General features: G+C 48.4%; 3 protein-coding genes across 3 annotated transcripts; 1 reads left to right on the plus strand and 2 right to left on the minus strand.

Moving 5' to 3' along the window:
* Window positions 1–24305: 24305 nt before the first annotated feature.
* Window positions 24306–41793, minus strand: LOC133883224 (uncharacterized). The gene is made up of 4 exons (XM_062322474.1): window positions 41692–41793; window positions 40886–41176; window positions 40446–40726; window positions 24306–24477 (listed from the first exon to the last, which is right to left on the minus strand). Exons 1-4 carry the CDS (start codon window positions 41791–41793, stop codon window positions 24306–24308), a joined length of 846 nt encoding a protein of 281 aa, XP_062178458.1.
* A 5294-nt stretch (window positions 41794–47087) lies between these two features.
* Window positions 47088–48909, plus strand: LOC133888185 (cyanohydrin beta-glucosyltransferase-like). Its single transcript, XM_062328338.1, has 2 exons — window positions 47088–47670; window positions 47748–48909. Exons 1-2 carry the CDS (start codon window positions 47163–47165, stop codon window positions 48692–48694), a joined length of 1455 nt encoding a protein of 484 aa, XP_062184322.1. The 5' UTR covers window positions 47088–47162; the 3' UTR covers window positions 48695–48909.
* A 9570-nt stretch (window positions 48910–58479) lies between these two features.
* LOC133883233 (cyanohydrin beta-glucosyltransferase-like) lies at window positions 58480–59169 on the minus strand. Its single transcript, XM_062322486.1, has one exon. It carries the CDS (start codon window positions 59167–59169, stop codon window positions 58480–58482), a length of 690 nt encoding a protein of 229 aa, XP_062178470.1.
* Window positions 59170–71888: the final 12719 nt, after the last annotated feature.

Below are 71888 nucleotides of genomic sequence, written 5' to 3' on the forward strand. Positions count from 1 at the left end.
CCGAGCTCACTTTAGGCTCCCCTCGGGTGCATGCATATTCTGAGGGTGAGCAGGAGCAGCAAAGGCGTGATGACGTTGACTACCTGGAAGAGCGCCGGAGGCGTGCTGCCGTTCGGGCGGCTCGGTACCAGCAGAGTCTGCGGCGATACCATCTGCGCCATGTCCGGGCCCGGTCTCTCGAGGTGGGGGACCTAGTTCTCCGACGCGTCCAGTCGCGCGAAGGAAAGAATAAGCTGTCCCCCATGTGGGAAGGTCCCTTCACCGTGATCGGGGTCCCGCGAGAAGGTTCTTTCAGGTTGGCGGCAGAGGATGGGCAGCCGCTCCCGAACCCGTGGAACATCGAGCACCTGCGCAGGTTCTACCAGTAAACGACCGTGGTCGCGCCGCAGGTCATCCAGGCCGGGGGCTTCCCCCCGCCCAAGTTGACCGGGGGCTACCACCCATTGGGTAAGTCACCCAAACTTGTAAAATTTGTAAATTCAATATCTCAATATTCAGTCGTATCTCGATTTCTTTTTTCTGGATTCTGTATATTTAATCTGTCTGGTGAGATGCTCGATTGTGCGAGAAAAAAGTTCGCTCTCTTATTTTCCCCGCTGATAAAAGATTCCCAATCGGTATGCACGCGGGCAGTTGCCGCTGACTTACGTCCGACATGGTAGGCTGTGGTGTTCGGTGTCGTGGCAGACTCCCGGGCACTACCGAGTTCCGGGGTGCTCTGGGTAATCCTATCGCTCGAGCTGCTCGAGTAGTCCGGAGCCCAGGCCCCCGGGACGGGCTGTCGGTGCTCGATCTGGTCTGTCATACCCGGGCGCCACCGAACCATAGGACCTCTGGGTTATGCCTCTATCTGCTCTCGTCTGCTGGTTTGGGCATTCAAGAGGTCTCGGGTCGGAAACGAGAGCAGTCTATAACAAGTACCGCACTGACAAAGCGCACTAGGCAAAGAAATTCCCTATTCTCTCTTAAGTCACACACCGACAATCAAGAGCAGCTCGACCACGAGGGCCTCGATGCCCAGGTCGCTGATCGGCCCCAAGGGTCCTCGGGTGGTCCTACCGCTTAGGCATAAGTGGTCAAGATCACCCGACCCTGGGATCCTCATGTGCCCCTTGACGCTCGGGCACTCCGGCTGAAGGAACCAAGTCCCTGGGCACCCCGAGCTCGGAAGCACACGCTCCTCCTGGATCGGTTGGCTGGAAGGCCGACAGCTGTCCGGTGAGTGGTTAAATTCAAACAAATTTGCGTTCAATAATATTATGTTCTCGAGTCATCCTCGGGGGCCCTCGCATTTTAATCTGCTCGGCGAGATGATCTCCTCGCGCACAAAACCCTACCGTGCGTATACTTTTTCCTGGAACGACAGAGTGGTTCGTAGAAAGGTGTACCGCGCGTACGGTAATGTCCGTCCGAAGCCCTGCATGGTGGTCGTGGTGTTCGGCCCGCTTTTAAGGACCCCGAGCACTACCGAGTCCCTCGGTGCCCTGGGTAATCCTATCACTCGAGCTGCTCGAGTAGTCCGGAGCCTAGGCCTCAGGGGCGAGCTGTCAGTGCTCGGTTCGGTCCTTCTTAAGCCCAGGCACCACCGAACCACGGGGACTCTTGGTCACATTTCCACCCGCGCGCGTCTCCGGTCTACTGACTGAGTGGTCGCGAGGTGAAAAAGTATTCACCGGTCATGGCGTGTTCCGTGCTGGATCGATCCATCTCCCGAGCAAGGAAGTTCGTGTCTTTGTCTTTTGACTTAGACGATGCGGACTCGTGAGGGCTCGGGGGCTGAATGCGCCAAGAACGACGATCGAGACGACTTCGTTCTCGGGGATGGAAAGGTCGGGAACTGTCCGACTAAGTACTCCCCGGGGCTTCAAGGCAAAACATTGGAAGGAACACTAAGTACTCAAGAACACTGGAGTTGTGAGACCAAAGAAAAGCTGCCATTATATTCACAAGGAAAATACAAGCATTTCTGAGGGATCACTCCCAAATTTACATCCATCCAAGACAACAACAAAAGAAAAAGAAACTACTACAAAAAGCCTAGTCGGCGGTAGAGGCGGTGTCCGAGTCGTCTGGGTCATCCCTAGGGGCTGGCTGTGGCGGCACTTCCCGCCTAAAGCCGGCCGCCACTTCGGCAGCGGTACTCCGAACCGCTCCCTGGGCGGCCTCTCCCTCGGCTTCAACCACTCCTTCCCGCGCCGGCTCCAGCGGGAAGTTCAGGTCTCTGCTTCGGTAGCAGGCCAGGACGTGCTCGGCCACCGCGTGGGCCAAGCCGCGTCCTTCCCGGGCGGCGAGTTCCTGGACGGCCCAAGGCAGCGCCTCGAGGTGCTCGCAGACCTGCTGAAGCCCTAGGACTTGTCGTGCAGGGCTATCACTCTTCTTGTCCTCGACGAGTCACCCGAGACCGGCCTTCTCCACAGCCTGCCGCATCCGCCGAAGTATGTCCTCCAACATTTGCTGTAGGTTGACCCGCGAGACGAAGCCAGCCTCGAGCTTCTCCTTTGCAGCCCGCAGCTGCGCCTCGAGTCCCTGGCCCCCGGCCTGGTCAGAAGAACCGCCGTCTATTGCTTTGTCTGCGCCACCAGTTCGGACAAGGCGCGCTCACGGGCGGTTAGCTCCGCCTCATGTTTTGCGTTCTCCTCCTCCCTGACGGGGACGGCCGCTACCGCCGCGGTAGCCTCCCCCTCTCGGTGGGCTAGCTCCCCCTCCCGACGGGCCAGCACGTCCTCTTGGTGGGCCAGCGAGTCCTCTCGGGCACCCAGATCCGCCGCCGTGATCTCATTATCCACCTCCTGGAGGGAGATGTCCTCCTCCCACCGGCGGGTATCTTCTCTGATCTTCCGAAGGTTGTCTTCCCAACGCTGGAGGTCGGTGCGTGTCTGTTCGGCCTCGCCCTCCCGGCGTGTCAGCTCGGCCCGGAGCTCCTCCACCGCCTTCTCGCGGACTGCGACCGCTGCCTCCCTCTCCTGCGCCTGCCCCGCCCTGGCAAAGGCCTCGGCAGCCTGCTGCCGTGACTCCTCAACCAGGCGGGCGGCGTCTTCTCGCTCCCGCGCGGCTTTGGCGTGGGCGACCTTCAAAATCTCCCGTTCCCACGCGACCTCCACGCGGATATCTTCCAGGAGTTTCTGCTCCCGCGCGGCCACCGCGCGGGCCTCTTCCTGGGCACTTGCAAGCTGCGCCCTCTCCAGACCACGCGGGCCTCTTCCTGGGCACTCGTAAGCTGCGCTCTCTCCAAGATTAGCCGGGCGCGCTCTGCTTCGAGCTGCCCCTCCTTCACGTCCACCGCCGCGCCCAGCCGCACGACCGCCACCTGGACGCCCTCGATCGCGGCCAGGAGGGGGTCGGCAGGCCGGTCGGGCGCCGGTGGAGCGCCGGCCTCCCCGCGATTCGCCTTCGGGGGGTCCGAGGTCCCCATGGGATGCCACACAACCATCCGCCCTGGGCTCTGCCTGCCCGGGGTAGGTTCCACCGGTGCCGAAGACTTGGGCGGCGGCCGCATTCCCGCCTCGGCCGCCGCATCTGCCGGCCCCGGCAAGGCCGCTTTCTCCGCCACCATCCGCCCCGGGCTCTGCATGCCCGGGGTAGATTCCACCGGCGCCGAGGGCTCGGGCGACTGCTCCGTCCTCCCCTTGGCCGTCGCGTCCGCTGCGCCCTCGCCGTCGATGCGTCCGCCTGCCTCGGTGCGGCCGGCGGGCTTGGCTCTGGCCCCGGCACCCGCGCTCCTTCAGTCGCGGTGGCTCTTGCGGGCGGCCTGCGGGAGATAGGCGAAGATTAGAATCAAAGCTCAATTCGGGCAAAGAGCGCCCAAGAAAGAGTGAAGAATGAAACTTACCCGGTCGTCGTCCCCCGGTACTGCCATTTGGCCGCCGGGAGCCTGAAGTCCAGATCCGGCGGCGCCGGCCCGGAATCCTCCCGTCTCCTCTTCCGCTGGGGGCTCGGCGGGGCCACCGTGCGGCTCTCAGGCACCGGGCCAGGCTCCATCCTCACAAGTCGCGGCTCCAGGACCGGGAACGCCGCCGCTGCCGACGGCGACGGCGAGGAATCCGGCACTGGGATGTATACTCGGGGGCGCTTCCCCCGATCCCCCGACGCCGCCACCTCTACAGTGTCGACGGTGCCCTCTTCTCTGGTGCGGCGGCTGCTGCCCGCAGCGGCCCCGCCACCAGCCCGCGCCAGGCTGTTCGTGGCCTCCTCGCTGATCAGCTCGTCCAACCCAGGGAGCTCGGAGGCCTCGGGGCTCCGGCTCCTCGGCCGGTCCACGAGCCCCTGGACATCGAACTCCGGCAACTGCGTCATGATCGCCACATGATCGGGATTGGCGCAGAGCGCCATCTCCGGCCAAGGGAGCTCCGCCCAGCTCATGTCTTCCACTCCGGTTATCACTCGGGTCATGCCTCTCAGCTCCGCTGGGCCCAGGTTCCAGCTTGCGCCGATTTGGGTCCGAGTGATGTCCTCAGGCCCGGTGTAGAACCAGCACGGCCGGGCCCGCTCCCGCAGGGGCGCCAGGCGACGGCGCAAGAAGCCCGCCACCACCATGACCGAGGTCAGCCCGGAGTCGCGCAGGAGTCTGATGCGCTCGAACACCGGTCCAACCTCGCGTCCTCCGGCGGCGGCACCTCCCACGTCGACCTCCGAGGTTCCGCTGCCACTTCCGGTAGCGCGAGACGATCGTGGGGGTCAACGTCGACGAAGAACCAGTCCCGTCGCCATTCCTCCCACTTGCTGCGCAGTACCTGGGGAATGTCATGCTCCCCCAAGCCGTCTCGTAGCCGAAGGTTGCAGCACCCCGTGACATCCGCCGTGGAGTACCCTCTCTTCTTCCCAGCCGGCCGCAAGATGAAGAAATGTCGGAGAAGCGTCGCTGAAGGCACCACCCCCACGAACATCTCGCAGAGGTGTGCGAAGACCGCCATCACCACGACGGAGTTGGGGCTCAAATGCACCAGCTGGATGCCGTAGGTCTCAAGAACTTGGAGGAAGATGGTAGAGAATGGCGGCACCAACCCCGCTGCCATGAAAGAAGTGAATAGAACAATCCGCCCGGGAACGGTTGTCGCTGGCGGAAAGTTCGCCGGCATCACCACCACGGCTCCCTCCTGCTCCTCGGGCACCAGCAGCTTCCTAATTTTGGCTGCCGCTTCTTCTTTCCTCAGACAAGACTCCGGCAGAATGCCATCCGGAGTCTTGTCGCGATGTCCTCCTCCGACTCTCGGCATCTCGGCAGGAGCGGAGGTGTTCTGGAGGTGGAGAGAAAGGAGGAGAAGCGCTCCGGTCGCCTGAAAGGTTTCTAAGGGCTTCAGAGCACGGAAGAGGCAAGAGCAAGATTGCAGGAAGGCGTAAAGAGAGGGACGGATCGATCCCCTCCCCCTTTTATATCTCAAAGTTCAAACGTTGCCGGCCAACGGTTCGCTCGGCGAGACGGCCCCCTTGATCGGCGCAACTGCCAGGCGAATCTCCCGCTGATCGTGCAGCGTCAGCGGCTGCCAGGTGTATTTTCCTCGATCTGCGCAGCGGCCGCGCGTGCCGCCCGTACGGTTGTCATGCCCTTCGGGAGTTGTATGGACATGCGTCTACTCGTCTCCCCGCTGGGCCGTACCCAAGGCTCGGACCCAAAAAGGCCACCTCTCGAAAGCCTGCCATGTGGGGTCCGCGCCAGCCTCGGCCTCGTCCGCGACGAAGGGCCCATCCGTAGTCTCTGTGCCGTCACCTACCAATAGGCCTGGGGGCTACTGTAAGTGTATCAAGAACCGGGGGTCCCTGAGTCCCGAGACCAGGCCAGCCGTCCACCACGTGTCACCATCCCGCGAGGTCCCTCTTGCAGGATGAGGAAAATCTAAGTTCCGGGAGAAGGTGCTCGGGGCCACAGCCTCTGGTCCCCGAGCACCCCAGTTCCACGATGACCCGCAGAGTCCAAGTACCGGGAAGAAAGTGCTCGGGGAGGTGCCTGCTCGCCCCCGAGTACCCTAGTCCCCCGATGGGCAGAAGAGCTAAGTGCTTGGGAGAGAGTGCTCGGGGCTGCACGTGGCAGCCCCCGAGCACTCGGTTCCCCGAAGGTGCGTGCAAAGGCGCTCGGGAGAGAGTGCTCGGGGCTGCACGTGGTAGCCCCCGAGCACTCAGTTCCCCGAAGGTGCGTGCAAAGGCGCTCGGGAGAGGGTACTCGGGGTTGCACGTGGCAGCCCCCGAGCACTCGGTTCCCCAAAGGTTCGCGCGAGGGTACCCGAAGCCCCGACGACCCAGAGGGGCCCACCGACGAGGCGTCAACCAGTCAGAGGTCCAAGGTCGCATTTAATGGGCATGCGCGGCCTGACATCCTGACATCCTGACATACCCAACTGCCCCCGCCGCAGTGTCAATCCCTGCCATGCTTTGACAGGGGGGTGTGGATCCATTAATTGCACGGGTCCCGTCCCGTATCATCCGGGGTATCTCGGGATAACGTTGCCAAGATCAAAGCGTTCCGCCTGCCACCCTGCCCTGGCAAAGGAACAAGACAGGGTGGGCGCGCCGGGTGCCTCTGTGGCTGCCCGGTGGGCCCTCTCAATGGAGCCAGGGCGTCCACAGTAATATGAACAAGGGTTCCCGATCTTCCGAAAGGTTCTGGTAACTCTCGATTTGGTGGAAACGAGACACAAGTCGATCCGGCTTCCGAACAACACGATCCGAAACCCCGCAATCGCAGCACCACGTCTTCTCTGGTTATCAACCGGCGTTGCACGGTTGACCTCGCCAAGAAGGCTAAAATCCTTGCCTGCGAATCGAAGAACACAAGCAAGAACAAGGAAGAATGCAACCAAATTGCAGATGAATGATTAATCTCACGAGTTGGGGTCTCACAAACCGACGAAACGGTGAAACTGTTCTTGACAGAATAATCTAAGTAAAACCCAACCCTAATTAGGGCGGCGGCTACTGTATATAAAGGATTAGGGTCGGCCAAGGACCCCTAGACGCGTCCCTAATGGACTCCAACACGATACATGGCCCAACGGACCAAAAACGGTGACGCAGCACCGGGACAGATTCTGGACGCTGACTTGTTTCGACGTTTCCCGTTGACTCAGAAGGAATTTGGACCTCAAACCAACGCCATTGGTTTCCTTATGAAATTATCTTTCCAACCATATGTGAATCGTCGAAAACGGAGTCCGGATGCGTCCTGGGCGTCCGTTTTATTGCTCGCTGGTCCTGGAGGCCGAGGCTGATTCGGACTCGAGTTGGACTGGACCTCCTGCTGTTGTTGGACGTCCTAGCTGCTCCTCCACGCCTCCAAGCCTTCCTCTATGTGTTTCCTTGTCCTCTCCATGATTCCTAAACAACACATAATCATTAGGTAGTAATCTATTCTCAAAATTATATAAAGAGTTGCTTAGGAACGAGCTCACCTCTAAATTTAATTGTCGTGCGCGAGCTCTTGTGATTGGACCTTGAAAGTTCAATGGAGGATCATTGTATGTATCCGAGGAAGTGATGTCCTCATCATCCTCCCCCTCTTGAATTGGAGTCGTCCTCGACTCAAGCTCATCATCGGCTCCCAAGTAAGGTTTCAAATCTGCAATGTTAAAAGAAGGACTAACCCCGAACTCGGGTGGCAACTCAAGTTTATATGCATTATCATTTATTTTCTCAATTATCTTATAAGGACCAGCAGCTCTTGGCATTAATTTAGACTTACGCAGCTCTGGAAACCTATCTTTTCTTAAATGTAACCACACTAAATCACCCGGTTCAAGTTTGACTTCTTTCCTACCTTCACTACCAGCAATTCTATACTTTTCATTCATCTTTTCGATATTTATTTTAGTTGTTTCATGCAACTTACGAATAAAATCAGCACGTGCACTAGCATCACTATGTGTTCTTTCAGTGGTAGGTAAAGGCAAAAGATCAATAGGAGCGCGAGGGGTAAAACCATACACTACCTGAAAAGGACTTACCTTGGTGGTAGAATGTGTTGCCCGATTATAAGCAAACTCCACGTGGGGCAAACATTCTTCCCACATCTTCAAATTTTTCTTCAAAATAGCTCTCAACATGGTACCCAAAGTGCGGTTCACTACCTCCGTTTGGCCATCAGTTTGTGGGTGGCAAGTAGTAGAAAACAATAGTTTTGTACCCAACTTATTCCATAGAGTGCGCCAAAAGTGACTCAAAAATTTAGCGTCGCGATCTGAAACAATAGTAGAAGGCATACCATGCAAGCGAACAATCTCTTTGAAAAAGAGGTCAGCAATATAAACGGCATCATCACTTTTATGACAAGGTATAAAATGTGCCATCTTAGAAAAACGATCCACAACAACAAAAATGCTATCCCTCCCCCTCTTAGTCCTAGGCAATCCCAAAACAAAGTCCATCGAAATATCTGCCCAAGGAATAGAAGGAACAGGAAGAGGCATATACAAACCATGTGGATTCAAGCGAGACTTAGCCTTTTGACATGTGGTACAGCGTGCCACGAACCGCTCAACATCTCTCCTCATCTTTGGCCAAAAGAAATGTGTGGCCAACATATCCTCTGTCTTCTTAGCACCAAAATGTCCCATCAATCCTCCTCCATGTGCTTCCTGCAACAACAAAAGACGAACGGAACCAACTGGAATGCATAGACGGTTAGCTCTAAACACAAATCCATCATTGATCACAAACTTGTTCCATGTACGTCCCTCTTTACAGTTCAGCAATACATCTTTAAAATCAGGATCAAGCACATATTGTTCTTTTATTGAGTCAAGTCCAAAAATTCTATAATCAAGTTGGGACAACAAAGCATATCGTCTAGACAAAGCATCAGCAATTATATTATCCTTCCCTTTCTTGTGTTTGATAACATAAGGAAAAGATTCAATAAATTCAACCCACTTAGCATGTCTACGATTCAGATTATTTTGAGAACGAAGATACTTAAGCGATTCATGATCTGAATGTATAACAAATTCTTTAGGCCACAAATAATGACGCCACGTCTCTAAAGAACGTACAAGTGCATACAATTCCTTATCATACGTAGAGTAATTAAGAACAGGGCCATGCAATTTTTCGCTAAAGTATGCAACGGGCTTACCTTCTTGCATCAAAACACCTCCAATGCCAACCCCACTAGCATCACATTCTAGCTCAAAGGTCTTACCAAAATTTGGAAGTTGCAGCAATGGCGCGTGCGTAAGCTTGTCCTTCAAAGTGTCAAAGGACTCCTCTTGTGCCTTACCCCAATGGAACACCACACCTTTCTTTGTCAACTCGTGTAAGGGGGCAGCAATGGCGCTGAAATCCTTCACGAAACGACGATAAAAACCTGCAAGTCCAAGAAAACTTCTCACCTGTTTGATGTTTTGGGGCACCGGCCAACTCTTTATGGCTTCAATTTTCATCTCATCCACCTCAATTCCCTGTGGAGTAATAACATAGCCAAGAAAAGAGACTCGATCCGTGCAAAAGATGCACTTCTCAAGGTTACCAAATAAACGTGCATCACGTAAAGCATTAAAAACAGCACGTAAGTGATCCATATGTTCATCCAAAGACTTGCTATAAATCAATATATCATCAAAGTAAACCACCACAAATCGTCCAATAAAAGCTCTTAAAACCTCATTCATCAAACGCATGAAAGTGCTAGGTGCATTAGTTAAACCAAAAGGCATTACTAACCACTCATATAATCCGAATTTAGTTTTGAAAGCTGTTTTCCATTCATCTCCAAGTTTCATTCTAATTTGGTGGTAACCACTACGCAAGTCGATCTTTGTAAAAATTACAGAGCCACACAACTCATCAAGCATATCATCAAGTCTAGGAATAGGATGGCGATATCGAATAGTAATGTTATTGATGGCTCTACAATCAACACACATACGCCAAGTACCATCTTTCTTAGGAACCAAAATCACAGGAACAGCACAAGGACTAAGGCTCTCACGTACATACCCGCGGTCCAAAAGCTCTTGGACTTGCTGCTGAATTTCCTTAGTCTCCTCGGGATTGGTTCGATACGCAGCACGATTTGGCAATGTTGCTCCCGGGATCAAATCGATTTGATGCTCTATCCCTCTCATAGGTGGCAGTCCCGGGGGTATCTCAGCTGGGAAAACATCATCATACTCCTGCAAAAGGTTAGTGGCAGCAGGAGGTATCGAACTAATAACATCATCAAGCGAATACAAAACTCGTTTGCAAACCAAGGTGTAGCAAATATCATTATTAGAAATTTCAGCAAGGTCACTTTTTAGTGCAAGCATAACACCACCCTTCAATTTTATGCCCTCTACCTTAGAACTAGGTGTAGACTTATCCTTTTTAGGTGGGTAAAGAGAATTAACAACTTGCTGATTTTCAGATTTAGTATCACGCAAATTAGCAGCTCGTTCTTTATCAGCTTGTACAATTTCAGCAGGGGTCATAGGAACCAAAGTAATTTTCTTTCCTTTATGCATAAAAGTATATGTATTACTTCTACCATGGTGTATAGCATCATTATCAAATTCCCAAGGTCGACCCAATAAAAGTGAGCAAGCTTCCATAGGTACCACATCACAGTCAACATAATCAGCATAGGAACCAATGGAAAAAGAAACTCTGCAAGTTTGTGTTACCTTAGCTTTTCCAGCATCATTAAACCACTGAAGATTATATGGATGGGGGTGTTGGCGTGTGGTCAAGCCAAGCTTCTTGACCAAATCTGAACTCACCAAATTATTACAACTACCTCCATCGATGATGACACGTGCTCGCCGATTTTGGATGATGAAGAAAATCTGGAACAAGTTATGGCGTTGCAGCTTCTCTGGTTGTTGTACCTTTGTGCTGAGCGCCCGTTGCACAATGATGCTCCTATAGGTCGCTGTGTCATCACTGCCCAAGATTTCGTTGCTCTCCTCAACAACTGGTTCTTCTTCTTCTTCAATGTCAGAGGCGCTGATGTACCCATCTTCAGTTGCAATGTATGCCCGCTGACTTGGGCAATCCTTCTGCACATGACCGAATCCATGGCAGCGACGGCATTGAATGCCAGAGGTGCGTCCCGTTGATGCAACAGAGGAAGCACTCTTGGAAGGTCCCTGCAAAACAGAATTTTTACCTGAGCTTGAAGGTCGTGTAGTGACCGGATTTGGTGCCGTAACTGCTTGTTGCTTGCTCGCTGGTGAGGGAGCCCTGTAAGTGGATGGTTTGGACAGCCCAAAGGATGGTCCTGTGCGCGGCGTGTATGTGGTGCTGGCCTTGTACTTGCCCTGCTGCTCACGCCCCTGCAACTCCTTCTCTGCAAGCATAGCAAACTGAAACAACTGGTTGACATTGTTAAATTCTTTATAATCAATAATATCCTGGATTTCACGTCTCAAACCCGAATAAAATCGACAAATAGAATCTTCGTTTCCCTCTACTATGCCACAGCGCATCAAGCCCTTTTGAAGCTCACCATAATAATCCTGCACAGATTTATCTCCCTGTTCTAAGCGCATCAATTTCTTACGCAAGTCTCTATGATAAGATGGGGGAACAAATCTATCACGCATAGCAACCTTAAGCTCTTCCCATGTACGAGGTGTGGCACCATCTGCAGCTAAACCAGTCCACCAAATAATAGCAAAATCTTTAAACTCACTAGTGGCTTGTCTAACTCTATGTTGTTCAGGTACTTGATGGGCACTAAATTTTTGCTCTACTGTCATCTCCCAATCAAGATATCCCTCAGCATCATAATGTCCCGAAAAAGAAGGTATAGTAAATTTAATCTTAGCATAAGGATCTTCAGGAGCTCGATTATACATACCTCGATGGTGGTGGTGATGTGGAACGCCACCCATACCTGTGGTGTTAGTGCGAAGACGACGCCGTAATCTGTTTTGCAATGTCGCCGCTGGATCAACATTAACATCATCATCATACAACTCATCACCGGTGTTGCTTCCATTCACATCTTCGTTGTGCACAGGACGGTTTTCCAAAGCATTTACCCTGTCGGTGAGCTCGGATAACCGTTTGTCCACCCGCTCAACCGCGTTTGCGAGTTTCATCTCAATTATCGCTTCAGTGACAGCCTTGATGACTGTCTCCCTCATCTCCTTCTGAGCATTGTCTACAACAGCTTGTAGCTGCTCTTGGCTGACACACTCCTTGAAGTCCTTTGGCGTTTTATCTCCTTCAACTGACATTGTGGAAACAAACACAACAACAAACAGTGAAGGTTATCCCTAATAATCGTACTACAAAGGTGGAGTGGTGCCTCTCAATCAAGATCAGCAAAGGTAGACACCTTACCAAGCTCTTACCCGGGTTCTTACCAGCAAAGCAAAGGATACCTGGAAGGCGTGCGAGCGATTGCAGGGATGCAAAACAATGCTGTTCAGAAGAATCTGTGGGGCTTGGAAGGCTCACAAAGAGAACAAATATGTATATGTGGAACACAAATCAGAAACAGATAGTAATGCTGAATTATAGTCCCAAGTACTTGTTCTCGTTGCTGGCCTAAAGTGTTGCAAGTACCAAGTATGTGTGTTAAACAAGGTGGAGAAACAAGTATGATGGATAGCAAGAGCAACAGAAACAAAGAACTAAACAGCACACGCTAACACAGCTCACTTTGCCCTTCTCTATGTGCTCCTCTAGATATTGTTCCTCTTTTGCCCCTCTCTTTTTTTCTATTTTTTTGGGCTGTCGTTGTTTTTTTGGGAAAATTCGACTTTTTCTTCTTATTTTTTTGATATTTTTTTTTCACTTAGGAGCACACAAGAGGGAACCACAGAAAATTTGAGCTTAAACAAGTGAAAGACGTGGCCTGTAGAATTTTCTGAAGTTTAGCCGTAAAATGAGAAAAATATTTGGAAATTGAAAACTCAAACTTCGGAGGCGAATTTGGGAATTCTGATTTCGCCGAACCCGGCAAAGCGGGGACGAACGGATCCGAAACGCTGTTTCGATGCGAAAAACTCTATGACTTTTCTGAAAACGGAGTTCGTATGCGAAAGTTATGCCCGATTTGAGAAACGACTCCGAATTAGAGGACAAAACGGGAAGAAAGTGGGGAAAATATGCGACGGAGGCTAGGGTTTGATGGAAACGGTGGGGGAAAACACACGAACTGGACTCTAACACGACCTAACCAGCAACAAGACCTTGACCAGGACACAAACTCAACACGACGAACTCTGAAACTGAAATATGCAAAAGCTAAAGGCGCGGAAGGGTTGTAGGACAGGAAAAAAAAAACGATATGGCAGTGGACTATGGAACGAAGGCGAAAAACACTCGAAACTAAGGGTAGATATGAACCTGACGGTATACCTGAAGCTCTGAATACCACTTAATATGAACAAGGGTTCCCGATCTTCCGAAAGGTTCTGGTAACTCTCGATTTGGTGGAAACGAGACACAAGTCGATCCGGCTTCCGAACAACACGATCCGAAACCCCGCAATCGCAGCACCACGTCTCCTCTGGTTATCAACCGGCGTTGCACGGTTGACCTCGCCAAGAAGGCTAAAATCCTTGCCTGCGAATCGAAGAACACAAGCAAGAACAAGGAAGAATGCAACCAAATTGCAGATGAATGATTAATCTCACGAGTTGGGGTCTCACAAACCGACGAAACGGCGAAACTGTTCTTGACAGAATAATCTAAGCAAAACCCAACCCTAATTAGGGCGGCGGCTACTGTATATAAAGGATTAGGGTCGGCCAAGGACCCCTAGACGCGTCCCTAATGGACTCCAACACGATACATGGCCCAACGGACCAAAAACGGTGACGCAGCACCGGGACAGATTCTGGACGCTGACTTGTTTCGACGTTTCCCGTTTACTCAGAAGGAATTTAGACCTCAAACCAACGCCATTGGTTTCCTTATGAAATTATCTTTCCAACCATATGTGAATCGTCGAAAACGGAGTCCGGATGCGTCCTGGGCGTCCGTTTTATTGCTCGCTGGTCCTGGAGGCCGAGGCTGATTCGGACTCGAGTTGGACTGGACCTCCTGCTGTTGTTGGACGTCCTAGCTGCTCCTCCACGCCTCCAAGCCTTCCTCTATGTGTTTCCTTGTCCTCTCCATGATTCCTAAACAACACATAATCATTAGGTAGTAATCTATTCTCAAAATTATATAAAGAGTTGCTTAGGAACGAGCTCACCTCTAAATTTAATTGTCGTGCGCGAGCTCTTGTGATTGGACCTTGAAAGTTCAATGGAGGATCATTGTATGTATCCGAGGAAGTGATGTCCTCATCACACAGTGACGGGTGGTCGGACGCGCGTCGCATTTTTCCACCGCCCCTGTCACTTCGCCCAGAGGGAATGATAACGCCTTTCTCAGTCGTGGTGTCTTGAAACATGTGCCCCTTCTTTCCCATTTGGGGTATGTCGTGGCCGGCGAGTGCATAAAAGGATGGGCATACAGAAAGAAGACGAAGAGAAATCAAGAACACAAACCAAGACAACCCGAACACACGAGAAAACATCCGAAGACAGATCGAGACGATCGAAGACATCATCCGAAGAACACCGCAAGCGAGCTTGAGCAGAGCTAGAACAAGGGAGCCTCAAGCTCTCAGTTAGACAATACATTCTTGTAACCAGATATATCCCTGAGGGATCCCCTTCGGGGAAGGATATTGTATCCACACAGGAGTAGGGTGTTACGCCCCCGTGCGGCCTGAACCTGTCTAAACTCCGGTGCATTTATTTCTCTTTGCACTAGGTCAACCATCCCCCACCACCGGCCATTGCATTTATTTCCAGGTCCATTTATTTCTCCGACGAACTCATTCAGGATCATCCCCCCGGCCGAATCTCTAAAAAGGGGTCTCTCGGGATCCCTGCGACAGGAGTTCATCCTCCGATAGTATGTATCAGGAAGATCTGAGGAACCGTATTCCTCACAACCGGCGTAATCTACGTATGGCGATCGAAAACCACCATGAGGAACTCCGTGAAGATGATCGCCGCTACTATGATCATAGATCTATAGGACAAGATGGTCGACATGTCTCCCCCGCTCGGAGTGAGAGGCGTGGCAGTCCTCCACCACCTCTTCCTGAAGAGTTCGACGGGGGTTGCAGGCTTACGTACATGAACTTCGGTTAATTTGGTGGCCCGAGAACTTCAAAGCAGGCCCGATCCAGAAATACGATGGGAAGATCAATCCCAATGAGTGGTTGTAGATCTAGACCATCGTAATTCGAGCAGTTGATGGTGACAATCGAGTAATAGCCAATTATCTATTAACCACCCTTGATGGACTCGCAAGGTCCTGGTTTCTAAACATGCCACCCAACTCGATTCGTTCATGGGTAGAACTCAAAGCTCAGTTTATAGCCAACTTCCAGGGCACGTTCGAGCGGCCAGGAAAGGATAACGACCTCCACCAGCCGCACCAAGGTGACAACGAATCTCTTTGAGATTTCATCCACAGGTTCAGCGACAGGTGTAACACAATCTCGGACATCTCAGATGAATCAGTAATTATCGCCTTCAAACGAGGTGTTCAGGACACTTGCGTGGAAAGATGGCTACTCGGAAGATCCGCACGATCAAAGAGCTTTTCGTGTTGGCCGACAAGTGCACAAAATGAGCAGAATCACAGGTGCGTGCTAAAAACATCCAATCTAGCAAGGATAGACCCGAGTCCTCGAAGAACAGAGGGAAGAAGAACAAACCTGATGAAAAGTGCAAGTGTCTCGATACGACTATAGCCGCAGTCGACAGGAGAAATTCGCACAACACTGGAGACAACAAAGGCCTCAGTCGAGGTGGTGGAAAGTGATGCCCCATCCATCGGAGCAACCAGCATGACTTCGATCAAGGCAAATGCTGAGCGTGGTAGTAAGCAGGTTAAGCCTAATGTTGAGGGTGATGAGCCCCAGTTCCACGAGGCTGACCATAGCTTGGCGCACATCTTCGGAGGATCCGCCACGTACGAGTCCAAGAGACAGTACAAGGCGATCGAGTGAGAAATTAACTTGGACCTAACTTGGCCTACTCGATATCTCAAGTGGTCAGAACAACCGATCACCTTTGATCAAATCGACCATCCGACCGCGGTACGACATCCTGGTCGATACCCGATCGTAGTTCAGCTGACCATACTTAACATCAAGGTTTTCAGAACTGTGGTCGATGGAGGCAGTTCACTTAACCTCATGTTCTCCAAAACCTTCAACAAGATGGGGATCGAGAGGTCAGAGCTTAAAGCTGGAGTCGTGCCTTTCCACAGCATAACTCCTAACTCATCGACTATGCCTCTCGGCCAGATCAAGCTGCCGGTCACGTTTGGCACACCCGACAACTTCCGCACAGTAAAACTGACCTTTGATGTTGCAGATTTTGAGACGGCGTACAATGTGATCCTAGGCCGCCCAATGCTAGGCAAGTTCATGGCGGTGGTTGACTATGCTTACCAAGCGCTTAAGATCCTGGGTCCCAACGAGGCAATTATAGTTAAAGGAGATCAGCGTGCAATGGTCAGATGCGACAAGCAAAGCCTGTATATGGTCGAACACTTCAGTCGAGTGGCCATCGCTCCTAAGGATGCAAGTTCTAAGAGTCAAAGGCAGCAAGGTGTTGTCGAGGCCAAAGACAACAGGCTTGTAAGTCTTGCTGGCGCTACCAAATCCGATGACACCAAGGGTAAGACCCACGACAGCGTTAGCAACAAAAAGAATGATGGTTGCACAAGGCAGTGCCCCTCGACCCATCTGAACCAGCCAAGACGGTTACGGTTGGGGCCAACCTCGACCCCAAATAGGAACTCGAGGTTGTCACCTTCATCCAGGCAAACCAAAACGTGTTCGCATGGCAACCGTCTGATATGCCTAGGGTCACCAAGGAGGTTATTGAGCATAGACTGGCTGTTAAACCTGATGCTAAACCTGTGGTGCAGAAGCAGTGAAGATTAGCTAAAGACAGGAAGTGGGCCATCCAGGAGGAGGTCAATAAGCTCCTAAAGGCAGGCTTCATTCGAGAAGTACATTATCCTACATGGATTGCGAATCCCTTCCTCGTCAAGAAGGCCAATGGTAGATGGAGAATGTGCGTTGACTTCACCGACCTCAACAAGGCTTGCCCCAAGGATCCTTTTCCTCTCCTGCTCATCGACCAGATCGTTGACTCTACGACAGGCTACGAATTGTTATGTTTTCTAGATGCCTATTTGGGGTATCACCAAATTAGCATAGGATTAGAGGATGAGGAGAAAACTGCTTTTACTACTCCTTGTAGTGTATTTTGTTATGTAAATATGCCTTTCAGTTTAAAAAATGCTGGTGCTACGTATCAAAGGTGTATTCAAAACTATCTGCAACCCCAAATCAGGTGCAATGTAGAGGCGTACATTGACGATGTTTTAGTCAAATCGAAAACTGGAAGCGCATTGGTTAACGATCTCAAAGAAACGTTTGACAACATCAGGAAGTATTGCATGATGCTCAACACCAAAAAGTGCATGTTTGGCATGCCGTTCGAAAAGCTTCTCGGCTTCTTGTGTCGAGTCGAGGCATTGAGGCCAACTCGCGCAAAATTGAGGCTCTCGACCATATGCGGTCACCTCAAACACTAAAAGAGGACCAAAACTTGACATGTTGCATTGCTGCTATTAGTCGATTCATTTCCAAGATGGGCAAGCGAGGGATGCCTTTCTTCAAGCTGTTGAGGAAACAAGATCAGTTCGAGTGGACAGAAGAAATGGAGCGTGCCTTCCAAGACTTAAAAAGGTACTTATCATCTCCATTAATCCTTACACCGCCTAACGAAAAAGAGAAACTCTTTTTATATATTGCAGCTACCCCACAAGTTGTAAGCACGGTACTGGTGGTCGAACGGGAGTGTTCGAGAGAAAGGCCAAGGTTCAGAAACCTGTTTACTACGTGAGCGAGGTTCTACATGATGCAAAGCTACGGTACCCGCAAGTACAGAAGCTGATATATGCAGTATTGATGTCTTTTCAAAAATTATGGCACTACTTCCGAGCGCACAGGATCACCGTCATGACGATGTACCTGCTGAAGGATGTAATACGCAATCGGGAAGCTACTGAACGAATCGCACAATGGGCGGTAGAACTAAATGAGTTTGATGTAAGCAACGCACCACGCATGAGCGTGAAATCCGGAGTGTTAGTGGACTTCGTCGCCGAATGGATAAGAGTTGAAGAAGCAAGGCCAAACATGGTCAAAGATCAATGGATGCTTTTCTTTTATGGATCGCTCACACTCCAGGGCGTAGCGGCTGGCATTGTACTTAAATCTCCAACGGGCGATGAACTCAGGTACGTTGTTCAATTAAATTTTAAAGCCTCCAACAATGTTGCAGAATATGAAGGACTGGTAAACGGGCTTCGCATAGCTGCATCGCTGGGAATTAAATGACTTCTTGTGAAAGAGGACTCACAGTTAGTCGTGAACCAAGTTCAAAAGGAGTACCAGTGCTCAGGCTACAACATGGCGCCTTATTCACTAGAGGTATGAAAGCTTGAGCAAAAGTTCAAAGGGCTAGAAGTGACGCATATCAGAAGGAGTGATAACTCTGGTGTGGATGAACTTGCTAGATTCACTTCTTCTCTAGCACCGGTACCCGTAGGAGTCTTCATTGAGAAACTCCTTAAACCATATATCTCGACAATTCGGTGAACGTATGCTGCACTACTCGAATGCCACCTGACTTGGATGACTCCGTACCAAGCCTATCTTGAGGGTCGAGACATCCCTGATGATGATATGTCTGCAGAGAAAATTGCTCGTAAATCCAAGCTCTATTTTGGTAAACGGCAAGCTCTACCGAAAGGGGAGTAACGGAATCTTGATGAAGTGCATCACTCAGGAAGAGGGCAGTAAAATACTGCTTGATATCCATGGAGGCATGCGCGATAATCATGCGTCTTCTTGCACCTTGGTCGGAAAAGTTTTCCGCTAGGGATTCTATTGGCCGACTGCCCTCCAGGAACCTTCCGAGCTGGTCAAAAAGTACGAGAGCTGCCAATTTTTCGGAAGGCGGACCACTCTACCAACCCATGCTCTGTAAAAATTCCTCTTTCTTGGCCTTTCTCTGTCAGGGACTTGGATATCCTAGGACCGTTCCCAAGGGTCCAAGGCGATTACAAGTTCCTATTTGTGGCTATCGACACGTTCACCATGTGGATAGAGGTCGAACCCGTAGGAAAGATACCCGCAGAAGCAGCCAAGAAGTTCATGAGGAGCATAATTACTCGATTCGGTATTCCGCATCAAATAATTATGGATAACGGTAGCCAATTCAGAAGCGGGATTTTTATTGCATTATGTAAAGAATTTGGTATCAAAACTCGTTTTGCCTCAGTAGCTCACCCGCAGAGTAATGGTCAAGTTGAACTTGCTAATGGAATAGTCTTACAGGGCATCAAAACTCGGATCTTCGACAGGCTAAAAGCCTACTTGAAACGCTGGGTAAAAGAACTTCCCTCAATACTATGGGCCGTTCTTACTTCTACCAACAGAGCTACAGGTGAAACTCTATTGTTCTTGGTTTATGGAGCGGAAGCAATGCTCCCGACTGAGTTGCAGTTCGGATCACCTCGAATGAAAAGTTACTTCGAAGAAGGGCAGGAGCAACTACGAGCAGATGACATAAATTTACTCGAGCAGTACCGAGATTGAGCATCTATTCGAGTGGCTAAGTATCAGCAGGCATTACAAAGATATCAAAGCCAGAGAATTCAACCCAGAGAACTCGCTGTGGAGACCTCGTTCTACAAAAGGTACAGAAACAGACCCGACACCATAAGTTATCACCTAAGTGGGAAGGACCTTACATAGTAGTCAAAGTCACTTGACTTGGGTTGGTACAGCTATCTACTCTGAATGGCGAGATACTCATGCACTCGTGGAACATCGACCAGCTCTGAAAGTTTTATTCATAGAAAATGTAGGTTACAGATAAGTCGATTACATTTTATCCGGTTAGCTACTTGATTACATAATCTTTCCCTTTTCCTCTAATCCGTGTGGCTAGTGCAAAATTAGCAGAAAGGATCCACCTAACTCTGGCAAATAGTGAAGATCCACCACCTCCAAAAGTTTGGAAGCGTATGGACCCTCATTCTCCCTTGAACGAGTCGAGGAACCTTTTATACTCCTCCCTTGGGTGGCAACTGATCACCCCAGGAATCAGTCGCTGACCAGCATAAGGGCCAGAAAAAGTGCCCGAGGCAAAGGCCCTGCTGGACCTACTGGCCGGCACTAGTGATGTCGAGTGGTCTTCTACCTGGCACGAAGGTGATCTGGCGATTGTCGACGGAGAAGGCGACCGTGCCTCCTTCACCGGCGACGACTCGGGGGCTCCACCGCCGAAGACCTCAATGGCGGCTTGGTCAATGATCCAGTCGAGATCACCCCCATCCTCATTCCTCTCTAGTGCAGAGCACTACGCTAAAGCATAGGTCTTGATGTAATGGCAAACGTGCTGAGTGAGGGGGCGGTGTCGATCTATAATGGATGCTTCTTCTCTCTCCTTCTGAGGCCCGCTACTTAAGTCCTCATCATCGGAGGATGTGATGATAATGACCTCAGGAAGTATCATGGCGAGAGGCCCAGGGGAAAGGACTTCTTGGATTGGCTCAATAGCCGGAGATGGAGTGGAGGCCATGGCTTCAAGCTCTACGAGTCTTAGGAGGCAATAGGCAAAGGAAACAAAGCAGACGACGGACAAACGGCTTCAAGTCCCCTCTATTTATAGCGGGGGAAATGGATTGTACTGTGTAAACATAGCCGTCAAGATCCAAAACAATGGCGTCACCTCAGGCGCGTAGCACGTTTGGTGGAAGTCTTGATGGCGCTATGGCTTCTCTTATCTCTGCAAAGAGGGATGGGCGGCCATTATGATGCATCGGGTCAATATTATGGTGAAAACAAGTACAAATGGGAGCAGGATATTTTAATGCCCACCTACCTGGTGGTTTGAGTTCAGTCAATAATCATATTGCAGTCGAAACCATAACACTCGGGGGCTTGCATTCTCGAGTATTCAGTCAAGAACGAGCCTTACTCTTCGGCTGACTCTATGGTCGAGAACAAGCCTTACTCTTCGACCAACTCAATCATCGAGTACATGGTCGAGAATGAGATTCGGCCAAGTACAGAGTTGAGAGCTATAACTCTGCTCTCCAATCAGTGGTACAGGTATGTCCTTTTCTACTCTCCGATCGAGTAATTTCTTCCTCGACCAATAACATATTTCTTTTATATGTTTTTTGCAAAATTTTATCTGGCTTTGCGTTGATCATGATAAATAGAACCAACAGAGGCATGTGTTGGGTCGATGATGGATAACTATACCTTAGGACGCATAACATCATAGAGATTGTCAGATATCTCACGCCTAATGGCCAAAAGGTTCTGAAGTCCTAGTTTGCCTTGCGTGTGCTCTCTACCGAGTTCATGTTTGTTTGCTGATCGAATGCGCAAATTGATAAAAGTTCACAAAAAATTCGATATGCTTTTTTCTAGCTCTGTATTAGTCTTTTCCTCACTATTATGGTCTTCTCGAGTACTCTAGGGCCGTACATCTAATGCCTTATTTAGTTAAGATTTCAGGAGTTGACAGATGCGTAATCGTATGGTCTTGAGAACAATGACAACATACCAGTTATTGCATCTACTTATGCTAATCCTATTTCATCGACAAAGAAATAGATGACAAAAGCATAATATATTGGCAAAATGTAGCCTTGCTGCATGCATTCTCGGATCATAAAATGTGTCTTACAAGTGCCAAAACAGGACAAACCATCAGTCCAAGGGACTCCCCTCACTATCGTCACTAGTCAAACTGAGCCTCAATACTCGACAAAAGCTAGAACTACCGACTGGACACTTTCTACAAGCTTTACGGCCTCCTCGCTAGTGCAATTAAACCCAACTATCGCCAATGAGGTATCGAGGGTAGGGTTATAGCTCTTGAAAATACCTAGTAATGTGGCAGCGCTTGCAGAGGCTGCTTGAGACATGAGGTCATGGGTCTGCTCCTTCAGCTCTTGAAGAGCCAGGACATCAGCTTCCCTTTCAAACATCATCGCCTTCTTTTCAGCTCGAGCAGTGTTCATTTGATTCCCGAGTCTCTCCTAAAACTTGATATCGTCATCTTCATTGCGTAAGCAAGAAGCTTTTCCTTGTTGTTGTAGGAGGACTCAAGGCTGAAAAGTAAACTGAATAATAATTCTTTTCGGATCACCCAATAATCGAATCATGCACTTGTGATCAAGAACAGACTTACATTCAATTTTCTCCCTCTTGGCTTCGAGCTTCTTGTGGTGGTTGGCCTCAGCGACAGCTACCTAAGCACTTGTAGCTTGGAGAAAAGTTTTTATCGCTGACCATGGATCATCAGTCGGGATTGATATTGAAGTTTCACTCTTCTTCAGGTGCACTCGAGACAGGATCTCTAATTGGAGCTGAGGACGAGTCAACCAGGGAAGTTAGCCCCGGATGGCTGGTCAAGACGCTGGCAACCTTGGTTTGCACCTCAGTCGATAGTCTACAATCAACAGAATAAGAGAAGAGAAAAAGAAAGGATTGTCAATCGACCAGTTGAGATCAAAATCCAGGACAAGCCTCTTTGAAATCAGAAAGTGTGAAATAATGCTTGACTTTAGCCTTCTTGTGGTCACCTTCTTTGTTCTTGGTCAAGTAGGCGGAGCCAGTGGAAGAGTTACACATGGATCAGGAAAAGTCAAGTCATCAGTAGCTTGCAAAGAACCAGATAATAAGAATGCATTATCGATTGAAAATATGACCAACTAAAGAGCGATATTCGACTGAAATTACCTCTCTAGTCGAGTCATCAAGCATGTCAGTCCCTCGAGTTGGCAATTGCGAGAACGCGCCAGTAGTCCCCTAAAAAAGAGCCATCCATGCAACTCGTCATTAATAGAATGACCGAAAGAAAATTGATAACTCGAGAAGAGTTACCTTTTCGGTTGGGTCATCGAGAGTGGCGGTTGCTCGAGGAGGCGATTAGGTTGGTATGCTCGCTATTCCCTAATAAAAGGCCACTCATCCAAACCGAATGCATTCTGGTATCTATTTGATAATTCGAAAGGAAATAAGAAGATAATAAGTACTTCAATCAGCATACCCGAGGTCTCCTTCGCTTGCGCTTGAGAGGGCATGGATCCAGCAACAGATGAGAAGACGGGGACGATCTCTTTGATCGAAGAGACCCCTCGGCCTCCTCGTTTGTCGATCCTTTACCCTTATCGACAGCATAGGAAGAAGTAGCGCCATCGAGATCAAAGACCTCGCTCAAAAGGATATATTATTGATGAAAAATTGGAGCCTGCAGTCACACAGACAAGTCAGAACAAATAGAAAATAACAGGTCTTACTATTCCATTAAGAAAATCCTTACATATGGTCGAGGATTCGCTAAGGAGTAAGGCACAATGCCACACTCTGGTGCGCCAGAAGAAAAAAGCTTGTTCAGCCAGGTGGTGACATCTTGGGCAGGCAGGGCTGAAAAAGAAAAGAAAGGTTTACTAGATAAAGCTCAAAGATCATAGCCAAAAGAAAAGGGCAAAGTTCTAACTAAGCCTTACATCCAGCCGCATCCCTAGAAGCATCCTCCTCCCCACTGTACTCTCGAGCCAGGCATGTTTGCGTCTTCAAGGGACTCAATCTCTTACTAATGAAGTCTCTGGCCTCATGCCACCCAGTAAAGGAAAATTGCCTCAGCATGCCAATCCTGTTGGCAAAGTAGGTGCTGTGGCCGGACTCGATGCTCTTGCATCAAAGAAAGATTTTGGACAGGAAAAAGACCTCTATACACTAAAGGAAAACTGATCGGATCGGGATTGGAGACGTAAAACCAAAGTTTCTTCCAATCCTTCGACCAAGAGGAAGTTAGGGGAACCAAGATATATGAGTTTCTCATCCCACTCCTTAATTGGAAACCACATCGTCTGACACATTTATTTTCGGTAATCCTTTTCAGTTTATAAAATTACTAAAAAAGATTCAAACTTGGCTTGATGCCAAGGAAAGCCTCATAAAGATGAACAAAAACACTCAACATGGTGAACGAATTGGGGTTCAGGTGCTGGAGTTCAATCTGATATCGACCAAGCACATTGAGAAGGAACGTGGAAGGAGGGATGTTAAAACCACAACGGAATAAACTCTCAAAAACTATGAACTCATGCTCAATCTTCCAGGAAGGGAATCTCTCACCCGATGCCATCCTCCATTCGACTAGGCTACGCGGCGGCACCACTCCTTTTGCTTCGAGTTCCGCCAGCCAAGTTTCTTGCATAGCTGAGGGCGTCCAAGCCTCAATCATAAACTCGCCTCGTCATACTGATCAGGCGAGGCATCGGCGGCTGCTGCGTCCGACTGCTTCTTCGGTGAGGAGGAAGTCGGAATCATCGAGGAAGAATTGGGATCCGTGGATGTAAACTTTGCCGAGGTAGAGGAAGCTGAGAGGCTTGTGAAGGAAGACTAGTGGCAAAGGATGAAGAATGGTGGCTGCAAGTCTGGGTCTTATGGGTAAAAAACCAAAAAGTTACCGCACAACGCTTGGACCGGCGTGAAAAAAGGAATGATGACGACGTGAGAATCTCTGCAATGCACATGTACCCGCCGTTTCAAATTTCAAAAGGTTTTTTAACTCTACTCGGAGTCGAGTGTCAATCAGTTGAGTTCTTTAAATCTTTTTCTTCAAGTCTCGAGTGCGGTTAGCCACAGGGCGCTCAACCCGACTGAGCTTCCACTTGATACTTGAGAAAGGATCTGTCTATACTTAATTCTTTCGACCATGAGTTTGATCTACTTTACTCAACCAAGCATAAACTTGGCAGTACTTGAGTGGGTGCTTATGGAAACCTCTCCTCCGGAGTAGAGTTGGGGGGCTACTGTCTAATTTCTAACTATGGGGTATATGCGCATAAGGAGTACGTCATATACAGACAAGGTATATATGACATATATTCGGCAACTCCAGATATCACGGAACCGAATCAGCGGTACCTGATACACCCGGAATCAAGAAAGTACATACCGAGAAGGTTTAGATTGGTTACCCAAACTGATATGCTGTATTCAAATAGATCTATCTACTTGAACGTCAAGGAAGACAACTCCCTATCGACTACGGCTGGCTAGGAGTCAGTACTTCACCCCTATATAAGGCTGAAAGGCTAAGGGGGGAGGACAACGAACAAGGAACTATGAGCAACACGAAAGGCAACAACAGAGGAGTTACTCGACAACTTTAGCCCTATGATAGATTAGATCCAATCAACTCCTTGTAATAATCTTAACAACCTTGCTTGTACTCGAGATCATCAATACAAGACAGCAACACCCCTACAAGACGTAGGATATTACTCCAATCGGAAGCCTGAACCTGTATACATTATTTGGTCTCGCTTCATGATTAATCCCTACTCTCGAAGGTACCCAGTCAACTTATGGATTTATTGTCAGGAACTATTCTTCGACACCATTATATTTGTATAATTCTAAAAAAATCTCAAAGGCCCAACCATGTGAGGGAGGTGTGTTTCTTTAGTCTCACCTTGCTAGTGGATGTGGATGGAGATCAACTTAAAAGGATTTCTCTCCTCCACCCACTTAGCATGTGTGTACGAGAGGACTAGAAGAATACAAGCTCATGCTCACTCGCTGGGCTGGGCCGGGCCATGGCCTGGGCCAAGGTGGAGGGTGGGGGCGCATGACGGCACCTATGTGAATGGTCCATCGAAATTGGGTCCAGTTGCTTGCACAGGTCCAGCTTCCTTTTGCGGTTTTATTCCTTTTTACTACGTGGGCAAATGGATAAATATATAGAAATCATGTCGGTCAAGACTCCGATCATGGTGGCACGACTCCGATTGTGGTGCATCTCAACCGTGCAACTCTCCCTCTATATATATCTGCCAATCACCGCACAAAGGAGAGACGCGAGTTGCATACTCACAATTAGGGTTTACCAATTTCTCTATGTTGCGTCGTCGCACGTAGACTACTCTATCCCGCTGCACCGGCCTGCATCGATAAACGGGAGAGCAGGTCTCCAAAACCCGCCGTTCTTGGGATCCTGCACCGAGAGAGGGCGAATAAGGTTTTTGGAAAGTGCTCCTCGCGATTGCTCACGATCTGCTTCCTCTACATCATCGTATGCTACTTCCTCTACATTGCCACCGTCGTCACCATCTGCTACATTGAGATCAACTTCGACTACTTCATCTTCATCATCGCTACTACATCAACATCATAGGGGCTTCTGCATTTGACATTGCCATCGGGTACGTATACTGCAATTCTACTCTAGTGTTTAATCGACTGAACTAGTCGATATACTACTTGAGTGTTTTAGTCGATACATTTCTCAAGTGAGCTAGTTAAGATCCTTGTCGAGTATCTAGTCAAGATTGATTGGGGTTGGTCGAATTTCAGTCAATTATACTCGAATCTTGTCATGGCTTATCCAAGTTTTCTACATTTATTCATGTTTATGTTATATCAGGAATTGAATTAAATTAAATCTGAAAGTGTTATTATTTCCAACAATGTATCTCCAACAACTTAGGGCTCAAGTCACAGACCAAAAGAAACCATGTGCGAAAAAGTTATTTTGCGGGTGTCCGTGCGCACCCAAGTCACAGACGATGGGCTATCGAGGTGCGCGCGGACATCCGGTTGAGGCCAGGGGGTGCGGGAGGCCCGGATGGCTCGTGAGCTTATGAGCTTTGCTATCCGAGCGGCCCACAGACAAGGTGGGCCTCGCGCTAATTGTGCTACGCACAGTTAAAAATTTTGTGTTGAAAATTTGTTCAAAAAAGTTGGTGCTGAAAAATTTTGTTAAAACATTTGTGCTGAAATTTAGTTCCAAACTTTTCTCGTTAGCTTTTTTCTCAAAACTTTTAAGACAAACTTTTCTCGTATAAACTTTTTCTCAAAAACTTTTGTGGACAACTGTTGTTACAAATTTTGTGAACAAGTTTTATGGATAAACTTTTTGTTACAAGTTTATGGACAAGTTTTGTAGATAAAATTGTTGGTAACTTTCTCTTGATAACTTTTATGGATATGTTTTTGTTACAAGTTTTGTTGACAAGTTTTGAGCTGAATTTTTTTTATAAAAATTTTCGAAAAAGAAAACTTACGGAGGGGGAACTTTCTGAAAAGGAAAAGTTTTGGGTGTCGAACTGTACCGCTCGTTCGGCTCCCAGCGTGCGCGCGCGAAATAGCCTCGCCCCACCATGTGCCGCAACCGAAAAGGCCATAACTTGCTTTATCGTAACAAGAAGGAATTTGTTTATAAAAAACTCATTCTATTGCCGGCTACCCAATTCGTACAAAGCTGTTCACTCTCTCCATTAGCAGTGGTGCAGTACTACTCGTTCGCAGGAGGAGCAAGCACTCATGAGTCATGACCAAACGGACGGCCAGAACAAGCACTAGCGAGCAGCCAGAATAAACTCAGGGAGGAAAAAAACCTTTTTCTTGGCAGCTACTCGGACCTCGAACGAATCTATCCGGTGCAAAATCTCGGCGGGGCAGTGGATGTGCAGTGGCGGCGGCGTCTCTTTGGGTGGCGACAGTGTGGTTCTGCGGGGGCAACAGCGACCTTTCAGGTAGTGGCAGCGGCGCAGCCGGGCGGGAGGATCGAACGGAGAGGACTAGCGGGGATGGCCTGTGAGCCAGGGGGGCGGCGTTGCAGATAGGGCAACGATGCAATAGTTAGTACAATATAAGATTCGAAAATACGATGGTAACCGTTCGGTTATCGTAGTTGTTGGTCAATTCGGTCTGCATCGTATTTAGAAACCGAGTGGTTATCGTAGTTGTTAGTCAATTCGGTCTGCATCGTATTTAGAAACCGAGTGGTTATCGTAGTTGTTAGTCAATTCGGTCTGCATCGTATTTAGAAACCGAGTGGTTATCGTAGTTGTTTGTTATTCAAAAATTTAACAAAATTTGATCGATTTCTACTGAATTTCACCAAATTACTGTGCGTTCACTACGGTTACTGATCCCGAACGGTTTTTGGGTGTCTATCCAATTTGTGAAGCCTGGGACAATGACACGTTAAAGATAGAGAGCAGGTGACAAGAACGATTTTGTCGAATGGCTCGATACAACATCTACCGGGCATATTCTAGGAATCTGGACAACTTCATCCTAGACGAAATGGTACATCTAACCAAACAAACACCTGGACATCTTCGATCTAGAGCGGACTAGTACATATACTGTACTGTTTCATACAAGTAGACAACCAAATAGCACCGCAACCAAACACCACCTTACTGAACCTAAAGATGCCGGTAAGAACCCTTGAAGGCGAGGCAATGAAGAAAACTGCCACACTGTAATAGCCAAGCAAAAAAATATACAAGCAAGTTTAGGAAACCACCAAACACCATCTACCAACCAATTGGTGATTGGTGGCACACCATGCGCGATCATTGTCCGTAGATCCTACCAATTGATGTGGCCAGGGACACACTTGTCGAGGCACATGTAAATCGATCAATGCACTTTCACACCCACCAAGTCTCTGACCCTCTGGGTTGTATCGCAGAATATGGAGGTCCTATACAACGTTGAAATAGGTAAAAATCTAAAAGTAGATAACATACGATACTGTATTTGTAAAAATAGATAATATGTTACGTATTTATAATTATAGCAAGTGTATTCGACACCTTATTTACTGAAAACCCATTTTTGATACATCATACACCAAAAAGAGCTGGCCTCACTATTTTCGGCACACAAGGTGCTGAATATGATACTATACACCGTATTCGGCACCTCATATGCTGAAACACACTGTGTTTGGCACATGAGGTGCCAGATACGGCACCGTATCTGGCACCTCATGTGCCAAAAACAACCGAAGTCTTGTCATGTTGCGTCAAGCTTTTGGCGCGGCCCTTTGCTTTCAGTGCTGTTGCGTCCGCGTGTTGCTGCCTTTTGTTTTCGGTGTCAAAAATCCAATAATAGACAACACTCGTGTGCAGCTAGCGAGTTGCATGCGAGTTGAGTTTGTGTTGCTCAAAGACAATGCACGTTTGAGGGAGAGTTATTGTGATGTTATGGTGGGTCTCATGGAATCCTGTTGCAACCGTCGATAGAGAGAGAAAGAGTCGTGTTGTCGTTTTACAATAGAGATGTTGTCATTTATGTTTAAATCTTTGTCGTGTGGTTACTTCATGTCTAAAGACTGAGTTACAACATATGTATGAACACGTCTCGCAAAGTATAGTTGTCTTCCTAAAAATCATGTGTGTGGCAGATGGAGAAGGGTCATGTAGCTATTTAAAGGTCATCCACCAAATGATCCAAGTAGGGACTTCCTCCATAATCGATTTTGGCGACAAACGTATGTCCATGCCAACAAAGATGATGAGGAGTTGGGTTATGAACCTCACATCAACGACGTGGCTCATATTTTTAACAGCCCCTTTGTTACATGTATGTAGGGTGTGTCTACTCATCACAAAATAGTTCTCATATTTTGGCTTATATGTTTGTACGAAGTAAGGACAATTCGGGTGCTTGATACACCTAATCTCATACTCCGTAGGGTTAGACTAAGTGCACTTATGATTCCTTCTTGTCAATAAAACATAGTTGCTAATAAAGTAGATGACCTCATCCCTGTTATGAAACCGTTGTATGACCTGTATGTCGCTATTCTAATATCCCTAGTTAAATAAGGTGTTAAACTCAACGGCAGCACATTCCAGTAGCCCAGCATCATGAAAGTTCTGGATCACTGGCATTGGATCATCATTGTCAGCAGCTTCTTCATCCCCGCTATCACTGGCCTCACCATCAATGGATCCTGCATCTACTTTAGAAGAGTCCACTCTAGCTCCCCTATACCGGAACTGCCCTCCCTGATATGCACTCCCTCCTCTTCATGCATCAACTATTGGCCTGATCATTCCATGCTAGTTACTACATCACCTTACACCAGTCGTGAAACCATGTTTACATACACCCTCATTTCAAAGTTCTCCTCCAATATCTTGTGTAAGTATAAAGCACATGCATTGTTCATTCTCATCTGAAACAACGTATGGACAATGATGGAGCTATTTAGAACATGCTATGGCCGCACACCCTACAGGACAACAATATGAGACTGCTGGTTCACACACAAAAGCTCATAACATGTGTGTTGGTGTAACGGGAACCGGGGGTCCCTGAGTCCCGAGGCCAGGCCAGCCATCCGCCACGTGTCGCCATCCCGCGAGGTCCCTCCTGCGAAGTGAGAAAAGTTCAAAGTCCCGGGAGAAGGTGCTCGGGGCCACAGCCCATGGTCCCCGAGCACCCCAGTTCCTCGATGATCCGCAGAGTCTAAGTACCGGGAAGAAAGTGCTCGGGGAGGTGCCCAGTCACCCCCCAGCACCCTAGTCCCCCGACGATCAGAAGAGCTGAGTTCCGGGAGAGAGTGCTCGGGGATTGCGTGTGGCAACCCCCGAGCGCTCGGTTCCCCGAGGGTCAGTGCGAAAGTTCTCGGGAGAGAGTGCTCGGGGCTGCACGTGGCTGCTCCCGAGCTCTCGGTTCCCTGAAAGATCTGTGCAAAAGTGCTCGGGAGAGAGTGCTCGGGGGTGCACGTGGCAGCCCCCGAGCACTCGGTTCCCCGAAGGTTCGCGCAAGAGTGCTCGGGAGAGGGTGCTCGGGGAGATGAACAGTACCCCCGAGCACCCGGTACCCCGAGGACAAGGATATGCATTCTCGGGAGAGAGTGCTCGGGGACGTGAACAGTACCCCCGAGCACTCGGTGCCCCGACGACCCAGAAAGGCCCCCGAGGGGCCCACCGATGAGGTGTCAACCGGTCAGAGGTCCGAGGCCACATTTAATGAACGTGCGTGGCCTGACATCCCCAACTGCTCCCACCGCAGTGTCAGTTCCTGCCATGTCTTGGCAGAGATGCGTGGGGCCATTAATTGCACGGGTCCCGTCCCGTATCATCCGGCGTATCTCGAGATAACATCGCCAGGATCAAGGCGTTCCGTCTGCCGCCCTGCTGTGGCAAAGGAACAAGACAGGGTGGGCACGCCGGGTTGCTCTGCGGCTGCCTGGTGGGCCCTCTCTACGGCGCCCGTTGCCAGGGCGTTTATGGTGACAGGTGACCGGGCGTGCGCCGTGTTTTCCACCCCCCGGTCACTTCACCCAGAAGAAATGATGGCGCCTTTCCCAGTCGTGGCATCTTGGAACTTGTGCCCCCTCCTTCCCGTTTGGGGCATGTCACAGCCGACGAGTGCTTAAAAGAGTCAGCAGCACAGAGAGAAGGAGACATCCGACATCCGGCGTCCAACAAAAAAGAGAATACAGAAACATCAAGAACCGAACCATAGACCAACCCAAGGCACAGTCCCTGCCGAAGAACAAGGAGCCTCAAGCTCTTAGTTAGACAAATTTTCTTGTAACCAGAAACATCCTTGAGGGACTTCCTCAGGACAGTTATTTACATCCATACAGGAGTAGGGTATTACGCCTCCGCGCGGCCCGAACCTGTCTAAATTCCGGTGCATTTACTTCTTCTTGCACTAGGTCATCATCCCCCACCACTGGCAGTAGCATTTGCATTCACTTCCATTTATTTCTCCGACGAACTTATTCAGGATCATCCCCCCAGCCAAATCTCTAAACAGGGGTCTCTCGGGATCCCTGTGACAGGAGTTAATCCTCCGACAGCTGGCGCGCCAGGTAGGGGGGAACATCCCTGAATCTGTTTGTTTGTTTTCTTCTACAGAAAAAATGGCCGGTGGACACCGCCTCCAGCGTTCCGGCTCCAGTTCCAGCAAGGAAATGCCGCCCCTCGCACAGGAGGTCCTAGCCGCTGCTGCGTCCCAGCAGCAGCCGCGATTTGCACGCATGGCGTTCCCCTCCCAAGGGGACCAAGGTGCAGGGCCCAGCAGGGCCGTCGCCACCGCCGCCGCCGCCGCCGATGCACCGTCCGACCCCCAGCAGGTGGTCAAAACCCCGACCACCAGGTCCGCCTCTGGGCAGCGCCAGGTGCCTCTCCGGCGTAGGCTCGCTTTCAGCGAGGTCAGCCCCGGGAGCCCGCTGCTTGCGGCACACGCTCCCCTCAGGCATCCGCCTGTCCAGGCGACTCTGGAAACTCCGGAAGGCCGCTGGATCCAAGAAGTCGCTGCCCTGGTCAGCACTGCTCGCCGCCAGGTGCTGGCCGAGAATTCTCGTGCCACCACCCAGCGTGGCGCCACCCGAACCGGCCCATCAACGGGCAACGCTCACACGGGCCGGGGGGCCTCCAGGCGGAGCGCCACCCCCCTGGCCGCGTCCGAAGCCCAGGACCTCCGCTTGTGTCTCAATGAGCGGAGGGGCCACGAAGATGCGCGCGTCACCCTCGAGCGTCAGCGGGAAACCCGGCAGGAGGCCGAGGCTCTAGACCAAGCTTCCTCTTTTCCGGCCCACGACCTCGAGGATTCACCGGCTCGCCGGCGTTCTCCGCCAAGGAGAGTCGCCCGCGCCACAGGGTACGGCACCAGTTGCCGTGCCTTCACTACTGAGCTCCGTCGGGTCAAATGGCCCTCCAAGTTCCGCCCTGAGCTGCCGGAGAAGTACGACGGGTCCATCGACCCCGTCGAGTTCCTCCAAATCTACACTACGGCCGTCGAGGCGGCCGGAGGCAGTGAAAAGGTGATGGCAAATTATTTCCATGTTGCCTTGAGGGGCTCCGCCCGTTCTTGGCTCATGAACTTACCCCCAGGATATATTAGCTCCTGGGATAACCTCTGCCACCAGTTTGTGGCTAATTTTCAGGGCACGTTCACGCACCCTGGCTTGGAGTGCGACCTCCACGCCATCAAGCAATAGGAGGGGGAGACGCTGCGGCGCTTTATTCAGCGCTTCAGCCAGGTCCACAATACTATCCCGCGGATAGCCCTCACGCTGTCATCGTCGCCTTCCGGCAGGGCGTCCGCGACGAGCGGATGCTCGAAAAGCTAGGTACACACGAAATCGAGACCACTGCGAAACTCTTCGCACTAGCCGACAAGTGCGCCAAGGTGGCAGAGGCCCGGGCGTGGCATGCTCCGCGCTCCGAGTGCCCCGCCGCCGACCAGCCAAGTTCTTCCCGCTCTGACAGGCGGGAAAAGAAAAAGAAAAGAAATCGCGAGGCCGCTCCTGTCGAGCCAGCCCAAGGCCGTGCCCATAGGCCAGCCCAGGAGCCCGACCGCCGGCAAGAACACCGGGCGGCCGCCGACAGACGGCCCGTGCCCGCGAGGGCCCCGGCACCTGCAAGGGCACCAGTTCCCGCAAGAGCCCTGGCTTCCGCCCGGGCTCCTGCTCCAGCGAGGGCCCCCGCTCCCGCGGGGCCCGAGCCAGGCAAGTGGTGCCCCATACACCAGATCAGATGGCACTTCCTCATGGAGTGTCGTACGGTCAAAGGTCTCGTCGAGCAGCGCCACCGGGAGCGCGACGAGTCTCGCGGGGGAGGCGATTATGAGGCCGCCCCCAGCAACGCCGAGCTCGGCTTCCAGGAACCCAAGCATACCGTCGCCTTCATTGACGGAGGCGCTTACACGCCTTCCTCGCGGCGTGGCATCAAGACCATGCGGCGTGAGGTGTGCTCGGCAATCCCGAGCGAAGAGGCCACCAGTCCCCTGAGGTGGTCGGACGCTCCGATCACGTTCAGTATAGCCGACCACCCCTCCAGTACTGCAGGCGTGGGGCGACTGCCTTTGGTAGTGTCCCCCACCATTGCAATGTCAAGGTCGGTAGGGTGCTGATCGATGGGGGCGCAGGCCTCAACCTCCTCTCCAAGGAGGCCTTCTAAAAGCTGCAGGTGTCCTCCAGGCGCCTAAAGCCGTCGCTTCCATTCTGCGGAGTGACACCCGGGCACTCCCTGCCCCTCGGGTAGGTCGAGTTACCCGTGACCTTCGGGAGTCGGGACAACTTCCGCACGAAAAACGTCCTCTTCGACGTCGTGGAGCTCCCCCTCCCCTACAATGCCATTCTCGGGCGCCCGACGCTCACCAAATTCATGTTGGCCGCGTATTATGCGTATCTCACGGTTAAGATGCCGGGCCCAGCAGGCCCAATCTCCGTGACTACCGACTCCGGCGACGCCGTTTCCTGCGCCGAGCAGTCGTACATGGCTTTGGTCTCAGCCCAGGCCGAGGTCGAAGGCTGCCCAGGGGGCCCGGGACCCTCTTCATCCAAACCCCGACTCGCCGCCGACGCCTCTGTTCCTACGAAGGAGGTCGTGGTGGGCGAAGGCACCTCCCAGGTCGTCCGCATCGGTGGCGACCTGGACGGCAAATAGGAAAGCGCGCTCATCACCTTCCTCCGGGCTAACACCGACGTGTTTGCCTGCCAACCATCTGACATGCCCGGGATCCCTAGGGAGGTGATTGAGCACCACTTGGCTGTGTGCATGGACGCACGCCCCGTGAAGCAGAAAGTCCGGCGACAGGCGCCTGAGCGCCAGGAATTCATCCGGGAGTAGGTCAGCAAGCTCCTCGACGCCAGATTTATCCGAGAGGTCCTCCACCCCGAGTGGCTGGCGAATCCGGTTATCATCCCAAAAGCCAACAGCAAGCTCCGCATGTGCGTGGACTACACCGACCTGAACAAGGCTTGCCCCAAAGATCCTTTTCCCTTGCCCCGCATAGATCAAATTGTAGATGCAACCGCGGGATGTGATCTTTTGTGTTTTTTGGATGCAAACTCTGGGTATCACCAGATTCGCATGGCCGTAGAGGACGAAGAAAAAACTGCTTTTACCACCCCGGTGGGGACTTATTGTTATATGTCAATGCATTTTGGTTTGCACAATGCTGGGTCTTCTTTCCAGCGCGCTATTCGTATCACCCTTAATTCGCAGGTTGGCCGCAACATCGAGGCCTACATCGACGATCTCGTGGTCAAGTCTCGAGACCACGCCACCGTGCTCGACGACCTTGCCGAGACTTTCAACAGTCTCCGCACTACCCGCCTAAAGCTCAACCCCGAGAAGTGTGTCTTCGGGGTACCCGCGGGCAAGCTCCTCGATTTCTTGGTTTCCAGCCGAGGAATCGAGGCCAATCCAGAGAAGATCCGGGCCATCGAGCAGATGCGACCCCCGGCTCGACTCAAGGAGGTCCAGCGTCTCACCGGCTACATGACGGCCCTCAGGCACTTCATCTCCAAACTTGGAGAGCGGGGGCTCCCCCTCTTCAAGCTCCTGAAGAAGACCAGTCGTTTCGACTGGACGCCGGAGGCCGAGCAGGCCTTCCGCGATCTGAAAAAATACCTCACCTCACCGCCCGTGCTGGTGGCCCCATCCGAAGGCAAGCCACTACTACTCTACATATTGGCCACTCCTCAGGTCGTAAGCATGGGGCTGGTGGTGGAGCGCGACGAGTGCGCGGGGCCAGGTGCTGGGTCCCAGCTCCCGGCCGCCCCCGGGCACTCCCCAGTCCTCGCGGATCCCCCCGAGCAGGGGGTCGAGCCCGAGCACTTGGCTCCCCCCGAGCAAGGGGTCGAGCCCGAGCACTCGGTTCCTCCCGACCAGGGAGTCGAGCCTGAGCACCCGGTCAGCCCCGACCACACCGCCGAGCCTGGGGGCTGCGACAGCCCCTCGGGTGAGGCCGCGGTCCAGGCCCACCGGGTACAACAGCCAGTGTACTTCGTCAGTGAAGTCCTCCGGGAGGTCAAAACAAGGTACCCCCAGGCTCAGAAGCTGCTCTACGCCGTGCTCATCACTTCCCGGAAGCTGCGCCACTATTTTCAAGCGCACAAGGTCTCGGTGGTTACCACATATCCACTTGGGCCCATCCTCCGGAACCGAGAAGGCACCGGGCGCGTCGTCAAGTGGGCAGTGGAGCTGGCGGAATTCGACCTACACTTTGTCAGTCGCCAGGCAATCAAAAGCCAGACGCTCTCTGACTTCGTGGCAGAGTGGACGCCCGTCCTCGAGGTCATCCCCGAAGAGATTTCTGCATATCCCAGGCACATTGCGCCTGGGTACTGGATCATGCACTTCGACGGTTCCCTCTCGCTGAAAGGCGCGGGGGCCGGAGTGGTTCTCACCTCCCCAACAGGTGAAGAACTCCGGTACGTCGTGCAGCTGCAATTCCGCACATCCAACAACATGGCGGAATATGAAGGCCTCATCGCCGGCCTCCGTCCCGCGGTGGGCCTCGGGATTCGTCGCCTCCTGGTCAAGGGAGACTCCCAGCTGGTGATCAACCAGGTATCCAAAGAGTACCAGTGCATGGATCCTCAAATGGCGACGTACGTGGCAGCAGTCAGGAAGCTGGAGAGGCGCTTCGACGGCCTGGAGTTGCGGTACATCCCTCGCCGCGACAACACTCTGGCCGACGAGCTCTCCCGCCTGGCCTCCTCCCGTGCGTGCGTCCCTTCCGGAGTCTTTGAAGAAAGACTCACACGGCCTTCCGTCCTGCCAGCCGAACAGGACGAAAGGGAAACCTCGAACTCAATTCAGGGGACCCCGGCGGTGCCCTCAGTGGGAAGCCCCGTCAGGGTGCCGCCGTCCGACGAGTGCGCTGCACTTGCCGAATGTTCTCAAGATGCCTCGTGGATGGACGACATCCGAGGGTACTTGAAGGAAAAGTTCCTCCCCGGGGATGAGGCGTCTGCCGAAAGAGTTGCTCAGCAGTCCAAACGCTATGCCATAGTAGATGGGGATCTCTACCGACGTAGCGCAGGAGGCATCCTCCTGAAATGCATCTCCCGGGCAGAAGGCGGCGAGCTCCTCGCTGAGATCCACGAGGGCAAGTGCGGTGGCCATTCATCGTTCCGCACGCTGGTCGGGAAGGCCTTCCGGCAAGGTTTCTACTGGCCTACAGCCCTCCAGGATGCTTCCGAGCTGGTTCGGCGCAACAGAGCATGCCAGTTCCACGCAAGGCAGATTCACCAACCAGCTCAGGCTCTCCACACCATCCCCCTGTCATGGCCTTTCGCGGTGTGGGGGTTGGACATTCTGGGTCCATTCCCCTGAGCAATCGGGGGCTATGAGTACCTCTACGTCGCCATCGACAAGTTCACCAAGTGGCCGGAGGTGGTCCCAGTCATCAAGGTGACCAAGAACACGGTGCTCCAATTTATCCGCGGCATCACCAGTCGCTTTGGTGTCCCGAACCGGATCATCACTGACAACGGCACCCAGTTCACGAGTGCCCTGTTCGGGGACTACTGAGAAGACCTCGGCATCAAGCTCTGCTTCGCCTCCGTCGCTCATCCTCGGAGTAACGGGCAAGTTGAGCACGCCAATGCAGAGATACTGAAGGGCCTCAAAACCCGGACCTATAATGTGCTCGCAAAGCATGGGAAGGGATGGGTGGACGAGTTACCCGCCGTGCTATGGGCCAACCGAACCACGCCAAGCCGCGCTACCGGGGAGACTCCTTTCTTCCTCGTGTATGGCGCTGAGGCGGTCCTCCCCTCTAAGCTCACTCTAGGCTCCCCTCGGGTGCATGCATACTCTGAGGGTGAGCAGGAGCAGTAGAGGCGCGACGACGTCGACTACTTGGAAGAGCGCCGGCGGCGCGCCGTCGTCCGAGTAGCCCGCTACCAGCAAAGTCTGCGGTGCTATCACCAGCGCCACGTCCGGGCACGGTCCTTCGAGGTGGGGGATCTAGTTCTTCGACGCGTCCAGTCGCGCGAAGGAAAGAATAAGCTGTCCCCTATGTAGGAAGGTCTCTTCACCGTGATCGGGGTCCCGCGAGAAGGTTCTTTCAAGTTGGCGGCAGAAGATGGGCGGCCGCTTCCCAACCCGTGGAACATCGAGCATCTGCGCAGGTTCTACCCGTAGATGGCCATGCTCGCGGCTCAGGTCAACCAGGCCGGGGGCTTCCCCCCCCCCCCCCCGCCCCCGCCCAAGTTGACCGGGGGCTACCACTAGCTGGGTAAGTCACCCAACCTTGTAAAAATTGTCAATTCAGTATGAATGAGAAAGACAATCGTGTGTCAATTTCTTTTTTTTCCTGGATTCCATATGTTTAATCTGTCTGGTGAGATGCTCGATTGTGCGAGAAAAGTTCGCTCTCTCTTTTTCCCCGTTGATAAAAGAATCCCGATCGGTACGCGCGCGGGCAGTTGCCGCTGACTTACGTCCGATGTGGTAGGCTGTGGTGTTCGGTGTCGTGGAAAATCTCCGGGTACTACCGAGTCCCTGGGTGCTCTGGGTAATCCTATCGCTCGAGTTGCTCGAGTAGTCCTAAGCCCAGGCCCCAGGGGCGGGCCGTCGGTGCTCGATCTGGTCTGTCATACCCAGGCGCCACCAAACCATAGGACCTCTGGGTTATGCCTCTGCCTGTTCTTGTCCGCCAGTCTGGGTATTCGAGAGGTCTCGGGTCAAAAACGAGAGCAGTCTATAGCAAGTACCGCACTAAAAGAGCGCACCAAGTAAAGAATCTCTCTATTTTTTCTCAAAGTCACAGAATGACAATCAAAGCAAAAAGCAGCTCGACCTCGAGGGCCTTGATGCCTAGGTCGCTGCTCGGCCTCGAGGGTCCTTGGGTGGTCCTACCGCTTAAGTATGAGTGGTCGAGATCACCCGACCCCGGGCTCCTCGCGTGCCCCTTGATGCTCGGGCGCCCCGGCTGCGGGAACCAAGTCCCCAGGCACCCCGAGCTCGGAGCGCACCCCCCTCCTGGATCGGTTGGCCAAAAGGCCGACAGCTGTCCGGTGAGTGGTTAAATTCAGACGAATTTACGTTCAATAATATTTTGTTCCCGAATCATCCTCGGGGGCCCTCACATTCTAATCTACCCAGTGAGATGGTCTCCTCGCGCACAAAACCCTACCGTGCGTCCACTTTTTTCCTAGAACGACAAAACGGTTTGTAGAAAGGTGTACCGTACGTGCGGTAATATCTGACCGAAGTCTTTTATGGTGGTCATGGTGTTCGGTCCGCTTTTAGGGCCCCAAGCACTACCGAGTCCCTGGGCGCCCTGGGTAATCCTATCGCTCGAGCCACTCGAGTAGTCCGGAGCCTAGGCCTCAGGGGCGGGCTGTCGGTGCTCGGTCCGGTCCGTCCTAAGCCCGGGCACCACCGAACCATGGGGACTCTTGGTCACATTTCCGCCCGCGCGTGTCTCCGGTCTGCTGACTGAGTGGTCACAAGGTGGAAAAGTGTTCACCGGTTATGGCGTACTCCGTGCTGGATCGACCTATCTCCCGAGCAAGGAAGTTCGTGTCTTTGTCTTTTGACTTAGCCGATGCGGATTCGCGAGGGCTCGGGGGCTGAACGCACTGAGAAGGACGGTCGGGATGACTTCATTCTCGGGGATGGAAAGGTCGGATCAAACCGACTAAGTACTCCTCGGGACATCAAGGCAGAACATCAGAAACAACATAAAACACTCAGAAGAAACGCTAAGTACTCAAGAATATCGGAGTTGCGAGCCCAAAGAAAAGCTTCCATTATATTTGCAAAGGGGATACAAGCATTTCTAAGGGATCACTCCTGTATTTACATCAAAGACAAATGGAAAGAAGAAGAAGCTACAAAAAGCCTAATTGGAGGCGGAGTCGGCGTCGACGTCGGAGCCAGAATCATCCCGGCCATCCCCGGGGGTTGGCGGCGGCAGCACTTCCCGCCTGAAGCCGGCCGACACCTCGGCAGCGGTGCTCCGAACCGCTTCCCGGGCGGCCTCTCCCTCGGCTTCGATTACTCCTTCCCGCGCTGGCTCCAGCGAGAAGTTCGAGTCTATGCTCCGGTAGCAGGCCAGAACGTGCTCGGCCACCGCTTGGGCCAAGCCGCATCCTTCTCGGGCGGCAAGCTCCTGGACGGACTAGGGCAGCGCCTTGAGACGCTGGCAGACTTGCTGGAGTCCCAGGACGTAGCGCCCGGGGGCATCGCCCTTCTCGTCCACGACGAGTCGCCCAAGGCCGGCCCTCGCCACGGACCGCCGCATCCACCGGAGTACGTCCTCCAACATCTGCTGCAGGTTGACCCGCGCGACAAAGGCAGCCTCGAGCTTCTCCTTCGCGGTCCGCAGCTACTCCTCGAGACCCTGGCCCCTGGCCGCGCCAGAAGAGCCGGCATCGGGTGCAGGGCCGACGGCTTGCTTCGCCTGCGCCACCAGTTCGGACAGAGCCCGCTCGCGGGTGGTCAGCTCTGCCTCGTGCTTCGCGTTCTGCTCCTCCCTGGCAGCGACGGCTGCCACCGCCTCGGCAGCCTCACCCTCCCGGCGGGGCAGCAAGTCCTCCCGGGCACCCAGGTCCGCCGCCGCAATCTCGGTGTCGAACTTCCGAATGGCGACGTCCTCCACCCAGCGTCGGAGATCCCCTTCGGTGTTCTGAAGCTCCGCTGCCCAACGCTAGAAGTCGGCATAAGCCCAGTCGACTTCGCTCTCCCGAAGAGTCAAGTCAGCTTGGAGGGCCTCCGCCGCCCAATCGCGGCTCGCAACCGCCTCCTCCCGCTCCTGCGCCTGCCTCTCCCTGGCAAGGGCCTCGGCAGCCTGCTGCCGTGATGCCTCAGCCAGGCGGGCGGCGTCTTCTCGCTCTCGAGCAGCTTCTGCGCGGGCGCTCCCCAAAATCTCCCGCTCCCGCGCTATCTCTGCGCGGGTATCCTCCAAAATTCTCTGCTCCCACGCGGCCGCCGCGCGGGCCTCTTCCATAACGCTTCGCTCCTCCTCGTTGGCGGCGCGTTGCACGGCGAGACGGGATTCGAAGGTGCGCCGGGTGGTTGTAAGTTGTGCCCTCTCCAAGTCCAGCCTAGCGCGCTCCGCCGCAAGCTGATCCGCCTTCGCGTCCACCGCCGCGCCCAGCCGCTCGACCGCCACCTGGACGCACTCGATCGCGACCAGGAAGGGGTCGGCAGGCCTGCCGGGCGTCGGTTGGGCACTGTTTTCCCCGCGACCCTCCTCTGGGGGGTTCGGGGTCCCCGAAGGCTGCAGCACCATCATCCGCCCCGGGCTCGGCACGCCCGGGGTAGGTTCAACCGGCGCCGGGGGCTCGGGCGACAGCTGCGTCCTCGCCTCGGCCATCGCGTCCGCCGCCCCCGCCTCGGCCGCCGCGTCCGCCGTCCCCGCCTCGGCCGCTGCGTCCGCCGAACCCGCCGCTTCCACCGTCCCTGCCTCGGCCGCCGCGTCCACCGTCCTTGCCTCGGCCGCCGCGTCCGCTGGCCCCGCCGCCATCGCCGTGTCTGCCTGTCTCGGCTCCGCCGGCCGGCTTGGCTCGATGCTGGCGCCGGTGCCCACGCTACTTGAACCTCGGCGGCGCCCGTGGGCGGCCTGCAGGAGAGAGAGGAAGATCAAAACCGAAGCTTAGTTCGGGCGAAGCGCACCCAAGAAAGAGCGAAGAATGAAACTTACGCGGTCGTAGTCCCCCGGTACTGCCATTTGGCCGCCGGGAGCCTGAACTCCGGGCCCGACAGCGTCGGCCCAAAGTCCTCCCTTCTCCTCTTCCGCCAGGGGCTCGGCGGGGCCGTCGCCCATTTTTCGGGTGCCGTGTCAGACCCCATCCGAACGAGGCGCGGCTCCAAGACCGGGAACGCCGCCGCTGCCGATGGCGACGGCGAGGACTCCGGCACGGGAATGTATAGACGGGGGTGTTTCCCCCGGTCCTCCGGCGCCGCTGCCACTGCGCTATCGACGGTGCCCTCTTCTCCGGTGCGGCGGCTGCTGCCCGCAGTGGCTCCACCGCAGGCCTGCGGCTCGCTGCTCGTGGCGCCGGGGCCTCCGGCCCACACCGGACTGCTCGCGGCCCCCTCGCTGGCCGCCTCATCCAATCCAGGGAGCTTGGGGGCCTCAGGACTCCGGCTCCTCAGCCGGTCGTCGAGCCCCTGGGCGTCGAACTCCGGGAGCTTCGCCTGGATCGTCGTGCGTTCGGGGTTGGCGCAGAGCGCCATTTTCGGCCACGGGAGCTTCGCCCGGCTCGTGTCCTCCACGCCGGTCACCACCCGGATCAAGCCCCTCAGCTCCGCTGGGCCTAGGTCCCAGCTTGCGCCGATTTGGGTCCTGGTGATGTCTTCGGGCCCGGTGTAGAACCAGCATGGCCGGGCCCGCTTCTGTAGGGGCGTCAGGCGGCGGCGCAGGAAATCCGCCACCACCATCACCGAGGTCATCCCGGCGTCGCGCAAGAATCTGATGCGCTCGAACACCGGCTCCAACCTCGCGTCCTCCGGTGGCGGCGCCTCCCATGTCGACTTCTGGAGTTCCGCCGCCACCTCCGGTAGGGCAAGACGGTCATGGGGGTCGACGTCGACGAAGAACCAGTCCCGCCGCCACTCCTCCCATTTGCTTCGCAGCACCTGGAGGATGTACCGCTCCCCCATGCCGTCTCGCAGCTGAAGATTGCAGCACCCCGCGACGTCCGCTGTGTTGTACCCCCTCTTCTTCCCGGCCGACCGCAGGACGAAGAAATGACGAAAAAGCGTCACCGAAGGCGTCACTCCCACGAACATCTCGCATAGATGCGCGAACACCGCCAGCATGACGACGGAGTTGGGGCTCAGATGCACCAACTGCACGCCGTAGGTGTCGAGGACTTGGAGGAAGAATGTCGAGAATGACGGCACTAGTCCCGCCGCCACGAAGGACGTGAACAAGACGATGCGCCCGGGGATGGTCGTCGCCGGCGGGAAGTTCGCCGGCGTCACCACCGAGGCCCCTTGCTGGCCCTCGGGGACCAGCAGCTTCCTGACCTATTTCGCCGCCTCCTCATTATTCAAGCGAGAATCCGGCAGCAGGCTGTCCGGAGTCCTGTCGCGGCGGCTTCCCCCGGTTCTCGGCATCTCGTCGGAGGGGGAGGTTGTCTGGGTGTTGGAGAGGAAGAGAGAAGAGCGCTCTGATCGCCTAAGGGATTCTAAGGGCTCAGGAGCGCGAAGGAAACGAGAGCAAGGTCGCAAGATGGCGTAAAGAGGGGGGCGGATCGCTCCCCTCCCCCTCTTATATCTTAGAGAATTCAAACGTCTCTTGCCAACGGTGCACTCGGCGGGACGGTTTCCTCGGTCGACGCAACTGCTAGGCGAATCTCCCGCTGGTCGTGCGGTGTCAGCGGTTGCTAGGCGCATTTTCCTCGATCTGCGTGGCAGCCGCGCGTGCCGCTCGTCCCGTTGTCATGCCCTTCGGGAGTTGTGTGGACGCGCGTCCACTAGTCTCCCCGTTGGGCTGTATCAGAGGCCCGGATCTGAAGGGCCACCTCTTGAAAGCCTGCCATGTGGCGTCCACGCCAGCCTCGGCCTCATTCGTGACCAAGGGCCCATTCGCAGTCTCCGTGCCATCGCCTGCCAATGGGCCCGGGGGCTACTGTCAGTGTAACGGGAACCGGGGGTCCCTGAGTCTCGAGGCCAGGCCAGCCATCCGCCACGTGTCGCCATCCCGCGAGGTCCCTCCTGCGGAGTGAGGAAAGTTCAAAGTCCCGGGAGAAGGTGCTCGGAGCCACAGCCCGTGGTCCCCGAGCACCCTAGTTCCCCGATGATCCGCAGAGTCTAAGTACCGGGAAGAAAGTGCTCGGGGAGGTGCCCGGTCACCCCCGAGCACCCTAGTCCCCCGACGATCAGAAGAGCTGAGTTCCGGGAGAGAGTGCTCGGGGATTGCATGCGGCAACCCCCGAGCGCTCGGTTCCCCGAGGGTCAGTGCGAAAGTGCTCAGGAGAGAGTGCTCGGGGCTGCACGTGGCTGCCCCCGAGCTCTCAGTTCCCCGAAAGATCTGTGCAAAAGTGCTAAGGAGAGAGTGCTCGGGGGTGCATGTGGCAGCCCCCGAGCACTCGGTTCCCCGAAGGTTCGCGCAAGAGTGCTCGGGAGAGGGTGCTCGGGGAGGTGAACAGTACCCCCGAGCACCCGGTACCCCAAGGACAAGGATAGGCATTCTCGGGAGAGAGTGCTCGGGGATGTGAACAGTACCCTCGAGCACTCGGTGCCCCGATGACCCAGAAAGGCCCCCGAGGGGCCCACCGATGAGGTGTCAACCGGTCAGAGGTCCGAGGCCGCATTTAATGAACGTGCGTGGTCTGACATCCCCAACTGCTCCCGCCGCAGTGTCAGTTCCTGCCATGTCTTGGTAGAGAGGCGTGGGGCCATTAATTGCACGGGTCCCGTCCCGTATCATCCGGCGTATCTCAGGATAACATCGTCAGGATCAAGGCGTTCCATCTGCCGCCCTGCTGTGGCAGAGGAACAAGACAGGGCGGGCACGCCGGGTTGCTCTACGGCTACCCGGTGGCCCCTCTCTATGGCGCCTGTTGCCAGGGCGTTTATGGTGATAGGTGACCGGGCGTGCGCCGTGTTTTCCACCCCCCGGTCACTTCACCCAGAAGAAATGATGGCGCCTTTCCCAGTCGTGGCGTCTTAGAACTTGTGCCCCCTCCTTCCCGTTTGGGGCATGTCACAGCCGGCGAGTGCTTAAAAGAGTCGGCAGCACAGAAGAGAAGGAGACATCCGACATCCAGCGTCCAACGAAAAAGAGAACACAGAAACATCAAGAACCGAACCATAGACCAACCCAAGGCACAGTCCCTGCCAAGAACAAGGAGCCTCAAGCTCTTAGTTAGACAAATTTTCTTGTAACCAGAAACATCCTTGAGGGACTTCCTCAGGACAGTTATTTACATCCATACAGGAGTAGGGTATTACGCCTCCGCGCGGCCCGAACCTGTCTAAATTTCGGTGCATTTACTTCTTCTTGCACTAGGTCATCATCCCCCACCACCGGCCGTTGCATTTGCATTCACTTCCATTTATTTCTCCGACGAACTTATTCAGGATTATCCCCCAGCCGAATCTCTAAAAAGGGGTCTCTCGGGATCCCTGCGACAGGAGTTAATCCTCCGACAATGTGATTTTAGACCATCTAGGTCAATAGATAGCTCAACCGTACTATCTATGTGCTGACAGTTTTAAAGTGTTACGAGTCTCCTATGCAAAACAGCGGAACGTTCTTCATAATAAATATGGATACTCATACTGTATCTGCTAAATAAATATACATCTAATAAAGTCACTACGTAGATGTATATATGATACACAACTAATTACGTCCCTCGATAAATAATAAGTAAATTAACAATGTAAATTAAATAGTACATTACTTAACAATGCTAATCACATCATCAATATTAAATTCAAATGAAATAATTAATAATTAATATTAAATTAAAATATTAATAAACATTAACTAAGTATTAATATATAACTATTGTGATTAAATATTTAATAAACATTAAAAGTAATAATAAATATTTACTAAAAAAAAATTACATAAACATTAAATAAATTCCTGATTAAATATATATTTTCTGAATAGCTATTAAAAATCAAAATAATATTTAAAGTTATGTGTCATAATTATTTAACAACCATTAAATAAATTCACAATACCCTATTTAAATAGTCTGATTAATCATATTACTCTACTTAACCTCAGTAATTAAGCTAATTAATAAATTTAGTTAAATTAAATTAATTAATTCAATTAATCATGTAACTCTAATACCTCTGATTAAATTACATAATACTCTAATTATACTAGTTAATGAAATTCATATAATTGTATGAGTGAAATAATCTAATTACACTAATTAATTAAATTTATGTTATTAAACTAAGTAAATAATCTAATTACGCTGACTAATCAAATTCATGTAATCAAACTAACCAAATAATCTAAGTCCTCTAATTTATCAACTTAATATAATTAAATAAATGTAATTAAACAGATTAAACAACCTACTTACTATAAGTATTATTACATACGGAGATTAAACAACCTACTTACTATAAGTATTATTACATACATGATTTAAATATTTCCTATAGCTGAAGGGAGCGCTCTCGAAGTGTTCAACTCACGCTGCTGCTCCTCGCGTCGCTACTCCTCTCCACGCGTTGCTGCTCTTCCTCTTCTGCACTACTGCTTCTCGCCTCAAGCTGCTACTCCAGTCTTTGTGTTGTGCTGCTGCACCTCCTCATTTTATAGTATGCACGGGCAACACGCGACGCACTGAAAGCGACCCACTGAAAACAAAAGGTAGCAGCACGCAAATGCAACAGCACCGTAAGTGGTCACGCCGAAAGCTTGACGCGATGTGACAAGACATCGGTTGTTTTCTGCACATGAGGTGCTGAATATGGTAGTGTGTTTTTGGCACATGAGGTGCCGAATATATCTCGTGTACCAAAAAACAGTGGATCCAACTCTTTTTGATGCACAGTGTATCGAAAACGGGTTTTTAGTAAATGAGGTGATGAATACCCTTGCTATAATTGTAAATACGACAACATATTTTCTATTTTTACAAATACGGTACCATATGTCTATTTTTGGTCATATCCTTGATACCAAAAGGCAAAGCATTTTCGGTAAATTAAGGTATCATTGATTGTTATAAACTCCTTGGTCCTAGGTTCAATCTCCGGATAGACCAAGATTTACCGCTGAGCGTCTGCCCGGTTGGCAATACATGTCATCAAGTACGCCATCTAGTGTCTTGTCTTTTTCTTAACTGAACAAACCTCTTGGCATAATTCTTTAAAAATAGTTGTAAATTATTATCTTTTTGTTAGAATCACAAGGTATAAGTAATTGAGAAATTCACAAAAAAAAATCTAATCCTCAGTTTTATTGACACTAACTACAGGTAAATTACAACGATCATTTCTGCAAAATATGTGATGAAAATATTTGTTGCTAAATTTTTGCTTGTGTAGAAACTAGTATGTGTGTATATATATAGTTGCGGGATAGCTTTTTACAATTGTGGGCGGGTTGTGTGTTCCTACACCATGTTCTGAAAATTAAACGATAAAAAATCTTTGCATCTAGTATCTCTTCAATTGGTAAAAAATCACTCGAGGACTGCCATTCTCTTCACGTTATTGACAATGTAGTATGCAATTACATTTTTCATATATTATCAAATTTATATTAGATACAATGTTTAAGTCTTTAGAATAAGAGAGAGATTGATTTCAAACAAACAGAACGAGAACGGCAGATTTAATGGCCACCTCACCTTGATTAACCTCTACTTACATCTATTAACTTGGTACTAATTTTGTTAAACAACTAAAAAATTAGAGCTGAAAATTGGGGGCCCTGTGCAATTGCCCATCCTGAACTTGCTCATCGACGGACGTGCCTCTGTCAGCTGGCCAATTACAAATTGAGCAACCAGAGCACGCGCCATCGCTCGCCCACTCTCCACTCTCCTGCAAGCACTCTCCGCTTGGCGCTCCGAGCTAGCAGTAGCAGGCAAGGCAACGCCCCCCACACCGGCGTCATGGGCAGCGTGGCGCCGCGGGCTCACGTCGTGGTGGTGCCGTTCCCGGCGCAGGGCCACGTCGCTCCGTTGATGCAGCTGGCGCGCCTACTCCACGCCCGCGGCGCGCACGTCACCTTCGTCCACACCCAGTTCAACTACCGCCGCCTCCTCCGCGCCAAGGGCGAGGCCGCCGTGAGGCTCTCTGCACCCGGATTCCGCGTCGAGGTCATCGACGACGGCCTCTCCCTCTCCGTGCCGCAGCACGACGTGTCCACGCTCGTTGACTCCGTGCGCCGTAACTGCCTCGACCCGTTCCGCGCGCTGCTGAAACGGCTGGCCGACGAGGAGGAGGAGGGCGTACCGCCGGTCACCTGCGTCGTGGCCGACGTCGTCATGACCTTCGCTCCCGCCGCCGCCAGGGAGACCGGCATACCGGAGGCGCAGTTTTTCACGGCGTCCGCGTGCGGCCTTTTGGGCTACTTCGAGTACGACGAGCTCCTCAAGCGAGGTCTCGTCCCTTTCAATGGTAAGGCTTGTCAAGCTTCAGCATTTCGCATTTGCTACGCAGGCGCTCGATCTGACAGTGCTCGGCTCCCCTTTCAGATGCTAGTTGCCTGACAAACGGATACTTGGACACGCCGCTGGAATGGGTGCCGGGGATGGGGCACATGCGGCTCAAGGACATGCCAGCGTTCTGCCGCACCACGGACCCCGACGACGTCATGGTGGCTGTCACCCTCGAGCAGATGAAGAGCGCCGTCGGCTCCAAGGCCATCATCCTCAATACCTTCTACGAGCTCGAGAAGGACGTCGTCGACGCGCTCGCCGCCTTCTTCCCGCCCGTCTACACCGTCGGGCCCCTCGCCGAAGTCATTGCATCCTCCGCCCCGGCCGACAACGCGGATCTTGGCGCAATCGATATCAGCATCTGGCAGGAGGACAGACAGTGCCTGGCATGGCTCGACGGGAAGGCGGACAAGTCCGTGGTGTACGTCAACTTCGGCAGCGTCGCTGTCATGACGGCGTCGCAGACGCGGGAGTTCGCGCTGGGGCTGGCGAGCTGCGGCTTCCCGTTCCTGTGGGTGAAGCGCCCCGACGTTGTGGACGGCGAGGAGGCGGCGCTCCCGGAGGCGTTCCTCGACGAGGTGGCCCGCGGCGGGGGGCTCGTGGTTTCGTGGTGCCCGCAAGCGGCGGTGCTGAATCACGCGGCGGTGGGGCTCTTCGTCACGCACTGCGGGTGGAACTCCCTGCTGGAGGCCACGGTGGCCGGCCTGCCGGTGCTCGGCTGGCCGGTGTTCGCGGAGCAGACGACCAACTGCAGGCAGGTGTGCGAGTGCTGGCGCAACGGTGTGGAGCTCCCGGAGGAGGTGGAGAGCCGCGCGGTGGTCGGCCTCGTGAAAGAGATGATGGCCGGGGACCTGGGGAAGGGGAAGAGGGCGAAGGCAGCAGAGTGGAAGGCGGCGGCGGAGGGGGCCACCATGAAAGGCGGGTCCTCGTGGCGTAGTATTGAACGCTTGGTAGACGTCGTGCTGCAGGTCTGGAGCAAGTGATGAGATGAATCCATGGATCCTAGCTACTGGCAGTGTCTTTAATTCTTCCATGCCTGTGCTGTTTTCTTGCCATTGTTAGCTTGTAATAAGTAATCCTGATTATGGGGAATCAGGTGACCATTCAATTGGGAGAATGAGAAATCGAATGAAAGCATTTAGCATTTGGGCTAGCTTATGCACACCATACTTCGCAAAATCAGTCTTTTATACCATTAGATCGAAATCCAAGAGTCTTGATCTGTCCAACCCTCACCTTGTAACTCTAACCTACAATCACCTAGTCGCGACCACTCCACCTCTCCTTTCACTGTGGCACGCTTCTTTCTCGTCTCTAAGGCCATCTCCAGCAGAGTAGGTATTTCTGCAGATCCGCCTGCTACAGTGATTTGCGGGTACTGCAGCAACTCAGGCAGAATCGGTATCCCGCGCTACAGTGCCGCTACAGTACTGCGGAGAGAGAAAAATGAACCAGTAAATCTGCGGAACCACTGTAGCACCCAGCTGTACTGTAGCAGCACTGCTCACATAGACTGACAGTGGGCCGGAGTAAGAAAACAATGTATGTACTGTAGCAGTACTGTTTAAAGAGGCTGACAGCGGGTCCGAAGAGAGAAAAAAGAGTAGAAGGTAGAAAATAAGGTAGCTGTTGGAGATGTATACTGTAATAGTAATAGAGGATACTGTAATAATATTTTTGAGGATGAAAATTTAAAATACCTGCTGGAGATGACTTAACAGTGGTTCATCTTGTAACTGGATCCACTCTTTGCACCACCAGCGGTTCGCAACTAAAAAACTGTCTGACGGGGCCCGGGCCATTGGAGTACTGGTTGCTTCCTTCTGTTTTCAGGAATACCGCTCCTGCCTTTTTTTTTTCAAAAACCAATTTAATTGGGAAAATAACCCAAAACTTAATACTTTAATAAATTGAGCTGTGGAATGCGTACAAAAGCCTTTTTGACCAATTATGTTCGAATGCACAATCGGAGTTCGTTTTTTAGGTAGCTCAGGTCGTGTTTATGACCTCACGGAGTATGGAGCTCCAAAATCGCCTAGCGCGTCTGCGCGTGGCATTTGTGACCTCTTCAGTAGGAATAAATTTTCATATGTACTGTTTCGTCCTTGAAATTTTAAATCTGATTAAAAAGTTTCTACTTGATTTGGGAATTTTAACTCGTCTCGAAAAGTTTAATACCTGGTTCAGAAATTCGATTTCAACTCAACTTTGGAAAAAACACAACGGGATTCAAAGATTTTCAACTTGAAGCAGGAGACAATCAATTTTAGTTGGAAAATTAGTATTAAGTCAAATCACGAGATCTCCCATGTGGCAGCGGCAGTCCTCCGGCGAGGGCACAGCTAGGGGCACGATATGTGTTGAGTGTGAGAGAGAGACGACTTGTTTGCTGGTAGATAAGAATTTAATAATTTATAATTAAGAATTTACTATAAATATAATATATTATTATAATGGTGTACCATCGCACATAAAACCGTTACTTTGTATCATAGATTTAATAAGCGTTATGAGATATATAAGATATGTATAGATATTTCTAGCAGTTTTGTCGAATATCTTAAGAGGTATATACATATAAGAAGTATATCATATACAGATAGAGTATGTACAACACATATTAAGCAGCTCCAGATATCATGAAACCAAATGAGTAGCATCTAATATACCCGGAATCAAGGAAGTACACACTAAGAAGGTTTAGATTGGTTACCTAACTCAGAACGATCAGTATCTAAAAAAGATCTATCTATTTGAACGTCAAGAAAGACAACTCTCTATCAACCACGGTTGAATAGGAGTCGGTAACTCACCCATATACAAAAGTGAAAAGGCTAGGGGAGGAGAGAACAAGAGAGGTAAGCATCGAGACCCCAACAGAGGAGCTACTCAGAAACTTTAGTCCTAGGTTAGATTAGATCTGATCTACTCCTTGTAATAGTCTTAGCTATATTGCTTGTACTCGAAATCATTAATATACAGCAGCAACATCATCACAGGATGTAGGGTATTACTCTAATTGGAGACCCGAACCTATATACATCGTATGTCTCGTCTCGTGATTAATTCTTGCATTTAAAGATACCCAGTCAATTTACGGATATATTGTTGGGAACTAATCTTCGACAAGTTTATCGTGTTCCAAATGGAAATTGTCTCTGGATTAGAAAAGAATCATTAAGTATAACACACGTTCCTAACTCGATTACATAAGGTGGGGTAGAGGGAGGAGGAAGAGACAGGCAATATGGAGCCAAGAGGAGACAAGCAAAACAAGGTTGAATAGGAGCAGAAATAACTTATTGAGATCTACAACAGATTCAAACCACGATCAGACTCATCCGACAAGAATTTCAGAATCTAGAAATGAGAAAACTAGTTAAGATTTGTAGGGGTAGATCTCAGATATACTCTATTATAATTGTCTTCTATTGAGATTAATCAAGATAGAATATGATATGTGGTTATTATCCTAAGAGATATCCGGTTTGTATAAAATCTCATATCTTCCTCTTTAATACACATATTTGGTGAACATATATCATCATTTTAAATAAACATTTGCATAATCGGCTTTACTAATTATCAACAAATAAGATTGCCTATGACTTACCCAATTAATTCAAAAATTGATCGGCACTACCCATTTGATAGTAAATTGTTCCATTATTTTTTGAATCCAACAGAAGTTGTGACCCTTTCATCTCCTTCTATCACTCCTCCCCTTCATCTCTCTCGTATGAGCTCAACACCTCCATACCACCGTCTTGCCTCCTGCCACACGCAGACATTGTCTCCACTCTGCTATGCCATGTAGCCGAAAAAGGGGGCCAAGATGAACCTTAGGGTTTTGGCATCTTAGCGAAACTGGCCTTGGCAGTAGTAGGGCACAAAAGGATTATAGGACCTCTGGTCGAAGAGGAGAATAAGAGAAAATGAAGTAGAGAGCGAAAAAGAGGGAAACAGGAAGTTCGCTTCAAACACTACTGTAGCTAATTTTTGGCTATGGCAGCCACACCTCCTCCCACTCCCAAATAGGTAGAAACTTTTTGTTGACTAAACGTTTGCTTGTTTTTCGTAAGAAACCAATTGAATATCAAAATCACAACCGGAAAAATAATAATCTCTAACTGTCGTTGCACGCACATCGTCACCAACGACTGATTATATTCGATGAGTTTTATTCTTCACTGCGCTGTGCGTGTCCAGATTTAACACGTGGCCCCAAAGTGGGCCTGAAGCGTGAAATGTGTAAATACAAATAGGATGACATCACATCCTTATCATAACCTGCTAGAGATTTGTGCACACGCATGTACATATAACATATATACCCTTTGTTTTCTTTTTATAGAACTTTATTTTTTTAAGGACGTGTATGGATTTGAAAAGATCTTTAAACATGGACTGCCCGCATGGTACACTGTCCACTCTAGGATCCACTTTTTCAAGTGGACGAAGAACGTGCAGCAAATCTGATATGGTCAGGATCTCTGGGAAGGAAATCAGAACGAGAACGTGGTGATCCAGGCCGTTTAATATTCCTCGCGTATCACGCTTCAAAATTTCTAGTACTGCTAAATTACTATCTTTGTCCACTTGCTACTGGATCTTTGACAACCACAGATGAGTTGAACAAGAGAACGTGGCTCGTTCTGGTGCCGGACACACAACACATGGGAAAGTACGTGCATACATGCTAGTTGCCTGACAAACGGATGCTTGGACATAGAGCTGGGACTTGCACCGTGTTAGTTTTGGTACGTCTAAAACACGACATATCATAGAATATTTTAGGTTGGACTGGTATGGCAGGAAATATTTTGAGCCGGACAAGGGCAGTGTCATGCTTAGGATCTTGTGCAGTGGGCATGTCGTCGACACGTTAGGATAGCTTAGATCGTGTCCGTGTCGGCATGATACGAAAATGGTATGACACCGTCTGTACGGTAAGATAAGGGATGTTTTTTTTATGATAAATTAAGATTTGGGCTGTTTTTTTTTATGGTAAGTTAAGATATATACTGTTTTTTTTATATTGATCTGGATTATACGTTTAATAATTTTACAAATAAATATCAAAAGTCTTGATTTAATGAAGAAAAGAAAAAGGATCATAAAACTTTATCATAAATTTATTTTTATTTATCAAATAATATTTTGCATGAGATTTTGCAGAAGAAAACTGCTGCTACGTTATGGCTAAAGCTAGAATCGATTTGCATGTCTAAAGATCTGACCAGTAAAATACATTTGAAGATAAAATTATTCATACATAAATTACAAGACGTGGTTCTATGTTGACTCATATTTTGGTCTTTAAGAAGATTATTGATGATCTATAGTCCATGGAGGTAAACTATGTTGATGAGGACTTGAGTCTTTTTTTTTTCGCTCATTCCTAGTTCTTTTGCAAACTTCAGAAATACTATATTATACAATCATGATACTTTAACTTTGAAAGAAGTTTATGATGTCTTGCATGTAAAAGAAAAGATGAAACATATAGTGTCTACTGATGGCTCGATTTCTAGTAGAGAAGGTTTGATTGTGCGTGACATGACAAAGGAAAATAATTCGTATTATGGCCAAAGAGGTAAAAGTTTGAACGGTTACAGGGGTTGTTCAAAGTCTAGAGGCAAGGAAAATTGTTGCAGGTATTACAAGAAATATAATCATGACATATCTGAGTATTACAAGTTGAAGAATAAAGAAAAGAGAAAATATAAATCTAATAAGAAGGTAAAGCTTCTGTTGTTGCTTCTGATAATAGTTCTGATGGAGATACTCTCGTTACTTTTGCTGGATGTGCTAGTAGTGGTGATGAATGTATTATTGACTCTGCTACGTCTTTTCATATGTGCATATATAGAGATTGGTTTATCACTTATAATTCTTTCAAGATGCTGATTCTGTTAGGATGGATGATAACAACACACGTCCAATTGTTAGAATTGGATCAATTATGATAAAGATGCATACTCGCATTGTTAGAACCTTGACAAATGTGAGGCATGTTCCAGGTATGAAAAGGAATCTTATTTCCTTGAGTACTCTTAAGTTTATATACTCTAGAGACCATCATAGAGATGATTGTATCATATGTCTATGTTCATATACTTTTGAATATTGTGTTATTCCAAGAATGACTATAATCTACATTTATTAGCAAGTATGTGACTTGTTCATAGAGCTCTTTGTTTATAGTATGATGTTATTCTAATTTGATCATCAGTCACATATCATTGAAATGATTCATAAGACCAGCATATGTATTGATTGATAAATATGTTTCACGGATCATAGGTATATGGATACCAAATCAATAATGTGGACATTTATGTTAGAGAGCATGATGTTAGATAGACCCACTTTGAGATATTGATGGGATTGTTATTTATGATATGCCATCAGTTGTTATCTCAGATGGTATACCTGCAGGATCCTTATTGATTCCTAGAATATATAGTGACATACTTTGGGGCTGTCAAATGCTATTCTGTAACTGGGTAGTTATAAAGATAGTTTTCAGGTTTGTCGTTAAACATGTCATGGAATTTGCTCCTCCTTGATAACGGGAGAGATATCTCTAGGCCCATCAAGGTAGTTGGATTGAGAAAGTACAGGGCCATGCCAATATGATTAAAGAGTTAATCATGATAAATTCACTACTTGATCGAGTTAATCATAGCTTGGGACCGCTATTGACTTCGGTTTTGAAAGGGTTTCTGAGTTATAGCCATTTGTACATGAATCTAATGGGTCACACACTTAATGGATTGGAACATGCGAATTGAATTCATATATGGGTTTGATTGGATTGTGATCCATGAGGTATTAGAGTCCTAAAATGTTTCCAACGTAAGAGCTCATTAGCGAGCTCTATATAAGGAGAGATGTGGGGGTGGGGTGTGCACAAGGGAGAACCATTCCGAAACCCTAACCATAACCCTTCACACGATCTTCTAAAATCCTAGCCGCGCGTGCGGTACTACCATACTGACGCTTGACGATTCCACCCAATACGTGTGGATATTGTAGAGTCGCTGTTGCTATTGTTGTGCTGATCTCCTGATGTGTAGATCTTAACATAGCTGGTCGGTTGGTCGAGGACCTACTTGGCTAGTTGATATACTTGCTCGGCGCTGGTCGTGGAGCGTGATGCAACCACTCGGAGCTAGTCGAGGATGCGACAGATCTGCTCGGTGGCTGATCGAGGAACTGATGGAGGAGCACGACCACCTGCTCGAAACTGGTCGAGGAGCAAGACCACCTACTCAGAGTTGGTCGAGGAGCGTGACCACCTGCGTGGGGCTGGTCGTGGACCAGATCGAGAAGCTGTTCGAGGAATTTGACGTGCACGATGTTGGATCGGTCTACTCCAACTCTTCTTCCGTTGTACTGCACATCAAGTGATAACAAATTTTTATCTCCTACTTGCACGGTTTCCTGGGTGAATACAGTAGAAATTTTTATGTTAGGCTAGCGTAGTCAACCCGTTCCCCAACATACTCTTGATAATAAAGGGTATGATTGGTCACGTAGAGATGGTATTTTGATGGTGAAAAAAAGTTCCCTTTTTTTGATGAAAAGTGATGTAAAGTCTACCAATTTATATCATCTCCAAGCTACTATAATCACAAGTGATGCCACTATAAGTTTACATTAATTATCAGATTATGATGCTACTAACCTATGGCATATGCGTCTTAGGCATATGAGTGAACTTGGTTTGGCAGAATTGAGTAAGAGAGGTCTTCCTGATGGACATAGCACCAGCAAGTTAAAATTTTGTGAGTATTGTATTTTTGGCAAGCATAAGATGGTGAAATTCAACACTTCGGTTCATATAACAGAAGGTATTCTTGATTATGTGTATTCTAATTTATGGGAACCATCTTGTAGGCCTTCACTAGGTGGTTCTTGTTATATGTTAACTATTATTGATGATTACTCGATGAGAGTTTAACTTTATTTCTTGAAGTATAAATTAAAATCATTTAAAGCATTTAAAGAGTGTAAGGTTATGGTTGAAAAGCAAACAAAAAAGAAGGTAGAGAAACTTCACACTAATAATGGGATAAAATTATGTTTGGATAAATTTGATTCATATTGTAAGTCTGAAGGCATTGTGATGCACTACACTGTTCCTGGTACTCTACAACAAAACTGTGTAGCTGAGCGTATGAAGAAAGCTATCATCTCGAGGGCCCGTTGCATGTTGTCTAATGTAGGTATGGATAGGTGTTATTTGTCTGAAGCCGCTGACACTGCTTGCTATCTTATTAATCGATCCCCAACATTGCTATTGATAAGAAAACTTCAATTGAGGTATGGTCTGGTTCCCTAGCTGATTATTCAGAATTGAGAATTTTTTGTTGTCCTACTTATGCTCATGTTGATAATAGTAAATTGGAGCCTAGAGCTGTGAAGTATATCTTTCTGGGTTATAAATCTAGTGTTAAATGTTATAAATTGTGAAATCATGCAACACAAAAGGTGATGATTAGTAGGAATATTTTCTTTAATGAACCTGCTATGTTGCCTAATGCTCATGTTCAGAGTCAGCAGAGTTCTAGCGTGCAGGTAGAGCATTTTATTAATATAAAAAGTACACCAGATGCTGCTGTCCAAGATGCACATATTGTTGGAAATTTATTTATCGATCATGATTCATCTAGTGTTCCATCTTCTTTTTTCGTAGCCTACATAACATTCTATTGCAATGGGCATGCCTAGAAGGCAAATTAATCCACCCAATAGATTAATTAAGGAGTATAATATTGTTGGTTATGCTTTGAGTTGTGCAGAAGAAGTTAAAGGTAATGCAGAATCTTCTAATTATAATGAGGTTATTACTTCTACTGATTATAATAATTGGATGACTACAATACAACATGAGACGAAGTCACATGAAAAGAATGATATTTGGGATTTAGTCAAATTGCCAAAAGAGAAGAAGCATGTTCGTTGTAAGTGGATTTTTAAAAGAAAAGAGAATATTTTTCCTAATGAAGCAGCAAGGTACAAAGTAAGATTGGTTGCTAAAGGCTATAGCTAGATTCTAGGTATTGATTATAATGATGTTTTCTCTCTTGTTATGAAATATAGTTCTATTTGCACTTTAATCAGTATTGTTGCTATACGTGACTATGAACTTGAGCAATTAGGTGTTAGAACTGTATTTTTACATGGGGAGTTAGATGAAGATATTTATATGGATCAACCTGAAGGTTTTGTTATTCCTAGAAAAGAAGATCTTGTCTGTAAATTAAATAAATCTTTTTATAGTTTGAAGTAATCTCCTAGACAGTGGTGCAAGAGGTTTGACTCCTTTATGCTCTCTAATGGTTTTAAGTGTTCTGATTATAATAGAAGTGTCTATTTGAAAACTGTTAATGGTTCAGCCATTTATTTGCTTCTTTATATCGATGATATGTTGATTACTGTCAAGGATAAATCAGAAATAGACAAATTAAAATGACAGTTAAGTAGTAAATTTGAGATGAAGGATTTAGATGCAGCAAAGAAAATTATTGACATGAAGATCATTAGAGACAGGAAACCTGACATGTTATATCTTAGTCACACAAAAATGTTATATTGAGAAGGTCCTTCGTCGTTTTAATATGCATGATGCAAAACCAGTGAGTACTCCATTAGCTACGTATTTTAAATTATCTCTAGCTTTATGTCCTGAGTCAGATAATGATATTGAATACATGTCTAGAGTTCCATATTCAAGTGAAGTTGGTTCACTTATGTATGCCATGATCCGCTCTCATCCTGATTTATCTCATGCACTGAGTGTTGTTAGTAAATTCGTAGCTAATCCTGACAAAGAGCATTGAAAAGTTGTTCAATGGATTTTCAGATATCTGCGTAGTACTTCTAATGCTTGTTTACAGTTTAGAAAATTTAGAGATGGACTTGTTGGTTATGTTGGCTCATATTATGCTGGTGATTTGGATAAGAGGAGATAGTTCATAGGTTATATTTTCATCATTGATGGTTGTGCTGTTAGTTGAAAAGTATGTTTACAATATACTGTTGTTTTATCAACTATTAAAGATAAATATATGGCTATTTTTGAAACATGCAAAGAAGTTGTTTGGCCAAGAGGTTTGTACACTGAGCTATGTAGAGATAATTCTTGTGTTAATATTTTCTATGATAGTCAGAGTGCTATTTTCTTACAAAGTATCAAATGTTTCATGAAAGAATAAAACAAATTGATGTGAGGTATTATATTCGAGATGTCATTGCTCATCGTGATATTAAAATATGCAAGATAAACACTCATGATAATCCTGCTAATATGATGATAAAACCAGTAACTACTACTAAATTTGAGCTATGCTAGTTTAGTTGGTGTTACAATTTAAGTTCTAAAGACTTTTGACGTTGGTAATATTTATTATTGAAGAAAAATTATTGATGATTCTTTATTTACAACAAGATATAATTCATCTTAAGATGGAGTTTATTGGATTGTGATCCAAATTTTTATTGGAGTTATACCAGGGACGCCTTTAGCCCACGTTTCGAAACAATTCGTATTAGACTCGAGTCGCATATATCCACCCATATAAATCTATCTTATAAACTGTGAAAAAAGTTGAGACACATATTGTAATCCTTTGTATCGTACGTATCTTTGATACTGTGAAGATCAACGATTAAAATATGATTTTTACATATTTTTTCATATAAAAATCGTATCTTAATCGTATCTTCGGAGGATGTTTCATGATGTCGGACTTAATTTCTAACAAGCTGCAATGCCATCATCCTCAGTACCTTCTACGAGCTCGAGAAGGACGTCGTCAACGCGCTCGTCGCCTTCTTCCCGCCCGTCTACACCATCGGGCCCCTTGCCGAAGTCATCGCATCCTCCGCCCCGGCTGACAACGCGGGTCTTGGCGCAATCGATATCAGCATCTGGCAGGACGACAGACAGTGCCTTGCATGGCTTGATGAGCTCGTCGTACTCGAAGTAGCCCATGAGGCCGCACGCAGAAGCCGTGAAGAACTGCGCCTCCGGTATGCCGGTCTCCATAGCGGCGGCGGGAGCGAAGGTCATGACGACGTCGGGAACAACGCAGGTGATCGGCGGTACGCCCTCCTCCTCCTCGTCTGCCAGCTGTTTCAGCAGTGCGCGGAACGGGTCCAGGCAGTTGCGGCGCACGGAGTCAACGAGCGTGGATACGTCGTGCTGCGACATGGAGAGGGAGAGGCCGTCGTCGATGACCTCGACGCGGAATCCGGGTGCGGAGGGCCTCACGGCGGCTTCGCCCTTGGCACGGAGGAGGCGGCGGAAGTTAAACTGGGTGTGGACGAAGGTGACGTGCGCACCGCGGGCGTGAAGGAGGCGCGCCAGCTTCATCAACGGAGCGACATGGCCCTGCGACGGGAACGGCACCACCACGACGTGAGCCCGCGGCGCCGCGCTGCCCATGACGCCGGCGTGGGGGGCGTTGCCTTGCCTGCTACTGCTAGCTCGGAGCGCCAAGCGGAGAGTGCTTGCAGGAGAGTGGAGAGCGGGCGAGCGATGGTGCGTGCTCTGGTTGCTCAATTTGTAATTGGTCAGCTGATAGAGGCAGGTCCGTCGATGATCGACGGGGCCCTCAAAGTTTCAGGGGCCCTAATTTTTCAGTCATTAAACAAAATTAGTACCAAGTTAATATATGTAATTAGAGGTTAATCAAGGTGACCTGGCCATTAAATCTGTCGTTCCCGCTCTGTTTGTTTGAAATCAATCTCTCCCTTATTCTAAACACTTGAACATAGTATCTTATATAAATTTGATAATATATGAAAAATGTAATTGAATAATACATTTTCAATAATGTCAAGAGAATGGCAGTCCTCGAGTGATTTTTTTTTACCAACCGCTAGATATTAGATGCAAAAAAAATTTATCATTTAATTTTTAGAACATGGTATAGGAACACACAACCAGCCCACAACCGTAAAAAGCTATCCCGCAACCTATATATACACTATTCTCCACACAAAGCAAAATTCAGCTACAATTATTTTTCATCACATATTACCAAGAAATGATCTGGTTGTTATAATTTACCTCTAGTTAGTGTCAATAAAACTGAGGATTATATATTTTTTTTTAATTTCTCGATTACTTTAAATCTAGCAGTTCTAACAAAAAAAAAAACAATGATTTACAACTTTTTAAAATAATTATGTCAAGAGGTTTGTTCAGTTAAGAAAAAGACAAGCACTAGACGGCGTACTTGACGACATGCATTGCCAACTGAGCAGACGCTTAGTGGTAAATCTTGGTTGATCAGAGATTAAACCCGGGACCGTGGAGTTTGTAACAATCAATCATACTTCAATTTTGTTCAATAAAAAATGCTTTGCCTTTTGATATCAAGGACATGATCTTGTTTCGGTGTTGCACATGGCCTCCATATCATGCGGTACAACCCAGAGGGTCAGAGACTGGGTGGGTGTGAGAGTGCATTGATCGATTTGCATGTGCCTCGGCAAGTGCGCCCCTGCCACATCAATTGATAGGATCTGCGGACAGTGATCATGCACAGTGTGCCACCAACCACCAATTGGTTGATAGATGGTGTTTGGTGGTAGTTTTCTTTATTGTACTCCCTTCAAAGGTCTTTAGACTATCTCTAACTATATTTTTTTCATTTCGTTTTTTTTTCTGATTTCTTTCTCTGTTCCTATTCCTTTTATTTTCTCTCATTTTCGACAGTTTTTCTTCGAGAGAATCGTAAAGGAAACGGAGAGATAATCCCGTCTTGAAGGGAATGACCCTGAGAATCCCGTCGTGAAGGGAACCGTGAAGAGAAACCGTTGTAGCGCTGAAGGGAACGGGAATCCCTTCACGACGGGAATCTCTCCCGCGAAAGGAAGCCGTTGGGTTCGGTGTTACCGGTATCTTTAGGTTTAGTAAGGGTGGGATGCCATTTGAAGCCCTAGATCCAGGGCAGATCTGTTGGAATTTGAATGGAAACATATGGGAGAGAAAAAAAAAGGACTTAGGCTATACACACATGTATGCGGGTGCACATTTTGTGCATTTTTCGAATGAAAAATCGCGTGATTTGTGACTTGCGACAATCGCGGTACGTATTAAATATGACAACCAATCGTGTAAAATTCTTTTTTATTTTATTTTGATGATTTTGTTTTAATGTGATTAAAACATATGTTTAAAATCATGGATAAATAAGACAGTTTTTGCTAGAGATTTAATGTGATTGAAATGCCTAATTTGTTGGGTGTTAATTGTCATTTGCAACAAATAGAAACTATCATTTTTATAGCTATTTAAGAACATGAGACATCTTGGTTGGCCTTCCTATTTTTTTTTCTATCTCCTCATTTTCCCCAATCCCTGTCTCTTTCTCACCGGCTGCACTGTTTGGTTCACTGTCGCGACCTTGTCGTCCTCTTCTCTAGACGTGCACTAGGCGACAATCAGATTTTTGGGCAGCGCTCACAACAACAGCTCAGTGACTACAACGTCTATTGCATTCTTGTCTTCGACCACTTCCTCAACTTCCTCGACGATGACTACTTCCTCAACGTCGACCACATCCGAGGAGCTGCTTTGACAACATTGACCAGATCGCCATCATGGAAGATCCTGTTCATCAACCAAACAAGTAAGTTGTGCATGCAACTTTTAATCATGAGAAATATCTTTTTTATCTGAAGTATATGATAGACCTGCAAGTTCTAGTGTTTGCATCAAGTTTATACTATGTAGTATTCCTCCTAATAAATATGGACTCAAAACATGATGCAATTTTCTAACAAGATCCACAGTAGAGGCAAGCAGGGGCAGCTACCAAGGATACCATACCTAGTTCACGAACCCACAAGCCCAAGCCCAGTCCTCCCCATGCCCCTAACCCCTTGCTTTTGCAATTCTGTGCTTCTCGCTCGTGCTTCATCCCTTGCCCCTTGGAGCTGGTGGCACTCGTTCGCCCGATGAATCGGTGATAGAGGGAGAAGGGGTTATAGATGGCGGAGGCGTGGCGCCGCTCGATGCATCCACAAGCAACCATCATGTGGTCACTCGGAGTGAAGCCCTTGACATGTAGCTTCTTATCACGCCATGACTTGGTATCTTCCTAATATTTGAGAAGATTTTCCACGGCTTGAAGTCTTTTTTCTTTGAGTGTGCCTTTAGTGATTTCTTCCTCCCCCAGCTTTGAGGAGTTAACCTGGAGAGACCCAGTGAGGGCTTCCTTCAAAATTACTGCTTCTTCGTCATAAAGTAGCCTAAAGAGAGTAAAGCATGGTAGCTCTTCAACTCATTTGCCTTTTGGCAAGCTGCAGAGCCATTTTGCTACCGTGGAGAAGATGTAGCTATTCGCTCTCTTGATAGCCCTGTTAGATTGAGGGTGATTGACGGAGGCAAAATATGTATTTACCCTAATGCGTATACAATATTCCTAAAAGGTCATGGAGTCGAACTGCAAACTAATGTTGATGTTTTCTTTGCATAGGACTCCAAAATGACACACGACAGTCTTCCAAAAAAACTTCTACACATTCTTTATTGTCATCTTTGATAATGGTTTTGCATCAATCCCCCACCTTGCTAGAGGCCATATAAGTGGGAAGGGTTGGAGAGGGCTCAAAGGGCGATGTGATTGTTGGCCCATCCACGACAACTAGGACATGCACGTACCAGTGCCTCAACATTGATCGAAGTCATTGGCTAGTAGAATCCCTGACCAAAGTCTTTATCTACAAGCACTCTAGGGCCAATTATGGCTCCGTAGAGTCCTTAGTGTCTTTTATGGAGGTGTTCTTTCTCTTTTTCATGAGACAAGCACCAAAGGATTGGGGAACACACTCCGCTCTTGTATAGCTTGTCATCGATTATGACGTGGGCCCTGATTCTTTGCTAAAGACATTTTTTCTTCTACTTGGTCTTCAGGCTCGAACTGTCAATGCAAGAACTCCAATATAGGTGTGCGCCTGTCTCCATTCATGCTAATAAACACATCATCATACTTTTTAAAGGCTTCAACCGCAAGGGTAGTGAGGACTTTGTGGAACACATCTTGAGGCATCGAGATGCCCTAAGCCACCGCCTTCACAATTTCATGGGCCTCTTTGTTGATGCCACACGGAATGTGGTTCACCGAGAAGCCAACGAAGCATTTCTCCATGTTGTGGATGGTGTTTAAGTACTTCGATAGCTCCAGGTCATGGAATTGATAGGAGTGGTCTATTGATTTGTGATTAGCTTTGCGTCACTCTTCACCAGGGCCCAACGAGCCCCTAGAGCTTTTGCCTTTTGAAGTCCGAGGAGGACGACTTCGTATTTGGTGACATTATTGGTAGTTAGGAAGGTTAGGCACACGGAGTAGTGGATCTTCAGTTCACTTGGTGAAATGATGATGGCTGCAATATTGTTCCCCGAGATGCCTTATGCTCCATCTATGTATATCATCCAGATTGGATCAATCAGAGGCTTAGTGGGAGCCCCTTATGCAGAAGTCCAATCAGCCAGGAATTTGACCACCCCATTGTTATTTAGTGGCGATACGGGCGATGAAAGCGAGGGTGAATGGTGCCAGTTCTACGGCCCACTTGCCGATTCGATATGTGGCCTCATGGTTTTCGATGATGTTTTGAAGGGGGTAGGTGGTCGACACTGTGATCTTATGAGCTATGAAATAATGCTTTAGCTTCTGCTAAGTGTCCACCAGATACTGATCGCACTGCTCCATCGAATGTGGACCTCTACATATCAGGCACTCCTTGCGTGCTCGTGCTTCCTCAGCAACGTCCATATTAGGCACTCCTTTTTCGATTATGTATTGTTTTCTCACTTATTTTCTAATGTTTCCTAACTTATCTATAACATTTCCTAATTTTCACTAATTATTACCTTTTCTTCTAAAGAAAAGCAATATATATATACCTTCGTCAACCCGCCGCGAAAGCTCACCGCGCGGGTTCTCGCCACTCCGCATCACCCTGCCCTGGTGTTGCACGCGCCGCCACCCCGCGCTCGTGTTCGCCTCCACTCGCCACCACCCTGTGGAAGATGACTGTGTGTGCGTGGCATGTGGAAGACAAATCGGCAACGATCGGGATTAAATAGGGACATGTCAGCCCATGGATTGCTGACAGGCCTAACGTGACACTTGTTAGTACTCCGTGTGCCGACAGGCCGTGATGTGAGACATGTCGGTACTACGCGTGCTGGCAGGTCCCCAGGGTCCTCCGAAAGGCAACGTGGCACCCCACATTCAAAGGGCCCACCACCTATTGTCACGTGGGGTGCCGACAGGCCCCTGGGCCCACTGCGACATAGGAAACCACCACACAGAGTGCCGATAGGTCCCTAGTCTACATTCCGCTTGCCGACATGTGCATGTTCTTGCAATTATGTGAATTTGGGTATTCTTTTTTGCAATTTTCCAATAAAATAATATTATTTAAAAATTTAGAGCTATGCTTATTTCGTTAAGATTGAGACATATACACAATATGGAGCCCCTTACCGATTATGAAACCAATAGCTCCACAATAAAGGAAAGTAAAACCACAGTAGGCAAAAATAAGCTGTTCACGCTTGATAAAGGGCCAGGCAACAAGCTTCTTGTTGTCGGTTTGTGGTAGCAACTGATTGTAGTAAAGATTATTGCAGTTAGTTCTTATACACAATTAGAATAGTTGCCCATTTTTATAATCCCCTTTTTGTTGTCAGTTTGAACCCTGACTAGAAAAATAGTTACAAGTTGAATGTGAAAATGGTTTATGTAGTAGTGAGCAATAGAGCAACCATATGAAAATTAGAGAATTATATAGTATTTCTTCTAAGTTATGTCCTCATGAACCTTTAAAGCAACTTAATCTACATTTAGCTCCAGTTGTTTGAAGTGAAAGATTGGAAATAGGGGAATAATCTCGGACTAGGATTATTCATGGTAGTACTAGAGCTATATATATAGTATAATGCATAAACGGAGTTTATCTCTAACTCCAAGTCTATCTCTAAGACTAACTCTAAGAGATCTATATGTACTTCAAGTCACTTTGTCTACAAGTTTTACAAACAAAACTCCAACAACCACAACTGGCAACAACACCGTCCCCACTATAGTGCGTTGGGTGGCCGGTCCGGCTAACGCATGGTAGTGGCAACGTGGAGGCAGTGTCATTACTATTGCCAGACAGGCAACAACGCCAGACAATAGGGATATTCCTACACCCTCCCGCAATGTCAATTGGGAGTGTCAGATGTTGAGACTGGACCAAAAATCCTAAAACCACAGTCGGCAAACATTTGGTGAAGATGTCCGTGTACTAGAGAGGTCAAAGGGATGTGTAGAACATGAACGTCATCTAGAGCAACAAGTTCACAAACTAAGTGTAGGTTGATCTCCACATATTTGGTCCTTCGATGTTGGACCTGGTTGGTGGAGAGGTACACCACACTGATGTTGTTGCAGTAGACGATGGTTGCCTTGGTCAGCAGACAACGGAGCTCGGCGAGAAGCTAGCGCAACCTGCAAGGCTCGATAGCAATGTTGGTGACTCCGCGATACTCAGCTTCAACACTAGAGTGGGAGATGGTGTGCTACCACTTGGAGGACCAAGAGATAAAGTTGTAGCCGAGGAAGACACATTAGCTGAAAGTAGACTTGAGAGTGTCGATGTCGAAGTATATGACAAGGTCATTGGAGGAACCATGAGAGATCTGTAGACCATAACCCATGGTGCCTTTAACGTACCTCAGAATGTGCCTGATCAGCTGGAAGTGTTACTCGTGTGGATCATGCATATGGAGGCACACCTATTGAACAACAAACGTGATGCCAGGGCGGGTGAATGTGAGGTACTAGAGGGCACTGGAGAGACTTCTATACAACATCATGTTGAAGACCGACAATAGCAAATAGCTTGAAGCGATCTTCAATTGGCGTGGCACACAGGTTGCATGTACACATGTTAGCCCACTATAGAACTTTGGTGGCATATTTCTCTTGGGAGAGAAAAATACTGTTGGAGGTATGGCATGCCAAAACACTGAGGAAGTGGTGGAGGGAGCCCAAGTCGGTTGTCGTGAACTTATGGAAGAGGGCAGTGATGATCTGTTGAAGTAGATCCGCGCTGAACTTTATAAGTAGTATATCATTGACATACAATAATAGGTAGGCGATATTTGCACCATTGTTGTAGATGAAAAGGGATGGATCCGACTTCCAACCACAGAAGCCAATAGAGATGACAAAAGTCTAAAACCAATTGTACCAGACATGGGGGGGGGGGGGAGAGGGGTTACTTGAAGCCGGATGGCTATTGGCAGTAGACTGCATCATCTAGCTTCCCATTCAAGAAAGCATTCTTGACATTGAGTTGGTGAACATGCTAGTTGTTGTAGACAACAAGGGAGAGCAACACGAGAATGGTGGTAGGCTTGGCGACGGGGCTGAAGATTTCATCATAGTTGATGCCAGGCTGGTAGGAGAAGTCGTGAAGAACCCAATGTGCCTTGTAGTGGGCAAGTGTGCCGACAGAGTTGTACTTGTGGCATAAGATCCACTTGCTGGAGATGATGTTGGTGCATGAGGGAGGAGGCACTGGGTCCCAAGTGTTGTGGGCAGAGACGACGGAGAACTCAACGATCATCGTGGCATGCAAATGATGATCGTTGAGAGAGCCACGGTAAGTCTTTGGTAGGGGAGACATAGTTGTGGTGGCGGTGTTAAGGTTGAAGCCTTCCTTGGGCAAGCGAATGTTGTCTTTGCCATGCGTGACCATCGGGTGGTCATTGGTGGTGGAGGGACCACCCGTCATCGTGTGTAAATATGAAGAGGTGGGTTAGTAGCCATAGCCGCACCACCAACCACGTTGGCCACGCCGGTCATGAGAGCCACCACAATCAAGTCGGCTACGCCCTCGGTCAGGGCGCATGCGTGGAGTCCAAGCTCACCCTCTTTCTTGCTTGGGTTAGGATACTACTGCACCGTTAGGAAGCTAAGATCAATTCAACATTCTCTCCTACGATTGTAAGGCTAATAATCACAAGCCCACTCTCAACAAAACAACACATCAAGGCAAAGTGTTACAATAGCCAATTAAATGCTACTAAAACCTCAATACCTATAGTGCACTATTCCATCTCGAAATAGATATTTATTATGCTTAATAGTAGATGGTTTGCTTTATGGTCCTCTTATTCAGAATCATAGGCTTTCCAATAATCCCATGCGGCAACATGATCATGAAAGATATTGGATGTTAAGCCTTTAGTGAGCGGATCTGTAAGCATTGACTTAATACTTATATGCTTTATGCTGATAGTTTGATACTTGATTCTATCTTTCACAACATGATACTTAATGTCGATGCATTTGACAGCACCATTCAACTTGTTTTTACTCGTATAGAAAACTGTGGGTTGATTATCGCAGTATAACATAAGTAGTTTTGAAATGTTATCTACCCCTCTTAATTCTGGAATAAAGTTCTTTAGCCATACAACCTGCCGAGTAGCCTCATAGCATTCTATAAACTTAGCTTGCATCATTGATGATGCTGTAAATTTCTGTTTGGATTTTTTCCACGAGATAGCTCCTACAACGAGGGTGAAGATATAACCTGGCGTGGATTTCTTTGAATCCATACACCCTGCAAAGTCTACATCCGAATAACCAACAACTTCAAGGTTATTGGATTTTCTAAATATTAGCATGCAATGCTTACTACCTTGAAAATAGCAAAATACCTTCTTAACGACTTTCCAGTGGTCGATCCTGGATTTGGCTGATATCTGCCAAGCAGCCTGGTTATGAAAACTAAATCAGGGCACGTATATACTTGAGCATACATAATGCTTCTGACGGCTGAAGCATACAGAACCGACTTCATCTGATTATCTTCATATTGGTTCCTCAGACATTGAAATGTCCAAAACTTATCTCCCTTAAAAATAGGAGCAGGTGAGGCAGAGTACTTATGCATATTGTATTTCTTTAGTACTCTGTCTATGCATGTCTTTTGGGACAAACCTAATACTCCTTTGGACCTATCTCAAGGAATCTAAATGTCAAGAACGTAAGAAGCTTCACCGAGACCCTTCATATCAAATTTAGAGGAAAGAAATCTCTTGGTTTCAAACAACATATCCTTATCGCTGCTGGCCAATTAGATATCATTCACATAAACAATTAAGATGGTGAGTTTTCCCTCTTTAAACTTAACATAAATGTAGTTATTAACTTCATTTTCCTTAAAGCTAAACTTTCTAATGAATTTATCAAACTTAATGTACCACTGCCTAGATGCTTACTCTAGACTATAAATTGATTTCTTAAGCCGACATCCCATGTGTTCTTTGCTTTCCACGATAAAACCTTCCGGTTGAGCCATGTAAATATTTTCTTCCAAGTCACTATTAAGGAATGTCATTTTGATGTCTATTTGATGCATCTCTAAATCATAATGAGCCATAAGCATCATAACAATTCTAAATGAATCTTTAGTCGAGACAGGATAGAATGTTTCATTATAATTAATCCCTTCTCTTTGTGAGAAGCTTTTTATATGAGTCTTGCTTTGAACCTTTCGATGTTTCCCTTAGAGTCATGCTTGGTTTTGTAGACCCACTTACAACTACTATTTTGGCTCCGTCAAGAATTTCTACTAGGTCTCATACACCATTATTGCTCATAGACTTTAATTCATGCATCATGGCATTAAGCCACTTATGGAAATGCTCACTCATCATGGCCTCCTTATATGAGATGGGATCTTATGCCTTCCGTATATCATCAACATCTTCATTCAAATAAACAACATAATCGTTCGAGATGGCAAATCTCTTGTCATGCTGTGATCTCCTGATTGGTTCTTTAGGTATAGTAGGACCAGTATTGGGTACTTTAGGTGACTACTGAGGCTTATCGTTAGGTGCATTGTTAAGAATTTCAAAAACCTCAACATGGGGTGCACTAACATTATTTTCTACTGAAGGTGTAACCACGTGGGCACAGGAATGTAAGTCTCTTGGATTAGCGGTGCTGGAACATAAACTTGCTTCACCTCGAGATCTATCACCCTGGGCTCCAGCTCCCCGTTCTCTAAGAACATAGTGTGTCATGTTTCTACAAACTTGATGATCTTATCTGGACGGTAAAAGCGATACCACTTGGATCTTTTGAGATACCTAATAAAGTGATAACTCACCATTTTATGATCTAATTTCCCAATATGTGGATCAAATATTTCAGCTTCAGCAAGATAGCCCCACATGCATAAGTACTTTAAGCTCGGTTTTCTCGTAGTCCATAATTGATAAGGAGTTTTGGGAATAGATTTTCTGGGAACCCAATTTAGTATGTGCGCAGCCGTCTTAAGTGTCTGCATTCATAGTCCAACTAGTAAACTGGAATAGCTAAACATACTCCACACCATATCTATAATTGTGCGCTTAACTACCATGTTTTTCTGAGGTTCACTAGGTGTAGAATATTGGGCTACTATGACATTTTCCTGAAAGATTTTTACAAAATGACTAGGAATTTGCCTGTAAGTGGCCATGATATTCTCATCTTCGATTTGATCTTACTACTTTAATCTTTAGGTTTTTCTGATTTTTTTACTTCAACCTTGAATATTTTGAACTTGTCGAGAGACTCAGATCAATCCTTAATGGGGAAGATATAACCATAACGGGAGAAATCATCAGTGAAGGTAAATAAAGAATCAAAACCGTCCACTAGTGTCACAAGAACAGAACTACAAATGTCTGTGTGAATTAATTCTAAAAGTCATGTAATTCGAGTGACCCCCTTCTTTATTTGCTTGACGTATTTTGCCATAGTTTCAAAAAACTTCATTCTCTTTCTCTTATTATTCATATCACAACCATTCATAGATATAGAAGATTCATTAGGGATTAATTTTTTCCCACCCTACCGATTGAGTGGTTAACAATTTGTCACCCTGACCTACTGCCAGTGACTCATATGGGCCCACATGTCAGTGAGAGAATGAAATTGCCACTCGTAAGAATGTCAAAAAATTAATTGCCCCCATTTAGAGGAAGCATATAATGTTTGTCTTGTCTGATAGCACCAATAATATCTGAATCAAACTTAAGAATGCACTTATTGTTTTTGAAATTACATTAAAATCCATCATCATCTAACATAGAAACTGAAATATAGTTCCTCATCATGGTAGAAATATAACTACATTATTAAGCCAAAGAGTGAAGCCGATATCCAATACTAAGAGAAGTGATCCGATAGCTTCAATTTCAACTTCCTTTCTGTTGGCCACTTTAAGACCTCACTCTCCCCTTCTTAGACTTCTCGTAGTAAGGAATCCCTATAACGAGTTGATAATATGCACAGTCACACATGAGTCAATATACCAAGAATTAAGAGAAAAATCAGTATAAAGAGATTCATCAATAAACGTTATTATATCATTATCCTTTCTTGCGAGCACATTCTCTTTGATGGTGTCCTAGCATGTGGGATAAGTGGCATCCATCCCCGCTTGATGTTCCTTGAGTAGCAGGAGCAGAAGAAGCAGGTGCCTTGGGCGCCTTGTGCACTACCTTGTCAGACTTAAAGGAGAAATGCAAATCCTTCTTAGATTTGTAATCCCTTTGGAATTTCCTCTTGCTAGGGCCACTAACATGATGCATGCACGTAATCTTTGTTTTCAACCCTCAGCCTCTCCTTCTCTTGGACGCACACAGCGATCAAGTCACTCATGCTCCACTTCTCTTTCTGAGTGTTATAGTTGATCTTAAAGGAGTGAACTTAGGAGATAGAGAGGCCATGATGAAATAGACAAGAAAATCCTCAGAGATCTCGAGGTCCATGCCCCTAAGCTTGCTAGCCATATCAGTCATCATCATTATGTGCTCTCTGATACTGTCATACCCATCATACATAATGGTTAAGAGCCTCTGAATAAGTGTACTAGCATAAATCATAGAGGAGCCTTTGAATTGCTACTCTATAGATGCCAAGTACTTCTTAGCATTATCGGCATTATCCCAACTGAGATTGAGCTCTTCATTATCATTAAGGACATGCAGTTGGACCAATCCCATTTTTCTCATAACTTTTCTTTTTCTCATGGTAATTCTCCTCATCGACAGTGGGAGTGTCAACCTTGAGTGCATAGTCCTAGTCCAGAATGCCAAGGACAACTAAAACTTTCACTTTCCAAGAGGGGAAGTCACTTCCAGTGGGCTACTGTATGCCGTCAATTGTGGCTGTAACATTGGAAACGTTAACAACTTAACAGACGATTAGTCCAGATTAGAAAATTATCCTGAAATAATATTTGCACGAAATTAATCCTACGTTGTTCGGATTAAAATCATGCAAAAAGTACAGTTCTAGTGCACATCATCATTGGATTGAAAATAGAAAATAACTTTTATATATATATTGTGGCCAGCTATATAATAGTTTATTCTATAGCCACCTACATTTACGATAATGGAAGTAGAAATTTACAACACTTAGATTGCAGATTTACGACATTACGTTTTACTACATCAATTGATATTTATGATATATTTACTATCAACTTATAGTAAATTACTTGTCAAGTATCGTAAATCTGTGTATTACATGTCATAAATTACAATAATATGCAAGGATGTTTTATAGCAGCCACATAATATATATATATATATATATATATATATATATATATATATATATATATATATATATATATATATATATATATATGGTATTTCATAAAGTAGGAGGTATCTAATGCGATGGAGGGTATGTATATGGAGCATAAGAGTATATAAGATCATGTAAGTGATATGTATATTTCTCCAAGTAGTGCGTACATAATTTTTTACATATACTTCATTATATATACAAATATATGGATATTATTATAATTAGCTAAAATTCATGGATTCCTTTGTAATTTTTTCATGTAATTAGCATTGGAGTATCTTAAATATAATGTATGAATATATTTGAGTGAGAATAATAGTATATCAAGTGCACTTATGTGGTATAATATATATATATATATATATATATATATATACATATATATAGCATATAATTATGATTAACCTTGGTGGGAAAGCAATTATGGACCTACATAAAATTAACTGTAAAATTCTCCGAATATATATTCCCGTTGGTTACAATTTACCCA

This window comes from Phragmites australis, chromosome 1 (assembly GCF_958298935.1).
Source record: "Phragmites australis chromosome 1, lpPhrAust1.1, whole genome shotgun sequence".
Lineage (NCBI taxonomy): Eukaryota > Viridiplantae > Streptophyta > Magnoliopsida > Poales > Poaceae > Phragmites > Phragmites australis.

Bases quoted from the DNA above. Each gene is read 5' to 3' on its own strand.
- LOC133883224 (XM_062322474.1), bottom strand. From the start codon at position 41,793: ATGGCGCTCTGCGCCAACCCCGAACGCACGACGATCCAGGCGAAGCTC. The intron at 40,727-40,885 runs GTTGAACCTACC...GAGTGCGTCCAG, and splicing joins CGCCCGAGCCCCCGGCGCCG to GTGGCGGTCGAGCGGCTGGG. The intron at 24,478-40,445 runs GCGAGAAGACGC...CATAAGACCCAG, and splicing joins CGCGCAGAAGCTGCTCGAGA to ACTTGCAGCCACCATTCTTC.
- LOC133888185 (XM_062328338.1), top strand. From the start codon at position 47,163: ATGGGCAGCGTGGCGCCGCGGGCTCACGTCGTGGTGGTGCCGTTCCCG. The intron at 47,671-47,747 runs GTAAGGCTTGTC...CTCCCCTTTCAG, and splicing joins AGGTCTCGTCCCTTTCAATG to ATGCTAGTTGCCTGACAAAC.
- LOC133883233 (XM_062322486.1), bottom strand. From the start codon at position 59,169: ATGGGCAGCGCGGCGCCGCGGGCTCACGTCGTGGTGGTGCCGTTCCCG.